The sequence below is a fragment of the Coenobita brevimanus genome, chromosome 24, assembly GCF_032717465.1.
Source record: "Coenobita brevimanus isolate Jiangsu-jjx chromosome 24, ASM3271746v2, whole genome shotgun sequence".
Lineage (NCBI taxonomy): Eukaryota > Metazoa > Arthropoda > Malacostraca > Decapoda > Coenobitidae > Coenobita > Coenobita brevimanus.
The window spans coordinates 402,501-460,000 of NC_136977.1; the positions used below are offsets into that span (position 1 = coordinate 402,501).

The 57,500-nt window shown below is 44.0% G+C and overlaps 1 protein-coding gene across 1 annotated transcript; it reads left to right on the forward strand.

Moving 5' to 3' along the window:
- The first annotated feature begins 11,454 nt into the window (after positions 1 to 11,454).
- LOC145393523 (uncharacterized) lies at positions 11,455 to 38,470 on the forward strand. The gene is made up of 7 exons (XM_080267674.1): positions 11,455 to 12,299; positions 12,426 to 12,480; positions 15,908 to 16,058; positions 16,756 to 16,904; positions 18,078 to 18,293; positions 19,063 to 19,209; positions 28,665 to 38,470. Exons 1-7 carry the CDS (start codon positions 11,455 to 11,457, stop codon positions 29,388 to 29,390), a joined length of 2,289 nt encoding a protein of 762 aa, XP_080123800.1. The 3' UTR covers positions 29,391 to 38,470.
- Positions 38,471 to 57,500: the final 19,030 nt, after the last annotated feature.

The window sequence follows — 57,500 nt, forward strand, 5'->3', positions numbered from 1 at the left end:
GACCTGGCTTTATTGGATCATTTAGCGATTTATTTAGGCGTTTAGTATGGGCGTGTGTTAGAGTTATTTAACAAGGAGTGGTACGCTTGGGTCTGCTGTGGTGGGCGGAGACAGAGAGAGAGAGAGAGGGAGAGAGAGAGAGAGAGCGTCCAGTTTTAATCCCTAGAACCCTGAGACTGAGAAAGAAAATGTTTGTCTCAAGCTCTGAGAGAGAGAGAGAGGGGGGGGGTGGAGAAGAGGGAGTAAGATCAAAGACAGGGGGTTTTGCGGTCTGTTTCCCTCTCTCTCTCTCTCTCTCTCTCTCAGTTTATATATATATTTAGAAGAACGGTCACAGCTTTTATATCACACACACACACACACACACACACACACACACACACACACACACACACACACACACACACACACACACACACACACACACACACAAATTTACCTTGCACGTGGAGACAGCACACGCACAAAAATATAAATACTGGTATATACACAGATGGACACACTGATGCACTTAGACGGGACTAAACAGAACAACACAGGCACACACTAAAACATACCTGCAAACAGTACAGACACTCGCACGTGTGCATGCTGTTACACACACACACACACACACACGACTGTCTACATTCATATTTATATAAATATATAGATATATCTCATCTATTTCTCTGTGTCTGTTTGTCTGTATTTATCGATGGGTCTGTTTATCTGTCTGTATCGTTGAATCTGTGTTTATTTATCTATGTATATTTATCGATGTGTGCGTTTATCTGTCTGTGTATGTATGTTTATCTGTTACATACATATACTTGCTGATGCATAACCATTAATGTACCAGCGATATCACTTGTTTTTACCGCAACTATCAGCACAATAACATATAACAGAGCAACAATCCAGAGAGTAAAGACATATATAAACGCATGACATATATACTAGAGAGAGAGAGAGAGAGAGAGAGAGAGTCTGGCCTTAACTGCAACATGGTAGAGTGGGATAATTGATGGTAGAGCTGGCTTTAATTTTGGGAGAGTGGAGCTGTTTTGGGAAGGAATTGAGAGAGAGAGAGAGAGAGAGAGAGAGAGAGAGAGAGAGAGAGAGAGAGAGAGAGAGAGAGAGATGGGGGGGGGAGAGTGAGAATATACCAGCCAAAACAAAGGGTAACAAATACAACGAAAACAAACAATGGAGGAATGAAGCACAGAGGACAAACAAACAGACATAAAAGGAGAAGGAGAAGCAAGAAATAACTAAGGGTGAATTATTAGGTTAGATAAATAGGTTAATAAGTTGGTTAATTAAAGAGATTATGGGCTTTGAAGGGGCGAGAGTGTGTGGAAGTAAGATGCTCTTGTGTCCTAGTTTCTCTCTCTCTCTCTCTCTCTCTCTCTCTCTCTCTCGCATCTCCTTTCCTGTTGACCTTCATGTTTCACACAATTCTTTCCCATCGCCCTTTCCTTCTTTCTCATCCTTCCCTTTCTTCTCATCCTCCACTTTTCTCCCATCCTCTCCTTTTCTCTCATCTCCTCCCCTTCCCTCTAACCTTCCCGTTCCCATTCCTCTCTCCCTGTTCCTCTCTGTTTCTCTCCCCCCTCCACATCTTCCAACTCCCCTCCTCACTCCCTGTTTCTCCCTCCCCTTTTCACTTTCCCTCTCATCCCTCTTGCTGTTGTCTATCCATTTTCTTGTCCCATCTTCCCTCCTCCCTCTCTCCCTCCCCATTCCCCTCCCCTCCTTCCTCCTTCCCTCCCTTCTTCCCCTTCTCTCAACCCCTGCTCCTTCCTCTCCCTTCCCTCCCCTCCCTTCTCTCAACCCCTCCCTGCCCCCCTGCTGTCCTCCCGTCCCTTCCTCCCCTTCACTCAACCCCTGCTCCTTCATTTCCCTCCCCTGGGTTCCCTTCTCCCCCTGCTCTTCCTTCCCTTCTCTCAACCCCTGCTTCTCCCCTCCCCTCCCTTCTCCCCCTGCTCTCCCTCTCCATCTCTCAACCCCTGCTCCTTCCTCCCTCCTCCCCGTGCTGTCCCTCCCCTTCTCTCAACCCCTGCTCCTTCCTCCCTCCCCTTCCCTCCCTGCTCTCCTCCCCTTCTCTCAACCTTTGCTCCTCCCCTCCCTTCCCCCCATGGCTGGTGCTGTACGGTGTTTACAAGCGGTTCTCGAGGCGGCGGGTGTGCCAAAAGAAACACAGAGGCTCGCATCAAAAATATCGCCCTGGGACATTTTTACGCCCCCACACACTTTTAGCCCGACACTCCTGTTTCACCCCCTCCCCACCCCCCACATACCCCCCACAACCCCCCACCCCCCCACCTAGGCCCGCCGTAGGGGAAGGGAGGGGAGAGGTGGGGGATAGGGAGGGGAAGAGGAGGTTGTGGGTAGGAATGAGGGGGGGTGGAAGAAGGGGAAAGTGATGGGCATAGAGGGAGGGAAGAGCAAAGAAAATGTACTACTGAGAGAGAGAGAGAGAGAGAGAGAGAGAGAGAGAGAGAGAGGAACACGTTTCAAAATGACGCCAATATATCTTTTAAAGCGATCTCTAAATTCCACAGAGAGAAAGAGGGGAGAGAGGAAATTGAAGGAGAATGGAAGGGTGTTTGAAGAGGAGGAGTAGGAGGAAAAGAAGAAAGAGGAGGAGGAGGAAGATCAAGAGAGGTGGAGGAGAAATAGAAGAAGAAATAGAGAGAGACAAAGAAATAAAGGAAAACTCAGTATATGTTCCTCGTAAGGTAAATGAAATGTTATGAGAAAGATCCATAGAATTTTTGCCCCTTCAATCCTGTCACATGTTCCTATATTTTAATCTTCCTTCCTCCAGACGAATTTTGTTAATGGAGGCTGTAGCTAATTTGTACAATTCGATAAAATTTTCCATAAACGGAGTAAAATAAAAAACACGTCCACGGGCTGAAGGGGTTAAGTCTTAGGGATGTTGATAGTGCTGACAGTTGTGGTGATTTGAGAGGAAATTGGCCAGTGATGATGATGATGACAGTGATGATGGAAGATGTGGTAATTTAAAGTGAGTGAGTTGATGATGATGATGGTGTGGTGGTGGTGATGATGCTTTGAGTAGTGATGACAGTGAAGATAGATTTTGAAGATGACTGTGAGCCCAGTGATGATTTAAGTGATGATGCTGGTGATGATGATTGTGATGATGGCTTAGATGTATTGGTGATAAAACATACATAATCTCTCTCTCTCTCTCTCTCTCTCTCTCTCTCTCTCTCTCTCTCTCTCTCTCTCTCTCTCTCTCTCTCTCACACACACACACACACACACACACACACACACACACACACACACACACACACACACGTAGACAGTTTACATACAGTTTTAACGAACAAATTATACATATACACCAAAGCACGCATCCATGCAAACATGCATGCACGCACACACATTCTCTCTCTCTCTCTCTCTCTCTCTTTCTCTCTCTCTCTCTCTCTCTCTCTCTCTCTCTCTCTCTTTCTCTCTCTCTCTTAAACGCTGTTCCCTACCTGAATACAAAGAAAAATTGGCATCGAGAGAGAGAGAGAGAGAGAGAGAGAGAGAGGCGGTTAGTACAAAACAGACAAGGAGACACAGGTGGTGGGGGCAGAAAATAGAAGATGCTGAGATTGATGGCGGGAACGGTAAAATGAGAGAGAGAGAGAGGAAAATAAGACTGTAAGTGAGAGACACGTTGAGAGAGTGAGGGAGACAAATAGAAAGTTACAAGAGGAGAAAGGGGAAGGGGAGAGAGAGAGAGAAGGAGCGAGGGAGGTTCACAAAAGGAAAGTCAGATGCAAAGGCAAAAGTTGAGACAGGGCGAGAGGTACGAGGAGAGACGAAGATAAAACATAGAGAGAGGGGAGGGGTTTGGACAGGTAGTAAAGAAAAAGATTGGAAAAGAGAAAAAGAGAAAGAAAAAACATACAAACAAGATGGAAGAAGTTGGTACAGAGAGAGAGAGAGAGAGAGAGAGAGAGAGAGAGAGAGGTAGTAGCACCCTATTTACAAATACCTTGTGTTGCTTCCTCTTTTTTTTTTCCCTGCACCCCATGACGTCAATGCACCCCCGCCCTCCTATTGGTCCGCCACACAGCCACTCACACGCCGATCCCGAGGTCAACTTTTAACCCCTTTAGTACCGTGACGTCATCTTTGTCATAATCTTGCTACCTTGAGACAGTTTTGTTAAGTGTTAGAATTTGCATCAGATAGGTAGAAAAGGTGAAATATTAGGGCAAAGAAACATATACAAGCTTATCTCAGCTTAGGATTATTAGCCAGCAGAGGAAGGGGAGTAGTAGGGCACAGAAAGGAATATTGGCCGCAGTGTCACGTAGTTCTCGGCCTTTTATGAGATTTCCCGTTAATATGACGCCGATGTTCGTGATGTCAGGTAAGGTGGCTTCAACTCGAAGAGAGAGAGAGAGAGAGAGAGAGAGAGAGAGATTATAGATACGGTGAAGAGGGAAAAACAAGTCGAAGAGAGAGGGCGGTGGAGGTTAAATGAGAGAGAGCATAATGTGTTTGTTGGGTGTTGTTGTGGTCGTGGTGTATAAACATATATTTAAGTGTGTGTGTGTGTGTGTGTGTGTGTGTGTGTGTGTGTGTGTGTGTGTGTGTGTGTGTCTGTGTGTACCTGTTTACCCATGTGTACCAAGTCGGAACAAACCAGATGAAGGAAGCAACAGTTTTATCTAAGTCAGCCCAAATATAAACAACAGCAGACGAAGGTTAACTCTTTCGTTTATATATACTTCTACCCAACAGTTTAAGAGAACACTTTACTGCACTCCCTTCACTTTAACTAGGCTTAAAATTGCCGTCTCTCCATCTTCAGTATTGAGCTATAACTGGAGATTAATGTTAAAATATGGTACTAGTCACAAAGAAGTTCTATGGAAGGGATATTGAGCCGTGTAATTGTCTCTTTCAACCATTGACGGGAAATAAGCTCCAAAAAGACGAGTTAGCCTAGTTGAATTGAGTAGACTATAGTAAGGGATTGGGAAGCTTTGAAAGATAAATGTAACTGGTTTTTCGATGTCTTTCAAGAATCGTTGAAACCAGGATCTCAGAACACATTACGTTTATTAGTTTCACAACGTTGACCTGCTTTTCATTTTAACCAAGCGATTTTTTTTCCAACTTTCGTGTTCAATTCTCGTCGTGAAGGGGTTGAATTAGGCTATGTCTCTCATCATCATCATCATCGTCATCATCATTCAGATCTCTTTTCCCGTCAATGGATGAGGCGAGGTAAGCTCAGGGGAAGAAAAATGATCGGAGGAGAAACTAACCAAAAGACCTTCCAGTTGAATGGTCCACAATCTTTTTCTCTCACCATTCAAGACCCCAGACCTGATTCATCCCCATGTGGAATACAACGTGTGTGTGTGTGTGTGTGTGTGTGTGTGTGTGTGTGTGTGTGTGTGAAAATTTTCTGATGGCTAGAATTCCTTTCGGCTCCGGAAATCATCTGAATGGGGTGTATCTGTCGTAGTGTTGTTGGTCTGGATTCCAAGGGCGTGTTTGTAATCCGGGAGTATCCAAACAAAGCATTCCTGAGAGAGAGAGAGAGAGATAGAGACAGAGAGAGAGAGAGAGGAGGGGAGGGAGTGTAACACGTGGCGTAGGGCAAGTTAAGGTAGGGGAGAGTAGGGTAGCGTAGGGGAGGAGAGAGTAGGGTAGGGTAGGGTAGGTAAGTGGTAATGTAGGGCAGATGGCAGTGTTAGGTAGGAGTAGGAGGATAGTAAGTTCAAGAGGTTAGGCTATGTGTGTTGGGTAGGAAAGTGGAAAGGAAGGGTCGGTAGTATTGTAAGGTAGGGGAGAGGAAGAGAGTAAACGGGAGGGTAGGGTAGGGTAGGGCAGGTGTATGGTAGGGATGAGGCAGGGCATGGCAGGGTATGGAGATAGGGGGACATGAAGGGGCCCTTTACCTTAGCGCTGAGTTATAATTATAGCGGTATTATTACTGTACACCAAATAACTCACTCTGCTTGGCTCTATACCAATACACCACCCATACCACCTACACCACCCACTCACCTACACACACACACACACACACACACACACACACACACACACACACACACACACACACACACACACACACACACACACACACACACACACACACACACACACACACACACACACACACACACACACCTTACAGTTTACAATATCCATCTACCTCCGTCACCACACTTCTACCTACCTACCTGTCTATCTGTATGTATTGTAGCCACCCACTTATTCATCTGCTGTATGCTTATGCCCATCCTACCTAGCCACCTCCACCTACTGTCATGCATCCACGCACCAGCACATACTGTAAGCAGAGAAGTACTGTTAACGCATGCTTCCACATAAACACAAACACCTACCTACCTTCCTGCCAACCTACTTACCTTACTTCCTGCCTACCTACCTACCCACCCACCTACCTACCAATTTGTTGTGTCTGTGCTTTTTTCCATGCCTTCCCATTGCTCGTCCTTCTTTCTTCCCCTCCTTCCTTCCTTCACATCCCATTCCATCCCATCCACCCTGCTGTTCTTACCCCTTTCCATCCCACCCACCCAGCCAATTACTGCCATCCGCTCATCTCTTGACACCCATACCCATCCTGTCCTACCACCCATCCATCACCCCCTTCCCCCACCCACTTCTCCCCCTCCCCATACTGTGTGACCCCCTCCCGTCCCCTGCACCTCCCCTCCTAACTGCCTTCCTTCTCTCTGTACCACTACCACCATCATCACCACACTACTACCATTGCTGTCATCGTTCCTCGCACTACCATCACCGCCATCATTACCATCACACTACCACCATTGTTATCATCGTTACTCTCTCACTGCTACCACCACCATCATTACTGTCACACTACCACCGTTCAGCTACCATCATCACTACCACCCTAACTTGAAGCATGATTATTCCTCACGCCACAGCTGCCACCATAACCACGATACGACTTACCATTTCAGTCGTCACTATCGCCACCATGACCACCACCACCAACCCCTCAAAGATGCTGTATAAATAAAATGATGTAGTAAGTTAGATCTTGTAGCTTACCAAATCAGACAGGTTATATCAGTGTTATGTAACTCTCTCTCTCTCTCTCTACTTTTCTCTCCTTTCTGTATCTCACTCCCCCTCCCCCCTCTCTCTCCCTTGCGTCCCGTGGGGAATATTGATGAGCGTGGAATATTTAGCGTGAGGAAAACGAGCACAGAAGGCCAGATACAGCCTGGGCAAAAGTTCCACTGTTGCTTCACCTCTTTTTTTTCACTTTGCTGTATTTCCTCTCTTATCTGCTCCTTCATTTCACCTTTCTGCCCTTCACTTTCCTCTGCTGGCTAATATTCCTTTCCTTTCTGCTCAGTTATGTCTCCTCGTCTGCTTTTCACTTTCCTCTGCTGGCTAATATTCCTTTCTTCCCTACTATGTTATTTCACCTCTTCTGCTGGCTAATATTCCTTTCTTCTCTGCTTTGTTATTTTCACCTCTGCTGCTGCTCAATCTCCTCTGCTGGCTAATATTCCTTTCTTCTCTGCTCTGTTATTTCTTCTCTGCTTTTCACTTTCCTCTGCTGGCTAGTAATCCTTTCTCTGCTCTTTTCACTTCTTCATTATTTTTGTATTTCTTCTGCTGGCAAATAATCCTTTCTCTGCTCTATTTTTTCATCCTGTCACTTTCCTCCTTTGCTAATATTGCTAAGCTGATTGAAGCATCGTATATTTCTCTGCCCCTAATATTTCACTTCTTCTTGCCAATTTCCTCTCGTGGTTTATAGTTCTTAGCTTAGAGAGGCTTAGTATGTTCTCCTCTCTAACATTTCACTTCTTCTGCCTCTCACTTTCCTCTACTGGCTGAGAGAGGTGTGGTATGTGTCTCTGCCCTGTTACAGTATTTCACATTTAATTGCCATTTTCCTGTACTGGCTAATATTCTTCAGCTGAGAGAGGCTTGGTATGCTTCTGTGGCCATAGATGACTCTCTTTGATATGATGCGTCAGGGAGGAAAGTGACGGACGTGCTCTAATTGTGAAGTAGGTGCAATGGAATGAGTAGATGATTCTCTTTGATATGATGTGTCATGGAGGAAAATGACAGAATAGGCGCAGTGGAGTACTGGATGATTCTCACTGATATGATGCGTCGGGGAGGAAAGTGACGAAGTAAATGAAGACGAACAGTAGATGATTCTCACTGATATGATGCGTCAGGGAGGAAAGCAACGGATATGCTCTAAATGTGAAATACTCTTAAAGACGCCGACGCAGTTGTAGTTGCTTGCCTTCTCTTTGATATGGTGTGTGAGGGAGGCAAGTGACGGACATGCCCCAAGTGTGAAGCAGACGCAGTGGAATAGTAGGCCAACTTTTGACCGTGACTGTGCCAAAAGGTGTTAGGTAAGGGCGCTGACACACTGAATATTGGCAGACACATCAGGGCAGGAGGGGCGTATGGGGAGGGGAATTTTTCGTGGGAAATTAAAGGCTGGGGCGGTTTCTATAGCCATTTTGTCTTCATATGACGGAACTGGGCCACTCCCACAGGGCGAAAACTGGGTCATGGTGACAAATTTCGATGGACTTTGATTATAAGGTAGGAATGCGTCTCTTTGGTTATTAGTTTAATCAATCCTCCATTCTGACTACACTTGGCCATCAACTTAGCTGAGAAAGGGTAGGGATCTTTTTCAGGTCAGATCCAACTCACTGTAGCAGGACAGGGAAGGTATGAGTAACGTGATTGGCTATTGAGGTTAGGGGGTTGGGTCAGCCTTGGTCCAGTGGTAGTGTAGAGAAGAAGAACAAGAAAAAGGGAGCAAAGGGGAGCAAGAGGAGGAGGGGAAGGAGAAGAAAAAGAAGAGGAGGAGGAGGAGTCCCATATACCTTGCGTCTCGGGGCATAGGTAGCAGTTTTTTCTTGGTTAATGGAAAAAGAATGAACTGAAACCCAGACTAAGGAAGAAAACAAAATAAGGTCGCGTAAAGAGAGAGAGAGAGAGAGAGAGATTAGGAACACCCAAGTTCAGTAAAAGAAATAAGAGGTAAAAATCAGCCCTCTAATTCATTGGTAAGAGCTAAACAAGGCTAAACTAAGGGCATGTTGAGGTAAATTCAGTATCAAATGAAGGGCAAACGATAAAAAAGGGCTAGAATATATGCAACCAACCCTAAAATTAAAAGTAAGGCCTAAAATCAACCCCAAATCTAAGGGCAGGGGCCAAAACTAACCCCAGATTTAAGGGTAAGGCTCAAAACATGGCTAGAGTAACAGTAATGGTATGACCAAGAGTAAAGGCGGGACTAAGATTAAGAGTGATGGCGAGTAAGGGCAAAATCGACCCCAAATTAAAGGGTAAGGACCAAAATTAACCCCAAATATAAGGGTAGGGCCTAAAATTAACCCCAAATCTAAGGGTAAGGACCAAAACTAACCCCAGATTTAAGGGTAAGTGCCTAAAACAACCCGATATCCAAGGGTAAGGGCCAAAAACAAGGCTAGACTAAGGGTGGCACTGGCTTGGCACCTTTCCTGGCACTTTGGGGAGACAATTGGCATGGAGTGAAGGCGGCGGCACTTCACAAGGATCCTCTGCCCTATATATGTTTTTTTAAGGGAGAGAAAGAGATGATGATGATGATGATGATGATTAGAGAGAGATGTTCGGAAAAAGGAAAAGGAGAACTAAATGCCGGGAGGGAGTAGAGGAAATGCAGGAGAGAGAGAGAGGGGTGGGAGGTAAAAGTAAAATAGGTAAACAGTAAGCAAACGCAAGAGTAGTGTTTGTTGAAGAAGAGAGATATTACGAGAGAGAGAGAGAGAGAGAGAGAGAGAGAGAGAGAGAGAGAGAACATATGCGTAGCTTGGAAGGGCTCACTCACCTGCGCATCACGACCTTCCTCTGCCAGTACCGGCGTTCGTTCGTTTATATCAGCAAAGTTTATATTTTGACCATATAATTAATTTGAATTATTATTTTGTATTTTTATATGTATGTATGGGTTTATTTACTTTTTACGTGTGCCTTTTTATATATGTAGGTTTTTTTCATGTACACACACGAGTTCATTTCTTTTCGTTTGTACTTTCATTTATTTAAGTCGGAATATAGTTAGAATGGTGATGAATAAGCAGGAGTTTTTTTTTTATTTATTCGTATATTTATTTATGTAGCGTTTATCCATACAGTTCACGGTATTATGCTTTCGTGTTTATATTTTAAGTTTATATGGGATGTGTTTTGATCATTGAAATGGGTAGATAATTCTTTGGTGGAGTATGTTTAGATCAGGATGATGACGTGTTGAAAGAGAGAGAGAGAGAGAGAGAATGTCTTTTTTCCCACCAAGCACTGTTAATTACTTCCACACATTCTTGATGATGATGGTTATTATTATTATTACTACTACTACTACTACTTCTACTACTACTACTACTATTATTATTATTATTATTATTATTATTATTATTATGTTTTTTATGTGTGCAGATCCATATTAAATTAACTGACAGTGGCATTGCAGCGAGGAAACCACTTATTCGTGATGAGTCAAAGGACAGTGCATAGAAGGGCCTTGCCACGTGATCTGGGGAGGACTTGAATGCCCTTAAACACCACGAGAAGGATATATAAGGATGTGAGCTAATTATAAAGGGTCCAATCCAATTTATAAAGGATCCTACCGTATTATAAAAGATCAACCATTTATAAAGGATTAGAACCAACTTTGACGAATCTGAACCACCATACAAGAGGAGTCTGAGTATCAGTTAACTATAATCGCTGATCGTTTTGTACTTCCTATGTTTTCACTTTGATATTCACTTGATACTACAGCACACCACAACACACCACACCACACCCCACACCTGCATCACACTGCATCACTCACACCATACACCGCACCAAAGAACACACCGCACCTCACACCACACCACGCCACACCTGCACGAGGAAGGACGTGAAGAAAGTAGAATTTACACGTGCGGGAAGTTGACTTTGCCTTCAGGGTGGGTGCAGTCCCTGCACAACGTCACTGGAAGGTGTACAGTACAGCTGCTGGCACATGTCTGGCGTGTACAGGTCGCCACCAACCATACACACATACATACAAGGGAGGAAAGTTAAGACAAGACAGTGTGAGGCAAGTAACAGTGATGTGATGGTGTGATTGTGCATGAGCGATGGTGTGCCTCACCAACACGCCCTCTGAGAGAGAGGCGGGGCGGTGACCTGACCTCACCTGACTCATACCGCCCGTGTAGCGCCGCCCCCACCCGCCTTGCCTGTGAGATGGTGCGGGTGTGGTGAGGGGGAGGGAGAGCCGGCCGGTGGTGGGGTGGGTGGTGGTGTGGCCCTCACGCCCCCCCTCCCCCGCCTCCGCCCCCGTCTCCATCCCTGCACGCCGCCGCCGCCGCCACGCCGCCAGCCGCCATGCTGAAGCAGCCACCGGGCAGCGCCGCCGCCATGTGTGTCTCCGATGACCGACCCCGCAAGAAGCTGTCTTTCCGTGACCCCGAGGTGGACCCCAGGAACGACGCCCACGCCCACCCACACCCCAACGCACTGCCCGCCCACTCCGCCCTGCACCATCCACACCCACAGCCCGCCCACCAACAGCACAAGCACCAGCTCAGCCAGGGGTCAGGGTCAGGGCGGGTCAGATTGGGTCGGCCCCACAGCATTGCGGGCATCGTGGGTCTCAGCGGCCTCAGCTCACAGAGTAACATGATGGGCGGCCTGCCTTCCTCCTCCACGGTGTCGGGCGTGACCACCATGCTGGGCAACCCCGGCCTGCTGCCCGCCCCGGGCGTGGTGGTGGGGCCCACGGCGCCCACATTAACCCCGCCCACCAGTCCCGCCCACACGGCCGCCAGCCAGCCACAGCCGTCACCAGCCCGCCAGCCCTCACCACCACTACCACCCTCCAGTAAGGCGGCGCCTTCACAGCCCGCCACACCCGCTGACACTCAGCCCGTACAGCCTTCCCTGCCAGCCACCACAGCCGCCCCTACGGCCCCACCCCTGGCAGGCCCTGAGGCGGACCCCTCACCAGACACCATGTCCGCCGGCAAACAGAGCAAGGGCGGGGGGCAGCAGCAGCAGCAGGGGGGCAAGACGCTGCCCCCTAGTGGCAGTGGCAGCAAAGGGATGCCGCCCCACGTGAAGCCCAGCAAGCCCGCCTCACGCAGCAGCTCGTTCAAGAAGCAGCGGTCATCGCCCGTGCAGCAGGCCGTCACCTTCCTGACTGAACATGGCATTGTTAACGGACGCTCCCGCCCACACCCACACCCCCACCCACACCGTGACGCCCACAGCCACAACAGCCACATCCACAGCCATAGGGACAGCCACAGTCGCAGGGACAGCCACAGGGACAGCCTCAGTCACAGGGACAGTCCACAGCGTCAGGTCAACCCGTCTGCCGTGGCGCCCAGCCTGGAGGACATTGAATTAGAGGTGAGCAGCCCTGAACAGACACCTGCATGTACGTCGCACCACACTTGCAGGTACAGTACGGTACAGCTTTATGGTATAGTTTATCATCACCCTGCGACTATACCCTGGCTGGTAGGAAGTCGTGGTCAGGTTTACACATCGAGCGAAGACGTATTGTCCATTGTTAAGGTGGTAGTGGGAAGCAAGTGGGTAGTACAGTCGGCTTCACTTACAAGTATTACAGAGGTTGGTGTGTTGGAAGTCAGTGTTTGCTTTAACCTGCAAGTAGGCAGCTTGTAACTGTGTTCTGAGATAAAGAGGGTCGTCGGTGTTGCTTCGTCTCATAAACGTGCGACGTGGACAGATAAACTAGTGCCATATCGACCTTCAGCCCTTGTAGTACATGAAAGTGAAGACGATTGTAACAGTGTACTACGTGTCTACCCCGCCACACATACAGATAACTTGACACGCAGACGCACACAGGCCGCAGCACCACACACGCCCTTGTGCTCTATAGTGTGTGCACGGGTAAGTCTTTTTTTTTTTTCTTTCTTTTTTTTCACCCTTGTATCTCTGCCATTTTTAATAGATTGCTTCCAGTATTCGTTTCAGTCTTAAAACTGAAAGCAAAAGAAAAATCGAAAGTAATAAAAACAGTCACCTTCCTCGTCAGTTTTTCTGTAAAGTCTCGAGGCCTTAAAAAATAAAATAAAATGAACGTGAACCCAAGCCCTTCCCCTACAGTCCTCTCCACCAGCCTCCCTTTAGGGGACAGGGAAGCAGTTGAAGGACCTGGCACTTGCGCCCCCAGTTATGGCAGTGCCACTACGTGAAGGCATCCCTCTCTAGCACAATAACCTAACCAAGGGGAAGAGACGAAGATTGTTAAGACAGATTAGAAACAAAATATGACTGGAAGCAATTCACGAAGAATTGAAATTAAAAAAAAAAAACGCAAAACAAATAAAGGTAACATTTACCCGTGCACGCCTGTCGTTTGATTTCTCTCAGGTGCGTCAGGTAGTCCATAAACGATTCATTTTAACTCTGCTTAAATTTGCATACTCCTCCCCGTCATAAATGCTGAGGTGTAAGAAGAGATTAACGCCAAAATACGGTACTTGTAACGAAGAAGTGCTCCATAACTCTAGAACATGGCGCTAGTCACGAAGAAGTGTTACACAAGTCTAGAACACGGTGCTACTCTCGAAAAAATGCTTCATGATAAGATTTGGTGCTAGTCACAAAGAAGGGCTACGGGAATCTGCAAAAGAACGAAAATCCGGGCGAAGTTAAGGTAAAGGAAATAAAGGATTTGCCAGAATGGGATATTTTTGCTCGTCTAGAGCCATGTAAGGATTAATAGAGATCATTTTTAATCCCCCGGGCTGAGCTACACAAACAAATATACGATTATACTCACTTTAGTCTGACCTGGGCCTGATTTTCGTCGTTTTTCAGCGTATTTCATTAAACTCAGTGGCAAAAGAAGACCTTATTACGGCTCTACAACGGCTCTACATCCTTCCCATAGCACTTGTTGGTGACTAGCATTACACTCTAGGGTTGATATATCCCATACCACTTCTTCGTGACCAGCACCACACTCTAGGGCTGATATATTGCCGCAACTCAGAATTCAGTGAGAGATGGAAATTTTTGGCCACCTTAACTTAAAACAATATAGTTCTCTGTTCCCAGTATATTTCATTCCCTTTCCGGAGATTTTTTTGTCCTTAAGCAGCTGATTTCCTGTAGCTCAGTGACGGAAGGAGATAGCATTACGGCTGTACATGCTTACCATAGCACTTCTTCGTGATTAGCACCATATTCTAGTGTTCATCTCTTGTTACAGCTCAGCATTCGAGATGGAGATGCCACTTTTACGACAAGTTAATATAGACAGAGTTATCATTGATTTTTCATTTTCTTTATTTATTCATTATGGTTAAGTTTTGGCTTCTTAACCCCTTTGATACGATCACTTTCTTTTTTCGTTCCACAACCACTACATGTTACTCATTTATTTTAGTCAGCCATTGTACTGTATTCATCGGTCTTATACATCTATTGCATTTTATTCGTCTATTTTATTCATTTGTTGTATTTTATTCATCTGTTTTATTTATCTGTTGTATTTTACTCATATATTTTTTCTTCTGTTGTATTTTATTCATCTATTTTAAGAAAGATTTATATATTTACAGTGGCTGAGCGAGTGACAGACTTCGTAGCACATGTTCCTTGGCAGTTTATTACTATTTTCCAACTTAACATTCTCTTGTATGCTATTTATACCGTTTCAATATCGATATAAATTGAAGTATATGGTGTAGCATAAACCGCTAAGGAAAATGTGCAACGGAATCTCCCAAACCACCCTGAACACGGCCCACAGAGACGGTAATAAAACGGCAGGTAAGGTGTATATTTGTTGATGAGTTTGAGTCTGGGCATAGGTTTTACAGCCCGTTCCCTGAAGCCCAGCGGTCATTCTGCTTACCACACACCATCACATGTCACCACTGCGGCGCCAATACCCTCCGTCTATATTAAATACATGCCTTGGTCGTCTCATTCAGGAGTGGTAAAACTGATCGGTAAGTTTTATTTTCATTGCTAGGAAGAGTAGGTTGGTAGGTTTGGGTAGGCAGGTAAGGTGTAGGTAAGTTTGTAAGGTGTGTGTGGGGGGGGTTGGAGGGAGGTAGGGTGTTGATATGGAGGGAAGGTGTGTACTTGGGTGGGTAGGTAGGGTGTTGTTAGCAGTGTGTGGAGTATGTGTTTGTGTGTGTGGAGGGAGGTAGGGTGTGTAGGGTGGAAGGTAGGGTGGGTGGGTGGTGTGTTGGCACCCTGCGGAGAAGGAAGTGTTGGCGCAGGGAGGAGGTACCCCAACATCACTCACTATAACACACACGCACTTACACATGCTCACACACACACACACACACACACACACACACACACACACACACACACACACACACACACACACACACACACACACACACACACACACACACACACACACACACACACACACACACACACACACACACACACACACACACACACACACACACACACACACACACACACACACACACACACACACACACACACACACACACACACACACACACACACACACACACACACACACACACACACACACACACACACACACACACACACACACACACACACACACACACACACACACACACACACACACACACACACACACACACACACACACACACACACACACACACACACACACACACACACACACACACACACACACACACACACACACACACACACACACACACACACACACACACACACACACACACACACACACACACACACACACACACACACACACACACACACACACACACACCTCCATACTCTGACCCTTTCCTTGTTTCGCCCTCCACAGAGCCAGGCGATGCGAGTGGTGCGTACAGTGGGCCAGGCGTTTGAGGTTTGTCACAAGATCTCTGTGAAGGACACCCCGCCCTCACCAGAGCCCCCAGAGGACCACGCCAGCGATCATGGCTCAGACGCATCCACAGAGAAGCTCAGGAAAGGTGGGCTCTTGTCATCTCTGATCTGGGACTTGAGACGATGATGATGATAATTATAATACGGATGTGATTTTCCAGTCATTTTTTCACCTTGTCTCTTCCTGTACTTTCTACCTTTCCCCCGCGTCTCTTCTTCCTCTCTCTTCCCTTTACGTCATTCTTCACTGGCTGATTAATCTCACACCCTCTTCCTCCCCTTCTCTCCTCCCCTCCCCATATGTCCCTGCCTCCCCTCCCTTCTCTCACTCCCTCCCCTCCTACCACCCACCCCCCTCTGCACCTCCTTACCTACTTACGGGTTATCTTTTCCACTTTTGTGTGTCTCACTCATGTCATTTTCTCACCCTTGGCAATGCCCCCCTCCACTTCCTCTCTCTCTCTCTCTCTCTCTCTCTCAGTAATTTAATACTATTGTTGCAACTTTTGTCTGTCTCTCTCACTCATGTCATTTTTTCACCCTTGTCAACGTCCCCCCTCCACTTCTCTCTGTCTCTGTCTCTGTCTCTCTCTCTCTCTCTCAGTAATGTAATGCTATTGTTGCTGCAACTTTTTTCCATCCAACTTCATCTTTGAAATGTCTGCGTGTGTGTGTGTGTGTGTGTGTGTGTGTGTGTGTGTGTGTGTGTGTGTGTGTGTGTGTGTGTGTGAGAGAGAGAGAGAACCCACATTATTCACGCGTCCCCACCCTCCTCCTCCCCAGATTTACTCGACACAGAGAGCACGCAAGAGGACCTGGTGACCCTAACGCCTACAGACTCCGTGAATGAGGACTCCGTAGAACGCCTTACGCAGCGGCCCAACAAACTGGAGCCGCTCGCACCCCCCGCAGGCTCAGACATCCTCACCAAGGTAGCCGTTAGCCCCTTATCACGTATTTTTTATCCCTTTCAGTCCCACTGCGTATTTTTAGACCCTTCAGTCCCATCACGTATTATTAGACCCTTTCAGTCCCATCGCGTATTTTAGCACCTTCAGTCCCATCACGTATTTTTAGTCCCTTCAGTCACACCACGTATTTTAGCACCTTCAGTCCCATTACGTTTTTTTTTTTTTTTCATATTCTGCCCGCATTTAGACGATTTTCATGCGTCGGCCTTGGTCACATAATGGCGGCTGTCTATGCTGCTCGATCTCTTGCAGTCTCCTTATTCAGTCCTTCCCAGACGATTTTCTTCATATTAAACTTTCTGGAACTGGCGGAGTTAGATACAGTTATCATTACCCCTTCAAAACGAGTGGATTATTAATAAAATTGTATGAGGACAAGTTAAAAAAGGCGTCATGGGATTGAAGGGGCGTGGAGTAAGGTTAAATTGGGTTTACTGTGAACTGTAACTTGGTCAGGGTATTCTGTAAAACACAAAAACACACACACACACACACACACACACACACACACACACACACACACACACACACACACACACACACACACACACACACACACACACACACACACACACACACCGCTCGCTGGTGCAGTGGTAACGTTCCCGCTTGCCAACTGGTGGACGGGAGTTCGCGCCTCGCTCAGGTTGCGAAAAGTTTCACTGACGTAGTGGGTGGTTACTGTCCCCCTTGAGCAAGGGGACGGGTGTGTGCGTGTGTGAAGGTCACAGCCTTGCCCTTAGATCGGACTATATGAGCTTTCAGCTCCCTTCCGGGAGGGTAAAAGCTGACAATCACGACGATCAAGTGATCCTGACCGACCCGGTGAATTACACACACGGTGTACACTTGCATTCTCAGGTTAATGCTGTGTCGCTTGCTAATAAAAAGAAATATTGTTTCAGTGTTTGTTTTTTATGACGAGTGTTGTATGTGTGCTGTACTGTGTTTTGTTGTAATATAGAGATTATTGGTCTGCATAACTTGTTAATAGTGTGAAATGATGTGATTAAGTGTTGGTTATGATGAGTGATTTTTTTTTATTGCGAGTTCACATTACCGATATTGATAAATACTGTGAAATATTGTTTGTGTTGGTTGTTAGCAGTATCAGATGTGTGTTGTGTTGTACAGGGTGTTGGCGAGACGTACACTTCGCCCCTGAGTGAACCTCTGCCGTCCGGCGACACTCTACCCATGGCCGGTACGCCGTTGTCGGTGCACCACGAGCTGCAGCTGCTGCGGGAACAGTTGGAGCAGCAGCAGCAGCAGACCCAGGCCGCAGTGTCACAGGTGCACCTGCTAAGAGACCAGCTGGCAGCTGAGACCGCCGCCAGGCTAGAGGCACAGGTGGGTTGACGCCACACCGCCGTGCCACACCGCACCACACTGTACCTCGCCACACACACACACACACACACACACACACACACACACACACACACACACACACACACACACACACACACACACACACACACACACACACACACACACACACACACACACACACACACACACACACTGTTTTTGTGCACGAACGTGGTCTTCCAAATATTCACTTATTTTGAAAAATTATTACAACCAAATAGAAAGAGATAGAATGATGAACCTTCCTGAATCATGTCCTTTAGCTGATCAAATTGTGTATTTTTGCTGGCTCTATGGAACTAATGTAATGCCTAATGTATGACTTGTGTATTATACATTTATTTGTGGGTGTAAGAGTGATGAAGATTAGTAAAGAAAAGAGAGAGAGAGAGAGAGAGAGGTGCTGATATCCATATCCACAAGTAAAAGGAAACACGAAATATCTCGAGTGCTCTCGTGTATTCACATCTTCAGGGAAGAGCAATCTCAACTGATAATGTGAATACACGAAAGCGCTCGGGATATTTCGCGTTTCCTTTTCCTTGCACATTCAGCATAGCTATGAATCACGTGTTATTAGGTAATTTAATTGCATATAATATATATATATATATATATATATATATATATATATATATAATGTGTGTGTGTATGTGTTTAATTTGTGGATATTAAGGAGAGCTCCTTCACCAATCTACAGTATAGATATCATTATTTATTGTTCGCTTGCACGCGCGTGTGTGTACAGGCGCGGACTCATCAGCTGTTGGTGCATAACAAGGAGCTACTGGAGCACATACAGGCGCTGGTGTTACAAGTGAGGGACCTGGAACTGAAGCTGGCGGGGAGTTCCCACACCCACCTGCTGCCATCACCACCAGACCTGAAGACGCCGGTTAGTGATTCATTTCATCCATATCCACACAACCCATTCATCCATATCCACACCCATGCCCACACACATATTCAAACCCATATCCACACACATATTTACACCCATATCCACACCCAGACCCATATCCACATTCTAACCCATGCCCACACCCACATCCACACCCTAACCCATGCCCACAACCACATCCACACCCTAACCCATGCCCACAACCACTTCCACACCCTAACCTATGCCCACATTCACATCTACAGCCCCACCCATGCCCACACCCACATCTACACCCCCACACCCACCCAGACCCAGACTCTGACCCACATTGCCTCCTTACCCCCACCTACACCTTCCTGCCTTACCCACACCCACACTCTCCCCCCTTACTCAAACCCACACTTTCCCCCCATACTCAAACCCACACCTTCCCCTCTTACCCACACCCACACCTTCTGCCCTTACCCACACCCACACTCTCCCCCTTCCCCATACCCACACAACCCCTTCAACTAATCCACATCCACAGACACACCCTTACTCACCCCCACCCCCACACACCCTCTTACCTACACCCACACCTCGCACAACTGCTTACCAATACCCACACACACATTGCACCCACACCCACACTCCCACACACCCCTTACCTACACCCACACCCCCACACACCCTCTCACCTCACCCACACCCCACACTCACCCTTACCCACACCAACACACACCTTGCACCCACACCCACATAGCCCCTCACCCCACACATGAAGACAGCACACACACACACACACACACACACACACACACACACACACACACACACACACACACACACACACACACACACACACACACACACACACACACACACACACACACACACACTTCCATCCCTATTTCCTACCCTCACCCTTCTCTCCTTGCCTCACACCCTGACTACATATAACCGTAGATATTTTACCCCATTCTCACCCTCGTCACCCTACCACCCATCCCATCACCCTCTCTTGATACTTTATGCCCAGGTCAGTATTTCCTAATCACCCTTTCTCTCCCTTCCACTCCATCACTCTGCCATACATCACCTAACTCACCCTATACCCATTGTTACCCTGTCTTCCCTCACCCTGCTTCACTCTGTTCACCTTACTTTGCCATACCCCATGTCATTGCACCCTACCTCACCCCGTTCCACATTACTATGACTCACCCTACTTCATTTCACCTACTCTTGCCACATCTCAGTCTGTCTCATTCTCCCTTATGGCACTTTACCTGTCCCCTCCTCACCTCACCTTGTCTCATACATTTTCATTTCACCCTTCCTAACCCTGCCTCACCTCACCTTGCCTCACCCAGCCTCATACCCCCTCACCACACCCTGCCTCACAACACCCTACTTCATTTTTCCTACTCTTGCTCACCTCACCCTGGCCCATACTCCCTTGCCTTATCCAGCTTCATCATGCTCTGCCTTACCCTGCCACACCTCATCCTGTCTCATACATCCTCAACTCACTCTTCCTCACCCTGCTGCACCTCACCATCCCATCATATTTTACTTCCCCAGAGATCATACAACTTTACTACCATCACATCGTCTTATTATTGTATATTTGTTAGCTGTATAGTGTATTTTGTATCTAATAAGTGTGTGTGTGAGTAATTGCTTTCTCTTCAAGTTTGTAGGAGTCGTGAAAACTGTGTGACAGTGCAGAATAAGAATATTTTCATATTGAGGCCAGAATGAAGTTGCATTCCGATGCTGATTGTCCAGTTGTGATGGCCAGATTACAAACTGAACAAAGTATATTCAGTTTTATTGGTTGAAAATCTGGACATTCCATTTCTTGCTGTCACATATATTATACCTGGCATTCAGAAATGGCTTGTCCTTTGAAACTAGATGATCTTCCAGGGGAAAAATAATTGTATGCTACCTTCATGGATCTAGAGAATACATATGACTGTAGATAAACAGAGTCTGTGGAAGATACTGAAAGTATATGGAGTAGATGGACAGTTGTTGAATAATGTCCACAGATTCAATGATGTCCACAAATTCACAGTAAAAATAACTGCCATATTTGTTGCTGATGTAGTAACAACTTCTATAAATTTATTCTACAGAACAGGACAGTTTGGATCAGGATGTGTGACTCCAGCCCATTTGACTGGAATTGGACATATCCTGGTGCAAATTGCCGTATCATGCATTGCAGGTCAGGAAAAAAATTGGACAGGGAATCTCATGTTTCACTGGGGCACATTTTAGGCAGACTAACTCTCCTGCTAGATGTACATTGAGAAACAGAACACCCAGAATGTGCAGCAATGAAAGGGGATTTTGCTTTATCCAGTTACAGTACTGTTAAGTGGCTAGAACACCCAAACTGCAGTGGCAGCCTTCCATTGATTCGATCCCCAGGTGGTAACTGGAGGCATTTAAGTCATAAAATACCACCATTGTGATGTCCAGGATTTTGATAGCCTAACCTCATTCTCCTGTACTCAGGAGGATAAAATAGGAGTGGCTGTTACCATTCGGTGCCTATAAGATCTTTGTTGGAAAAAGTTGATTCTGGCCTCAGTGTGAATGCATCCATAATTGGTTATAGCTGGCTAGTTTTTCAGCCAGAGGCTTTTATATGTGCAGTGCTTTGGCTGTTGTTTGCACTGTCATTTTATTGTGGCAGAAGTTGTTTATTGCAATCTCATTTTGGCTTACTAATCCATCCATATCAGGTCATCACTTAAGTCTCATCTTTTTTAGGCTCATAGGGTGGAGAAATAGTTGTTCAGGATCCAGTTAGGATTGTGTTGAGTAGTAATTTTGGTACATTTCCATATTTTCTTGATAGTTTTGTTTCTCTTTTTCCCTCTCTCTTAATCCATACAGTCAAGGGGGACATCTTACCGAAGCTGAATAAGATGCTTTGGCATTAAGAACATAGGCAGTGATCATTATCCTTAACCCATTTTGAATTTTTTTAAATTAAATTAAGTCTTCAGTAAGTTAAGAGAAGTTACCTATCAAAGTTCCATTGTTACCTATAAAGCTGCTTAGCCAGTGTCACTCATTTTACAGTAGGAATTGTATATAAAAAGTTGTGATATAGGAATTCAACCTTTGCATATATACAGTAATGCTTGTGGGGGGGGGGGAAAGGCACAGGCAGCAGGGGTTACTAAGAGTGTTTGTAACTCCTGTAGCCCAGGGATGACTTACTAAAGCTTAACACAGTTGTCTAGTATTAGCCAGAAGAAAAGGAAAACCGTGTACTCAGGCTGAATGGGCTAAAACAGTGGGAAAATGTTAGGAGGACAATTATTATTGTATATTAGTGAGGAAGAATCCTTGTGTGTGTTTAGTGCAGGGGTGCCCAGTTAGCAGCCTGTAGGCTAAATATATTGCACCAGCACAGTAACATCCATAGCAGTAGCTTAATAATGATAATGGTTGATCTTATGTATCACAAGAGTGCCAGCTCTTTTAAATAATTCACTAGTGCTCAAAGCTATGAAATGACATAATGATTCTCCATTACTATGTAACATTGCATCAGAACAGTGGCAGCTACTAAACCCTGTAATCCTCCATCCCAGAACCATCAACAAAATCATAAATTATCAGGAAAAGAAAAGGTTTGAGTTTTATAGACATTGGTGTTCAAATTTAAATCAGCATTATTTAATGATTTGCATCACATCATTGTTTTTATGGTTATTGAGAGAAGTAGTATGATTTATTTACCCTCCTTTCATAAATGAAGTTAATGTACAATGCTGCATTTTTTTCTGTATAGAAATTGGTGCCCCTTTTTGAGTCAACAGTATAATTTATTTGCATCCTGTCATTGTTTTGTTGTGAGTGAATAATCAGACTAGGATTGTACACAATTTGAGATCTATATTGCCGTTTAATAAGTTTCACTGCCTTTGGTTCTGTTATAGACATGCATTATAGGAAGATGAGGCGCACCAAGAGGGGGAGTGGATATATTACAAATTTACTGCAAATTGCAAAAACCTACAAATAATTGGGGCATCTCAAAATGGACTATGAAGTCATAATTTAGCCATGTGATTGCCCCAAATTCTTTTGCAGTGCCCCAAACATCATCAGATGTAAGAATATACTTGTGTAAGGTTGAGCCCTTCAACGGAGAAGGTTGAGCACCCCTGGTTTAGTGGGTGATTGTGGTCACATGTCCAGTCCATAGGTAGGCTGTAAACAACTTCTTCAACAGCAAGCACTCATGCCAAGTCTGCCCCTTGGGTAACTCATTACAGACTTCCTGACCTTTAATGACCTCTAAATACACAGAGTCAGTGTTTGGGGTTGCATTATTGTCAGTTGAGGAGGCTCCCTAGCACCTCTTCCTTACTAGTTTATTTCTACCTGTGTCACATTGATAATATCTTGTGTGTGACTGATGCAAAATGTATCAATATTAGTTGTTGTGGCTGCAGGCTCATAGGAATGTGAACTCAGTGTACTACAGGCTGAAGTTGCCCTTCTCCTGCAGTCCATCATTCTACTGGGGAATAAGGAGATTGCTGAGGGACGTTTGTATAACTGGGCAGTTGATCCACCAAGTTATATTGGCACCATAGCATGAAGGCATCCCTCGTCATGTAGATAACATAAAGGAGTGTAATAATATGTAGAAGGGAAAATAAACTGCTAAGGAAGAGGTGCAAAAAAGCCTCTTAAGCTGATGAAAATACAGACCTTGCCATTCTATAACCCTTCTACTATGATGATGCCATTTCTGTTTTTCTTGCTGCAGCTACACAGTTTAGTTTAATTCAGCTTATGAGAAACTTCTTAAACTTGAAGAATTAAATACAGCTTTCAGTAACCCCTTCACTACAGAGGGCTCTCCTGCATTGGGAAAAAAAAAAATTATTATATATATATATATATATATATATATATATATATATTAATATCTGGAGATAGATGGAGTAAAATAGAAATACATCATCATACTGAAAGGATTAAGAAACACTGACCAGATATGGTCCATAAGAGCTGGTCAGTTGCTTCTCTCTCTCTCTTTCTCTCTCTCTCTCTCTGACTGCCAGATCTATATTAGTCTGACTTTTTTTTATCGTACTTTTTCAATCCATATTCTGAGTATGACTTTTTATATGCTTATAAGTTTCTTTCTGTTAGTTAGCATTATTCTGCCTGATCTGTCTTTTTGATCCGTTTTTATAGTTTTCTATAAATTTCCTAATTTTAATATTCTTTAGTCTTTCCGTAGATCTGAATGTCAACCTGTAGTCTCTTTTTTGGTTTATATTTAACCTGAATGCCTTGCCTATCCTCCAGCCAGACTCCATGCACCCCTCCTTATAAGTTAGAGACATGTTCAAAATTTTACAACTTTTTTCTTACAGTTAGTAGTGTAAATTGAGGGAACTGACAAATCAACTTCATAATGTAGATGGCAGTAAAATTTTAGTCAGCAAGTTTTCTGTAATTTGCTGTGGACTATGAAAGAAGACCATCACCAAAGTTAGCTTATAATGAGGATTTACCATACAGTCAGCCCTCACTTAAAGTCAAGGATGTATCATGGTAAATTTTTACTTTAAGTCAAAAAGCTTTAAGTGAAGTATGGTTTTGGTTCATAATTGAGAGGTAGAAAACAAGACACTTCAGAACAATGTGATAATGAATCATAGGCAACCGTAAGTTGCTGTAAGTTCATCACCCAACTTAATCCTGAAACAGTTTTAAGTGAATCAGCTTTAAATGAGGGTTTACTATACCTGCTGTGATTGAATACCTCTCCTCCTGCTTTGTCTTTCTTTATTTATCCTCTTAGTACAATTACATTTTATTTTTCATAATGCCAGAGATATTTATGTAATTTGGTTGAGATTTGTATTGCTGACCAGGTTAGAAATGGGGCACATTCACTGTTTATCATGCAGGCAGCTGTATTTTTGGTACCGCTAGACGGTCTTTTGCAGCTTTACACTGTAGGAAAGGCATTTTGTGTGAAATAGTTAGCCATTTCAGTATTACGGTATCTTTTTCATTTTATTCTTGATAACTCCAAATTACTTTTTGCAGTTTAGGGAGGGCCTCTTGAAATGAGTGGGTTAGAAATGACCCTAGTTAACTCCATCACTGTGAGAGATCTTTTCTAAAATTAACCAACTGCCTAGCTCCAGGCCCCTATGCTCCTCGTGGGGCAATGTAGGATTGGATGATGGATGGATGGATGATTAAAGTCTTCTAGCTTCAGCAAAAATGCAGTTAGGTAAAAGGCATGGTACTAAAAGGGTTAATCTTATTGTTTTAAGTGAATACAGAAACAGGTTTAAGTGAGACAATATCTAATAAAAACTGCCTATATTGTCTGTCATGTTCATCACCTTGCCTCAGAAGTGATTATTTGTTCAAGGCTTTAGCAATACAAACTTCAGGATTTAGAAGTGTTTCTTCCCGTTTGTGTAAAAGCTCCATAAATTGTAATGCATTCTCTAGGTTTTCCCCATCTTTCTCAAAGCCACATAAACAGGAATACCAACTCCAGGCTTTACAGCTCTTATTTCCTTCCATCTCAGAGCTATGTAAACTGTAATACACTCTGTTGCAAATGGGTAAATGCCTGTAGAGGCATGTAGTGTTGTTTGTCCAGTATCCTCTTGGATGTGCAATTACTGTTTGACAGTATTACAAATGACCTCTGACACATTCCACATGTACTTCGTTTTTGTCAGATAGATCAATACTGAAAGTCCTTATTATGTCACCATTTTTTTTTTTTTTTTTTTTTTTTTTTTTTTTTTCCCCCCACAGTAAATTATAAAGGATGGCTCTCTCCATTGATGCTTATAAAAAGTCCTTATTATGTCACTTTTTTTTTTGTTTAAGTTCACAGTAAATTATAAAGACTGGCTCTCCCCTTTGCTGCTTATAAAGCTAATTTGCCAGTTTCATCCAATTTACAGTACCAGTTATATGGAAAATATCATTTTATGGAACACACACCTGTCATATAACAAGAGTTTTGAGTATTACAAATGGCTTCGCAGCTCTTTTCCAACAATTACAGTAGTTCAGTATATTTTCAGTTACAGACAGAGCATTGATCTTCTGTAAACTTAAAGGAAATTAGAGAGAATGTAGCATATATAGTCATATTACCTTAGGTATTGACAGTATTACAAAGGAGTACATTTTCCTAACATGTAGTTCTTTTCTGGCAGTTAGATTGATATGGTATATTCTCAGGAAAAGACATGGCATTGGTCTTGATAGCAGCATATGGGAAGAATGTAGTATTATGTGCCATATCATCTGAGTAGTTGACAGTATAGTGCAACGTAGTATTACAAAGGAACACTTTCATCACAAGTACTGTAGTCGTTTTCGAGCAGTTAGTTTGGTATTTTCAGTTATGCAGCATTGGTCATGTACAGCTGTTTAGGAAATGGGAAGAACATAGCTTTTTTGATGAGATTTTTTGGTGCATATCACCATTATTGTGATGTAGTGACCTCCATTGTTGAAAAATTTCCTCTTTGATAAGGTGACTTTTTTTTATAATAGCTATAATTTATTCTTGCAACCACGAGACATTTTACTTAGATTCATGAAGGGCGCATCTAACCTCATTATAAATGAATAAATAAATAAGTAAAAAAAACTACTGTACATTGAATAATACATGGAGGTAACAAGAACAGAGAAAAAAATAAGTCATTGGATTCAAGAGGATAATTAGTTCACCATATATATATGCAGAACTCATTCATCGTAGATTTTAAAACCCTTCTTCATTCACCAGGGATTTTCAAGACTCATATACTTGCAAAGGCATAGTGTAGATAGTGATAGAACCAAGTACAGTACATTATTATCTGTGCTTTGCTTAGTGTAGTATCTGATGATACATAGAACTGTATATTATTGTAAGTGTTATGTATTTGACAGTACGGTAGATTTTGAAATTCATTGAGTAGATGGAGGATAGAACAGCACATCCTACCATAATGGTAAAGGCAGTATTCTAAGTGGGTTTGGAGATTTTGTAAAGCCTCTTCTTAGTAAATTTTTGCTCACATCATACCTCAGTATCCTTGTGTATGTTATTGATACAGATTTTGTTAGTATTAAATCATATAACATACAGGAGAATAGCCAGGGTGTAATATGGAAAATAAATAATTAAGGAAGAAGTTCTGTGAACTGTCCTAAGCCACCTAGAATATGCATTTTTGTGAATATCATTGTATGTGTAGAGATGCCATTGTCAGTAGGTGCATGACGTGCATAGTGTGGTGTGACTTGCAAACCTTGTGCAGTAGTAAACAGATCAGCAGCTTCTTGGAAGTTCTGGAGAAGGATGCCTCACAGTGGTGGCACCAGTATGACCAGGCAGTGGAGCTGCCTGGTTATACAAATGTCTTTAAATCCCCTCCCTGTCCCCTGACAGGTAGGATTATAGTCTTCAGAAGAAGGGCAGCTTTGGCCTGCAGTCCACTGGGTTCATGTTCAAATGAGTCTGGAGTTGCAGCTACTGTGATTACTATTATGATGCATCTGTCCCATACTGAACTGTTTTAAGCACTACTAACCCCTTTACACTAAGGATGTATTTTTTTTTTCCACTATTCTTGTTATGACTGGATTTTATTGAGCTAAGGGAAGACATCTTGTAGTGAAGGGTTTAATGAAGGCTATATCTAACCCCTTCTTATTTGAAAGATGTGTCCTAAGGTGAATAAAAGCTAGAGATAGCAAGGACGTAGCAAAACAGAGTACATCATGGGACTGAAGGGGTTAATATGTGTGATGTATATGGCTGGTTGATTCCAAGCATTACTATGACATCCCTGTGCTTCAGCCTAGCCATGGAAATCCAAAAAGTTTAGTGTTTGCAGCAGACTGGTGGATGCACTGCAGTGATAGAAGTTGTCTGATCTGTTTATACTTGAGTATATGTAGTTGGTTTGTTTTTACCTGACGGAACTGTGCCTGGCTGTGTTCTGTGTGACACAAATAACTTACAGTACGTCTTCCACAGGGATTTATTTTGTATATTACACCTTTTTATCCTCTTGTATGTCACTGAGGCAAACTGTGTTGATGCTAAAAATATACAGCAACATAGAAGAAAAATGAAGGTGCAATATGCATTATAAATTTCTAACAAAATGTGCTCTCAAGTCTCCTTTATCACACAGAAGAAGGTCCTTAGTTATGAGGTAGAATAATTCTCCTTATAGTCAGCTTTGCCATCAGCTTAACTGCAAGGTATTCAGGATCTTTGTCAGGTCAGAACAAACCGTGTTTTAGCGTGACTAACAACTGCAATAGCAGCTCACCGGCCCCGAGGAAACTCCCGGGTGTCTTGCATGGCTCAGTAGTGTCTTTTGTTGCAGAAGCATGGTGTGTAGTGGCCGAAGCAGCGCCTGGCCAACTCATGCTCTCTCTCTGGCCAGCTCTTGGTGACCGAGGCCAGCCCGGGCCACAGTAGCCAGTTAGCGGCAGCGCTGGACCTCGGGGGCACGGCTTCCCTTCTCTTCCACCCCCCACAGTCCCCAGCCACACCCTCCCCCACCACAGCCCATCTCACCTTCCGCTTCCCTTCCCCCTCCTCCCCGACCAGTTCGTCAGCCTCCCTCCCCGGGGGCCTTCAGCCACCAGGGGGCATTGGACCCCGCCTGGATTCCAGCCCCACCACCCCTCATTCCCGTGACCCCTCGCCCCGTGCCACCTCCATGGGGCCTTTAATACACCCCTTGCCTGTATGGGGGAGTGAGAGCAGTGGTGCCGGGGAAGTAACCCTGGCTGTGCCTCGACAGGAACCCCCCCAGGGTGCCAGGCAGCAGCAGTCGGCCCCACGACCACGACCAGGGCAGCGCCACGATGAGTGCAGCAGCACGCCTTCCCTCAGCAGTGAGAGTGACCCCAAGCGGGACAGCAGCGGCCAGTCCTCGGGAGAGAGTGTGACACAGGCAGTGGCCCAGCTGTACGCGCACGAGGCCCAGCGGCTGGCCCTGGTGCCGGAAGACGCTGTCACTATGGGACCATACGGCCCCACACCCCTTGGTGCCCCGCGCAACCTCAATGGCCCCATCACCCGCACTGCCAGTGAACGGGTGTCACGGCAGGAAACCCTGGCCCAGCTGCAGCGAATGGCTTGGGCCAGACATACCACTAAATGAACCCTTGCTGTGTGGACCTAAACTTGTTATATGTGAGGGAAGCCTGTATGGTACGTGTTCTACAAGTACTATAAGTTCTCATTGTAAGTCACGTTGATTAAATTCCATATTGGAATTACTTCTTCAGTACAGTATATTACAGAAAAAAAACTTGCATACTAAAGGTCCATTGCTGCCGATAAAACTGATTTGCCACTTTCCTCCAGTTTACGGGATCAGTATTATGGATACAGTTGTAATATTATGGAACATGGCCCTGACATATGATGAACACATCCCTGACATATAATGAAGACTTGTGGTACTGTTTTGTGTGAGTGTTGGTGTAAATATTATCCTGTCCAGTGGTGTTGCAGGAGGCAGGTCGACATGGTACAGTATGGTCGACAGTCACCTTGGGCCATTTTCTCATCAGCTTAGAGGCTTTCTAGCACCTCTTCTTTGCAAGTTTATATCTACATAAATGGCATCTTTTGTTTTTACTAAGGCAGTGAGTTTTGAAAAGGTGCTGGAGATGAGCACCTTCACACAGTGGCACCAGTATATTGTAGGCAGCTCCCTTGTGTGGTCATACAAACATCCTTCAACTCTCACTGTCTCTTAAAAGAAGGATGGTGGACTGGAGGAGGAGGGGAACTTCTGCCTGAAGTCCAGTGGCTCTACATTTTTGTTGACCACAAAAAGGTATGAAAATGTGCGTGAGAGAATATTAATGAGAAATTGTCAGTATAAACTATTAAGGAAGGGGTGCTAGGGAGCCTCTTGAGTGCTCAAGAAGACAGCTCCTTGTCTCATGTCATGGCCAGAAGTAGCTTATGTGTTTCTAGTTCTCTCTACACGCAATTCCATTTTTTGATATCTCCCCGGTTACTCATTTAGAACCTGTGTCATATCCACATAGACATTCTAATTACTGTATGTCTGCATTATATCCACTATAGTCCCTGAGTATCTTTTTTATATAGTAATCACTTAGTAGACATTACTTTCATGTACTGTTTTAACCAAGATGCTAGTATCAATGATCTCAGTATAAAGTTGCAAACTAAAGTCAGTGACATTATCCTTTATATATACTGTATATTGGTGTAATGGAAATGTGTTTAATGAAAGGTTGCTGGGTATGGAATTTAGCATTTGAAGTTAGCCCTTTCACTCTGATGATGTAGTTCTTGTTTTATTCTTGTTTGTAGATGTTTTTATTCAGTTTAGGGAAGACTTTTCAATATAGAGGAGTTAGATAATGACTTTTGAGTTAAGAGATATCCCTTAACATTTTCAGCCACGACCTGTGCATTCCCATTTGGATATAGATTCCACAGCAAACTATACCAGGGAGGCTAAGGAATATGAATCACACACTCACAGTACACACTTCAGGGTTTGATCTTATTTCCTGCAGTGTTATTATTACAGACAAACCACAGAACAGTTCATAATTCAGATCTGTAAACTTTGCAGGTGAAGAATCTACGCACAAGTGTGTTTATGAAGCCAAAAGTTTTAAGCTGAAAAAAACTTGTCTGGGGATAATTTCATAAAGGCATCATCGGATTAAGGTGGTTAAGTTACACATAAAATTTCTCTTTATGCTAGTCACTGTCTTGACCTTTGAAATGAGGTTGATCTGCAGTGTAAACAGTAGTTATGCTTTCCTTTGCTATCATCACTCTCTATTTTGTAATATTAAATTTTTTTCTCTAACACATTGTTGTATGAAGAGTTATTATTTTTAGCATTCTGAAGAGTATATGTCAGGCCAAAGTAGGTACTCATGGGTCCCCACTCCTGATGTGACAATAATGGATTAGGTGATTGATGGATTGATTGCTAGTATGCCGCCTGACATCGCCCCATAAATTCCTGCCACATTTGAAGTTAGGGCAAAGTATTTACTGAATTGTTCAAACCTCATAATTCTGCCTATAGCAACCTTAGGTCACTTGGGCCCATATTTTTGTCAGTTTGGGAGGCTTTGTAGCACCTCTTCCATATCAGTTTATATTGCATGTTACAACTTATTAATCTGCTGTCTGGTATCTGCATCTCTCTCTCTCTCTCTCTCTCTTTTAGTCATAGACAGCAGACACAGACATACTTAGTATAACACTTTGAATTTTACATGCATCACATTCTACAGACACTCCTTCTCCATTTGTACCTCACCAGTGTGGGGAAGGGTTATTTCTGGCTGTCTTCCTCCCCCTGAGGAGCTGGTCTGGTCCTGCAGTGGACCTGACATGGCCTGATACAGATACAGAGCTAACACACAGGTAGTGAAATACTGTATATTAATGTACCAGACACCAAAATGCAGACCAACCTTGCTATACGATCAAATTACGTTCCTGAAAAGACAGCTTGAATATTGCTCACCCTTGTGGAATGGATGTGGAGAGGTTGCACTAAAACAACTAGATAAAATTCAGAACAAAGCTGTTAGAATTATTAATAACCCAGCTAATATAAATAAACTACTTTCCCTACAAGTAAGAAGGAATGTTGCCTACCTTGTATTATTTCACAGATATTTTTTTTGGCAAATGCTCAGACAAAGTTGCGTCCATTGTGCCACCTCTCCATGCCTTCCCTCATGCTACATGGGCAATTGGTAGCACTTATGACTGGAATGTCACACAGCCATATTGCAGAACTTCTGCCGATCAGAATTCATTTACTGCCTGAACTGCATCTCTCTGGAACTCGCTTCCCTGGAGATGTTTCCCCCAAACTTCAACCTGCAGCTGTTCAAGTCCAGCTGTTACAGATATTTATAGATGATGCCAGTAATGTGGTGTATGGGTTATTATTTTTTTATCATTTGTTTTTCTTCCTGTGTTCTGTTATTTAAAAAAAACATTGTTTATTGAACACAGGGATCGTAGCAGTTGTATAAGCGACATCAACAATCACTATCAAAATATGATGCGGTGTAGGGAATCATAGCAGTCATATAACTAAAAATACTGATCGTATATCAAACAGAGCTAAACTGTTAAGATCGTGTAAACAAATGATTGCATAATTGTGAGTCATGTAGTGAGGTTGACCTTTACTGTAGACAGGTATGGAAGAAGTGCTGGGGAGCATCCTGTACTGATGAGAATGTGGACCTTGGCTGGAATCATTAGTGACTATTTTGTCCCTTGTAGTAAATGTTCCCATCACTGCACCAGGTACTTAAAGACAATGCAATCTTAATTATATAATTTAATTTTTCTTATTGATTTTATACTGTAAGTAATTTTATAGGGTTCATATTTAAAGCAAGTTCTCATTAGATGTTGCCCCTCCTCCTCTTCCCCCCCCATCCCACAGTACATTATACAAAAACTGATCCTGAAAGTTCCAGTGCAGCTTAAATACTGATTTACCAATATCCGTTAACTTACAATACATTGTTTCTATAAAGCAATATATATATGTTTTTTACATATCTCTGACTTATAATGAGGACTTTCTGTAATTGTACTTAAAAAACAAAAGTCATGTGTGTCAAAATTGTTAATGGAATTGCGTATGTAGGATGTAAACCAAGAAGTGAATGGCCACATAGGTGCGGTGGCGTGGTGTGGTGGGGTCAGTGCGGGAACAGACAGCTACCTGCACCACACAGTATCTGGTGAGTTTGTCCCTCAGCGAGTTGGGTCCTCCTGAATCCAAATTCATTGTTCTGCCCCATCATTTTTCCTAGTTTTAGAATCTTGATTGCCTGTGTAAAGTCTCCCATTTCCCCTCTCATATCGGTGCAGGAGCGGGACACCTTCATTCAGTGACACCATGTTAAACAAGCATCCCTCAGCTCTTTGTCTGTCTTCTAACGGAGGAATGACAGGCTGCCTGAGACGGGCACCTTGAGTCTGAAGCCCATCACATTCACATTACAGATGAACTTAGGGCTACAGCCACTACTGCTACTCCTTATATAGAGTGGGCTGGATTCAGTGGGTCGAACTCACTAAAGGACAAAGCCACCACACTGCAAAACCTGTGATACAGTTGAGTGTCCCTTGTGTGTGTGTTTGTGTGTGATGACATTCAGGCGTACAAACTTCTTGATATCTCGAATGAACAGTTACTACGGCTGCCTACCTCGTGGATTTCTTAAGCAAGATGTAAAAATCATTGCAAGTGACTCACCATGTTGAACTGGTTTAGTGAGATAGACTCCTCGCTGACTGGCAGCCACTTGTGTAGAATTAAGTACAGTAAGAAGGTCCATATTCTTGCTAGCTAAGGAGGTTTCCTAACATATCTTCTTTACCTGTTTATGTCTGCCTATGTCACATTGATATTATCATGCATGTTGTTTTTGAAAAACTGTATTGATATTAAATTGATACAAGGCATCCAAGACAATTCTGCAATGCAATATGCAGGGTAAATTGCAAAGGAAGAAGTGTTAACAAGGCTCCTAAGCCATCTAGAACATGGACCTTACTATGAACATTAAGATATTTAATCTAGTATTAGTCCTAGCAGTGAACTATCCAGTAATTGTGAATCTCACCTGTTGGTTCAGAAGGGGAACCTGGGAAGTAGCTGTTGTTTGTAACTCATGATTCCTGTTGGACAACCTTGTACTTTTTATCTGCAGAACTTTGGGAAAACACGAGAAATGGCTGCAATAACCAGCTGCTCACCTCATGCACCTCAGCTTTCATAACACACACAAAAATATACTCACCTCATGCACCGCACTTTCAAAACACAGACAATCTTTTGACATAACATAACTGTAGATCTCTGGGAATGCCCAGCTCGTATTCTAAAAGTTCATTACATTTATAGCCTCAGTATTATGATGGCAAAAGTACAGTAAACACTATTATTTTGCTATTGCTTAGGTAAATGTTCTCTCTCTCAGAAATCTGATCTTGTGTTTTCCTGTCAAAGTTTTGAATTTAAGGGTACAGCGTTGGCAAGTCCTGAGAGTGACCTATGGATTGTTCAAGTTGCCGTCACAAATCATTGCCATATTACCAACGTTACCATGTGAGAATATTATTAGGTCACACCTCTCAATCCCATGAATCTGGGTGATGTCCTTTCCAATTTATTGTTAATGCTACTTTGTTGCATGGTGATTTTATTTAGCTTACGAAAGACCCCATATTCAATAGGTTTATTAGCTCCTTCACTCCAGTGATGTATTCCATACTTTATTTGTGCTAGCTCCAGACAGTTTTATTCACCATTTCAAGCTGGAGTTATATTAAACTAACATTAACCCCTTGATGCTTTAGGTCCCTTTTTAAGCATAATAGTATGGTTTGGAGGTTAGAAAAATAGACTAAATTAATACAGGTACATCATTCAAGTTATGGGGTTAAGGTTTTAATCTTCTGGCCCCTCAAATTAGAATAATTTATGCAAAGTTGAATAAGTCATCAGTAGAAGGGTAAAATAAAATGGAGAAGCCATCCCCAGACTGAATGGTTTAATAACTCTTATGCAGTTGACAGTATCATACCAACTTGAGCCATTTCCCTGACTCCATATTCCTGTGTACATAGATCAGTCTAGTTTAAGATACTTGTTCTGTATATTTTTATGTACCGTACACTTTCAGACCTAGGCGAGAAGACAAATCATACCAATTAAATACTATACATGTAGATTTAAGTAAGGATCTGGAATCTCAAATGACTTTTACGACTACTACTGCTGCTGCTGCTGCTGCAATTGTACGAGCATTGCATCATCCCTCTTCTGTGTTGGTTTTTCTCATTTCCTCATGCACCTGTATTTAGTTTGCTTTCCCATTATTTTAGTAACGTTGTTTGTTTGTTTTCCGTTCAGCGTGGCACTGTATTTTTTATTATATTCTTTGCTGCCTTCAGATTATTATTTTTTCCTCACTTGGGAGAGACATTTTGAACTGGAGGGGTTAGATTCAGCCAACACTAACCCATTCACTACAAGAGGTCTTTCCTTAGTTGAAGTAAATTATCAGGAGTTGGCAAGTATTAAATTGTTAAAAGATATAACCATGCTGAGGGATCAGTGTTACATAATATTTGGTTACAGTGCCAAGTTCGTGCCAAAATATGTCGTCATTGAGACTGTTTTTACTATAATCCCAACAGTCTCTTAACCACCTATATCTGTCAGTATCCTGCTGCATTTCATCATCAGTGTTGTTAGTGACAGTCGTCATATGTTGTCATTAAATGTTCATCAGTGATCTATACAGTAATTCATCACATAGATGTCAAGTCATTAGCATTCTGTGTTTGTAACTGTCAGGAAAGGGATGCCATCCAGTTATAATAAAGTTTTGTCTGCACTTTGCATCTGAAATAATTAGTAATTGTAACTAAGTAATCTAGTACAATACTATACTGTAACTTGTGCTTTGACTTTATATTGTACCTGTCCAGCATGATGAAGTGAAATTTGAATATGTACATTGAAGTACTTTTCATATTCACAGCACCTGCAAGAACCATTTGACATGAAGCATTTTACTCTGCTTCACAGATCTTTTGGTACTCTGTTGTACTTAACCCCTTCAATCTTGTGATATATATATATATATATATATATATATATATATATATATATATATACATATTTTCCTGTTACTTTATCACCGGATAATGTTAATCAACTTAGGAAGAACCTCTGATAGCAGAGGGGTCAGTGAAGGTCATATCAGACCTCTTCAGTTCAAAATCTCTCTCCTTAGCTGAATAAAGCCATTGAGCAGTCACAAGAATAGAATGAAAAAAAATCACACAAGACTGAAAGGGCCAAGAAATCAACTTTAGTACCTTTTTTTGGTGGCTTTTACGGTTCACAGTTTACGTTAACAGGAATTTCACGCATTTGAAACCTACTGAGGAGGGACGTCTTTCATATTATTCTTGCCATCTCCGAATGATTTTAATCTCAAGAGAAATTATTTGAGCTGGAGGGGTTAGATATATATAGCCTTGATCAACCCTTTCAATATGAGAGGCCTTTCCTAAGCCACATAAAATTGTCTGGAAGTAGCAAGGATACAAGAATAAAGTCATTAGATTACAAAGTGAAACCCCTCAATTCAAGTGATATCCTTTTTAGCTTATTCTTGCTACCACCAGATGATCTGACTCAGTTCAGGAAAAGTTTCAGTCTGAAATACTGTAGTGTAGCAAGCTGTTTATAACCCCACCTGTTGATCCTAAGCCACATAAAATGGTCAGGTGATAGCAAGAATAAACGAGACATTACACCGATTCAAAGAGTTAACTGGCTACCTTTTATGTACTTATTTTTCTGCTACTCTGAAGTTGGCTGTTGATCAGTCTACTATCACATGTAGTAACCCTTTCAGTCCAGTGACATACAGTACTCTATGTTTCATTTCATTCCTGCAGTTTACAGGTGATTTTATTCAGTTCAGGTAAGAGTTTTTTAAGCAATGGAGTTAGATATAGACCTTATTAACCCCTCCACAACCAGAAATAAGATAGGAAGCAAGAATAAGATAAAAAATACATCACTAGACTGAAGGTGTTAACATAAGCATAGAGAGATCAGAATGCTTGCTGTCTTAGGCTTTAGTAAGGTTGTCTTTCACACTCCTACTGGTTTAGGAGTGCCTGAAGAGATTACTAAGAGGTGTTTTTTAAATGTCAAGGTGAGTATTTAGCAAGCAGATGTAGTATTGGTTTAGTGGATGGAATGTCCCAATTGGAGTGATGGCCTGGCATAAGTTACATCCCCAGGAGGTGAATGGAAGGTTTTTCAGTTAATGTAATGTCACCAAGGGAAGTTGACTGGTCATCTACCCTTACTTGTACTGGACAACAGTGGTCTGGCTTTGGTCCCTTGCACCTTAGAGAGGTAAATTGCCTCTAATTATTGATAGGGATTGTACAATTTCTGCATATTATGCTGTATGCCTTTGAGTCATTACAACAATAGCATATCCTGAGGGGTGCCACTGGCCACTCGTGAAATATACCGGATCACCCCAGAGGCCACCCAAAATTCTGGGAGAAAACCGCTGGACACCCCCTAAAGATTCCTCCCTGGGTTGCTTTATAATTGGGTGTGGCCACCCAGTTAAAAAAAAAAAAAAAAAAAAAAAAAAAAATGCTCCTGCATTACAGTACAAGTACAGTTCACTTCATTGTTGTCATAATGCATTAACAGATCAGTCTCAGCAAAGGTTAAGGAGCAGTCTCATAATGAGTCAGTGGAACAGTCTCGTAATGGGTTAATGGATCAGTGTCATAATGGGGTTAACAGATCAGTCTCACAAGGGTTAACATCACTTTCATAAAAGGTGATGTATCAGTCTGTAAAGGGTCAACAGATCAGCCTCCTAATGGGTTAATGAATCAGTCTTAAATTGGGGTTGATGGAATACTCTGATGAGGTTTCCATGCTTAACTCATTGAGCCCCTGGAGGCCATTTTAATTTTATCCCTTCAGCCTTTTGATGATTGTATTAAACTTAAGACAGACTTTTTAAATTGAAGGCATTAGACACAGCATTGACAAACCTCTTCAGCATGACAGACCATTCCTAAGTTGAATAAAATGGTCTGGTAGCACCAAGGATAAACTGAAAAGGACGTGACTTAGATTCAAGGGGTAAAATTGTACTGGGTGGGTCAGACAAAATGGTGCTGTATTATTCTCATCATTGCATCCCAGTTCTCTTCATGTGTAAAGCAACAATTACACATTCATAATATAGTGTAGTGTAGAGTAGCTGAGGTAAATCATGTTGAAATCAAATGACAGCTTGCATTTACAGGTATCCAGTAGTCTTTATATTTCCTGGGTAGGTTAAGGAAAATGAAACAAAAGCTTTGCCAATGCCTTTGTTATTATCCAAATGTGCTTTAGTCAGTAAAACATGATGTATCAGCCTTTTGTACTCTTGTGTTCATAGTTCCAGCACATGACATAGAACTTTGTTGTAAATTTTTATGTCATTGGAGTTCATTAAAAATTGTACACTGCTTTAGTCTTCATAAAATACTCTAATGTGTCAGGCTTTGGGAGGGTGTCATTGAGATGTCCAGATAATCATCTGTACTTCAGTTTTATTTCCATCTGTCCTTCAATAAAAATTTCCTCAAAGACTGAAATGAAATGTCCAGCAATCCTTTTGTTGTTTTTATGGACTCAGGTTCATTTGAATGTGAGTCTCATGGACTGCAAGTTGAAGCTACCCTTCTACTGGAGTCCACCATCTTCCACTTGGGGGATAGGTAGGAAGTTGAGGGGACATTCATATTAACCAGGCTGCAAGCTACTTGGGTATATCAGTGCCACAACATAAAGGTGTCCCAAAGTGGTGGTAGGTGGTGGCAACCACCATCCACTCACTTGATGTAGTGCTTCCTACTTCTTCCATCTTTATCATTCTTTTTCTTTGTCTCCTCTCCTTTCTTTCTTTTGTTCCCATGCCTTGTGTCACTTTGCATTACTCTTTTTTGCACGTAGGTGGCTCTACACTGAGTGACAAGCCTAATGGTTCCCTGTAACTCAGGGAACCATTAACAGTTCTGGGTGGTAACCATATGACCAAAATGGAATGATGAGTCCACTGTGTTGCCTTTGTTATCTGGGTGGAGAGATGCAATTGCAGCATTCATGTGGTACCCAAACCCCCACGCTCTTCACTGTGCTTTGCTGTGGTGAGGCACTGTCTGCTAGAAGGGAACATTGGTTCACTGCGTGGAACAGACTTGCAGGGAGGGTTGTGTTCCTATGGCTAATGGGTCTGCTTAGCCAGACAGACTGGGGTTATGGAAGAACAACAACAACTGTATTTATCCACCTTTCTTTTGTTTGTATGTGACATTTAAATCATATCATTGATCAAGAATTTCATCTTTACAGGAGCATTTTCGTAGGTTGAAGAGTAAAAACAGGCTACAGTACAGTGAAGATGAAGCTCTGGATCAGTAATATGATTAAGATATTATATAGGAACATAAGAAAGGATGGAAAATGCAGTAGGCCAGATGGCTCATGCTAATAACTCCTTGGAGGGGGGCTAAATTACTAGAATAAGACATGAATAACAAAGAAGAAGGCTCTTCCCAGCCCACCAAACTCTTCAGCTAATACAGCAAGGAAAAAACGAGGAGAAATTCCATGCAGCATAGAAAATTTAACGTGGAAGTTTTATATGAAAGGACGAAATGAATCGGAATAATGTAGTAAAACGTGAAAAGGGGAAATTGATGGACTAGTAGCTAAGACAAATTTTATATTCAAACCTTAGCAGTCTTATGTCTTGTCTATTCTTGAAACTCGGTGAAAGGGAAAGCAATTGTTGCATCAGGTAGCTTATTTCACATATTTACTACTGCACTAAATTACCAGACCATTTTTCATGAATATGTATGTAGCTCTACACTGACTGACTTGCCAAATAGTTTGTTGTACACTAAGTAAAAAATGTAAAACATCGGATGATAACCGTGTAACCAAATGATGGCTACTGGTTAGAGATTTAAGGCTCTCCATCTAGGCAGCCTGTAATGGTTTATATCCTGGGGTAGCTGGAGTTTATTGCTCTCATAAAGTCACCCATGGGTTGGTGAGGCTGGTCACCCACCCTTGCTATAAATATCAAGATTGAGTAGCCAAGCCCTAGGCCCCTATGCTTCTGATGGGGATGAAAATTATATCATTCGTGATGAAAGGCCAGATATTCAGGACTACATCAGCCTAGCCTCAACCACCCACATAGCTAGGGGTTTGCGACATGATTGCATTGTAAGTGGCATGGAGGCTTTGTAACACTTTGGGTGATTTTTTCTGCACATTAAACCTCATTTTCCTGTTACCGATGCAAACTCTGTCGTTACTAAGACTATACATAGCATGCAAAAGAATGTAAAGGTTTAATGTGCCAAATAAATCACTAGGGAAGTGGCGCAAAGCCTCCAATACCATCCTGAATATGTCCATGGTTTTGTACATGGTATCTCAATTTTCTCGAATGATGTCAGTACTAAAACGATGTAAATAGCGCAGGAAAGTGTTAAAGTCTAACATTCAGAATAAATCGTTTGCTACAAAGTCTCGGCAACCATTTGCTCAATTTAAATGTCCCGCTAGTCATGTGTTTCCAAATTACCCATGTTTTTTTTCGGCCACTTTTTGTAGCATTTTTCATCTTATGTTTTTATCATTTGTATCATATATAGTACCCATCTTATTTTATTTAAGTTGCATTTATCTTCATATCATCAAATCAACATTCAGAGCGTCATCTTGTCCTACTTAGGCTTGCCAATTTAGCTTTTTATTTTGCTAGCTATAGAGATTTTTCACTGACATTAAGCGACACATTTTTACGTCAAGCTGCAGTATATTTAGCTATAATCTAGAGATTTTCAAAGAACTGGCGATTATATAAAGGTTTTATGCTTTTTTCATCATTTTTTGCAATATTTCTGTATTTAAGACAGGAGCTATTTTTAAGCGCAAGTTTAGCGTTATGGATGGCTTGATTTTGGGCAACCCTCCTTTGGTCTTATCTCCGGCGCCGTCTCGTGTGCTTGTTTGAGTGTTTACGTTTGTGAATAATTACCCGAAAGTTCGTAATGTTATCAACTAGTTTCACATGAATTTGTAACCAGAGAATCAAAAGTGGCCGGTGGTGAGGAAGTGCGACCTCCGAAATAGTGGAAAATTTAAGAAAGTGACTCAAAATTGTGACATGCGGAGAGATGCCTTCAAGTGAAGAGGCCAGCACCTTCAAGTGACTGTGAATTTGAAGCACAAGACCTGAAAATAATTTGATGGAGACCTTGAAAAAACTCAAGTTAACTTCAGACCCCAACAATGGTGCTGGTTGGTGAATAAGTAAAGAAATTGTCAAAAAACATGACATGGAGAATTGTTGTCAAGTGAAGACCTTCACATGGTAAGTCATACCGGTACACTTCTTCACATTAACGTGGTCCAGACATGCCATCTCTGTATCTTGAATGCTGAATTGTAACAGTAGATTGACACTAGAATATGAAGCTGTCATGAAAAAGAGCTGTGGGAAGGATACAGAGCAATAGTATTGTCTTTTAAAGAATATTTACATTGGGCAAAAGTGGCTTATGTTTTATCCATGTTTGTGAACTGCATTCATTTATACAGTACTTGTTTTTTGCTGTTATAGAATATTCTGTTCACAGTTAAAACCAATTGATATGTTGCTTATTAAAGAACTCATTGCCAGTGGTGGTGACCATCATCCACTCACTTGATGTAGTGCGGCCTGCTTCTTCTTTAGCCTTTATCTTTCTTTTTCTGTGCCTGCCCTCCTCTTCCTATTTCTTCCATCTTTCCTGTCACTTCTTATTGCTTTTCTTTCCTTTATGGGTGGCTTTACATTGAGTGACAAGCCAAATGGTTTCCTGTAAGCCAAGAAACCATTTACAGTGCTGGGTGGTAACCATATAACCAAACCATACGTACTCCCTATATGTGAACAAGTGGATTGGTGGAGGGTTAGTGCCCCTCCCCGTAAAACAAATGACTCGGAATCAAATGGCCACCATTTATGAGATTATGGCATCTGGCAATAGATAGATTGCAAAAACAACCTCCATTTGATAAATTGATATTTAGCTGATTTGAGCATGTTTGATAACTTGATATTTAGCTTATTTGAGTACTTTATATTTAATAAATTGATATTTAGCTTAGTTGAGTATTCATCAGTAACAAACTTCCGGCTAGCAGAATCCCGCAGACTATTGGTCATTCATCTCACATGAATGGCAGTCATGTTAGCTCTTTTCTGCCCAGTGTGTTGCTGGCCTTATTGCCACTGAACTATGTGCAATACGCAGGGTTGTGGAGTCGTCTGTTTTTGGTCTGAGTTGGAGTTGGTAAAATTTGCATGACTCCGACTCTGAGCTTTCTGTTTCTGAAATGGTGTCAGTCATATCTTTCCAATACTTTATTCGGTTTATTTTACAGCCATGAATAACGATTTATTTTTTACTATTTAAGCTCTGTAAATAGAGAATTTAAAATAAGGATTTAAGAATTGCGTCTATCAAAGTTCTTGAATATTACTCATTTACCTGCATCATGTCCATGTACCATACTGTATTATTAGTACAGGATATACTGAGTCAGATTTGTAAAATTTCTGGAGTTGAAGTCGGGAAATGTTAACACTGACTTCACAACCCTGGAAATAAGTTGTAGAAGGGAAATATGTGAGGTCTGTTATCAATGGTCTCAGAGTAAATGTAGTACCGGGTGGTAGTAGTATATAGTGTAGTACGGTATATTAAGTTTCAGCCAGTAATCTGTACCTGTGGTTCAGAAACTAGGGGTCACAACACCCTAGGGGTCACCAGATGCTTTTGAGGGGTGGTGTGATGATTTTCAGAATGTGAGGAAACTATCAGAATATTTGATAGCTTAAAATTTTCAGAAGTACCAGTACGGTATGTCTAATTCTGCCACATGCAAAAAAATGTGTTAAAATAAATATGCAGTTTAGGAGTTTATAAGAGAGCATTTGTACAGTATAAGTTAGTATATGCTAGACAAAGTTGACCAGGTCCATTGGTATATTGTACAGTATATTACTACATGTACGAGTGGATGGAGTGGTTTGGGAATGTACGAGTGGTTGGTCAGTGGGTTGTGCCAGCTGAAGTAGATGGAAATGGTAGTGCTTGGTGGACATCTGTGCTGGTAAGGGGTTGGCAATAGCCAACACCTTCTTTTGGAATAAGATGATCCACAGGTATACATGGAGAGTCATGAGGAGGATGGACGGTGAACTTGTTGAACGAAAGGCAGTGATAGATTATGTGTGTGTGGATGAGCGAATGAGAAGACAAGTGTTGGATGCAAGAGTGTGGAAAGGGTCGGGGAATGGAATCTCGGACCATCACTTAGTGATGGTCAAGGTAAGGCTACAAAGAAAATGGGTGAAGAGATGAAAGGGAATACAGGATGAAACAGCCCCTGTGAGAAGAATGGAGAAGTTGCAAGATAATGAGAAAATGGCAGAGTATAAGAGCTTAGTGGAAGAAAGATTGAGAAGGTATGAGTTAGAGCAGATGGAAAAGGTGGAAGATATATATATGTACGGTAAGATATTCACGGAAGATGTTGGTGCAGCATGTGAGGTGGTTTGTGGAGTGAGGAGGAGATGGAGGGGTGTGCAAGGGACAGCATGGTGGAATGATGAGGTGAAACAAGCTGTGGAACAAAAGAAGAAAGCATATAGTGAATGGCTAGCGAGTAGAGGTAGGGGAGGAGATGAGAGAGAGAAGAGAGAGGTATATGTGAGCAGGAGAAGGGAGGTGAAGAGATTGGTGAAGGAGAGTAAGAAGAAAGTGGATGAAGAGTTTGGGAGGAACCTGAGTGTAAAATGAAGGGAGAGTAAGAAATTGTTTTGGAAGGAGGTAAAGAAAGTAAGACAGTGTGAAAAGGGAAATAGTAGGGGAGAGAAAGATAGGAATAATAAATTGTTGGTGGAGAAGAGAGAGAAATTAAGGAGATGGAAGGAGCACTTTGAGGATTTGTTGAATGTAGAGAGTGAGAGCAGTGCGAGTATAAGTGGTTGAGGAATGGCTGGGAGAAGAAGAGATGAGAGGAGAGAGGAAGAGATCAGTAGGGAGGAAGTAATGAAGATCAAAATGGGAAAGGCTCCAGGAATTGATGGAGTTTGTGGTGAAATGCTGAAGTATGGGGGTGAGATTGTTGTGGAGTGGATGTGGAAGTTGTGTAGATTGGCTTGGGAAGAGGGAAGGGTTCCAGAGGACTTGAAATCAGGTATAATTGTTTCATGATTAATGTGGAAAATACAATATCAGAGTTAAGTTAAAACTTTATTGGTTAATTCATGACGATCATAGTGTAAAGCACATACCGTTAAGTGTGGGTGTTTATGACTGTGAGGTGGAATCAGGATTCCAGGGGTTAGAATGGAGAGTGAATGGGAGTGTGCACCATGCAGCTGGGCCGTCATTGGTTAGTTTCTCATTTTTTTTGAATTTTTTGTGTCTCTGGTTAACCTCATCCCGTCCGAGGGTGGGAAGAGAGGTCTGGATGATGGTGATGATTCATATGGTGTCTTCCAGTCTTGATTGTTAAGTGTTTGATCACATGTCCCAGAATTATTGTATAGTCCTATGTGTGGAAGGTGTGCATTTGAGGTGGAGCCAGGATTTCTGGAGCATGAATGGTGAGTGAATGATTGTGTGCTCCATTTCATTAGGCATTATACTGTAGAGTAGTTCTCCCTCCATTTGTGTGTGTGTGTGTGTGTGTGTGTGTGTGTGTGCGCATGCTCTGTATAACCTACATATCCAGTCCTTAGGTGGGAAAAGAGGTCTGCATAACGATGATACGATGATGACGACTGCCAGGATTGTGCGTTGATGATGTTTGCGAGGATTGTATGTTGATGCTGATGATGTCTGCCAGGATTGTGTTGATGATGATGTCTGCCAGGATTGTGTGGTGTTGTTGATGATGGTGGTGGTGGTGTCTTCCAGGAAGGTATATGTTGTAGATGATGATGGTAGTAATGGTGTCTTCCAGGTTTGTGTATTGTTAAAGATGATGACAATGTCTTGCAGAATTGTGTGTTGGTGTGGACTACGAGCCAAGAGGAACGATATTACACACCATGAAGGAACAGCATCATGTTAAGTTCAGCCACCTACCTCCTTCTCCCAGCTGAGAAGAGATATTTAAGCAGTAAGGCATTTCAGCTAGTAATTGATAGAAATAGGCTTATAGCCAGGTTACAAAGAACTGGAATGATTTTTTTTTTTTTTTTTTTTTTTTTTTTTTTATGTTCACCTTTTGAGAAAAAAAAATGTATTGCACCTGCTTGCTGGACTTACTATTTTGAAAAGAATATGAAATATGCCAGTAGTAAAACATAGTGATGTACAATACAAACTGTCAGACTCCGAAACCCATATTATTTATTTATTACATATATATATATACACACATATATTTAGGGGGTGCCATACTTTTTTTTTTTTCCCTTATAGGTATAGTTGTGGTAGAACCCTGGTGGGATGAAACTGAGTGCTAATTGCCATGGTTAAAATCCAAGAGGCGGCCAGGGGATTTTCTATTACACATGGGCAGTCCTCAGTTAGAGGTATATACGGTACTGGCTATAAATTAACCTCATAATATTTAAAAAGCTTACACAGTGTTTTACAGTTACTTGCTTTAGAAATGTCAATCACTTTGCTTGTCCTTCATAACAGAAGTCTGCCATAGAGTCATTTGATTTTAAGTGTTTTGCTTCAGGTTTTTTATTAAGCTCCTGATAAATTAAGACCAGTTTTTTATTTAAGCCTATATAATCAATTAGCAAAGCTGCCTGGTTTTATTAGTGCCACTGCATGAATGCATCCCTCATCAGTACTTTAAGTAGCATTTTGCTCGCACACATCCAAGACTGAACCCCTTCAATCTAGTCTTCTTGCTATCAATAGATGATTCTGTTTAGTTTTGGGGACAGTTTATTTAACCATCATTAACCCTTTCACTACTAGAGTCAGTTGTAAGCTGGATAAAATCATCAGGTGTCAAAATGAGGACTGCCTGTATATTGCTGTTAGTGATGTAGGGTGGTCTCCTACGGCTTAGGTGGTCTGGACTGCAGTATGCCTTGCCTTGGGCCCTTCCACACCCCATGTGGGTAATAAAGGATGGAATGTCTATTTGTGTGTACTTAGCTAGAATAGGAAAGCTAGCATGTCTGTGTTTATCTCTGTGCAGTGATGTTGGAGGTTTTGATATTTTCATAGTGATAAGAAATTGATATCAAATGCTAGAATGACCTGGTGCCTCTCAGAAAGAATAGACCAGCTTATTTTTATTATTAACTGTGACCATTTAATAGAGACCTCTAACCCAGTTCAAATCAGTTGATGGCCAGATGTAGCCATATTGGAGGGTTGCTATGACTAGTAACCAAGGAGATTCATTCTAGACATAACTAAGGCTTATCGGATATCCTGCAACCACAACTTAGTATTCATATTATGTAGTGGGGTACATGCCTGTCTAGCAAAAACGAAGTAATGATACTGTGCTTCCTCTAAATAGGTAAAGTGGGAAATAATGATCATGGTAATGATTGGGATAAATGTGCTGGATGTAGTACCTGTAACCTTTTTCCATCAGTTATGAGACCTTGGGAATTAAAGAGTGGTTGGATAAAAAAAGTATGAGGGATTAATCCATTCCAACTCACCAGAAGTGTCCCAGTTCATGTCCTGAATGTTTGGGGGGTTAAATAAGAAAAAAAAAAAAAATCAGTTTAGTATATGTAACCATCCTAAATTGGAAAGCTGTACTCCTAATGGTTTTGTATTTATAAATTTTTAAAATTTGGCCCAAAGGGCTAAATGTTAGCTTTTTTGATATTTTTAATCTGTGTATTCTGAGCATCACCATCTGCTTTATTTCCAACTGGAATGAACTGAAATTTGCTCAGGACATAAAATACATATATATATATATATATATATATATTTAGTGGTAGGTGGGGGTGCTCACCATCCACTCACTTGATGTAGTGCTGCTGTCAGGTGACTGCCCTTTCCTTCCATCCTCTTCTGTCTTCCTTTCCTTCATTCTTTCCTTGTCCTTCTGCCTACGGGTGACTTGACACTCCCTCTTCTGTCTTTCATTCCTTCATTCTTTCCTCTTCCTTCTGCCTGTGGGTGACTCTACACTGAGTGACAAGCCAATTGGTTTCCTGTACACCAGGAAACTATTTACTACGCTTGGTGGTAACCATATAACCAAATTTTGGCACCTGGTGGTTTTAATGGGTAATTATTGCGCTCCAGTTGGATTGAGCCGGTGAAGGTTTATATCCAAGGGATGGTTGGGGTTGATTGCTCATGTAATGCCACCCAGGGATGAGTGAGGCTGGTCACTCTCGTCTTAAATGTCGGGACCAACTGCCTAGCCCCGGGCTCCTACGCTTCTCATGGGGCAGCGTAGGATTGGATAATGGATGGATATATATATATATATATATATATATATATATATATGACTGATTTGTAATAGGTATTCAAGTAAATTAATTTTTGCTGATGAACTTGCATAGTGTGAAACTAAATCAAGGAAACCCTTTTTCTTTTCCGAGTGAGAATTTCTTGATTTAAAAAATACAGTATTAGTCAATTTCCTGTATTTTTCAACAAAATTTTTATTCTGTGCAGTATTATCATAGATCATCGAGATCTGGAAGTTATGCAGTCCTGCATGAGTGCTACAGAAGTAGCCAAATATGGCCTCGGAACTGAAAAATCCACTTTTTGGCAGTAGGATAAAACTAACCTGTCTCGCGTGTCTAAACCCAGCTCAAGTTCCGTATTTACGGGTGAACAATCCAACACTTGGCAAATTCTGCTTCGCTGTGATAGGAAGAGCCAATATCGAAGGATCATACTCAGTGATGTAAACCATTCCACTGTGGCAAAAAGACAAATTACAGTACTGTATAGCTGTTATCAGATGCCAACAATTCATAAATGAGGAAGATCTCTGGATGGTGGTGCATTGTTGGTGTAATTCTGCTTCGCTGTGATAGGAAGAGCCAATATCGAAGGATCATACTCAGTGATGTAAACCATTCCACTGTGGCAAAAAGACAAATTACAGTATAGCTGTTATCAGATGCCAACAATTCATAAATGAGGAAGATCTCTGGATGGTGGTGCATTGTTGGTGTCTCACTATATCATAATACCACAATCACATTACTACACCACACCACTACCACCACCACAGAATTCAGCATATTTCACTGACCACTTCTGCATGACAACACACCAGAATTCATCACTTTTCACCCACCACTTGACCACACCACCACTATACAGCCACTCCATAACACAACACAACCACCACAATATGACCACACCACACCACACAATCTGGTATTTTTCACCCACCACCACCACCATGCACCTTTATCACATCATACCACAAACAATACCATCACAGCATGCTATAGTAACACTCCCACAGCACACCTCCACCACCACCACCACCACAGAATCTAGCATTTTTCACCGTAGCATTTCAGTTAGTTGTCTTTGAAGTACCACTGCCTTACCATGGCAACAAAGCACATGCATCCAAGTAAATCACTGGAGCTATACTGTACCCCAGTAACCTTAACTTGGCCTGAAATTACCATGTCCATATTAAATATTGAATTGTAACAATAGGTTAATACTGAAATTTGATGGTAGTCATGAAATGCACTGAAAAGGATGTAGAGCCATAGTTGAACACAGCTACACAAAGTTAGGTGCAAGAGGATGAAAATCGAGGCCAAGTGAAGGTAGAAAGAGCGTAGTTATGTACAGTTTTTTTTTTTTTTTTTTTTGAACACTACAAAAGTACGCTAGTCATAAAGGAATGCTAAGGTAAGGATGTAGACATGAAATATTATCTTTTTCTGCCAGTGAGCTACATGAAATTATTAAAAAATAAATTTAAAAATGAAACTCTGGGCCAAATTATGGTGAAGGAACTATTGTTAGATTCAGTAAGGGTAATATGAAAAGCATTTAAGGCTGCAGTACTTGCCTAACTTGGCTATGAGAGGTGCTGACTAAAAAATAATTGAAGAAAAATATTATGCTAGGATATACAGTAGTCAGTTTTATTATACCTGACAGATTTGAGCTCCCCTTTAACCTGTTTTTGAATGGCAGAATTTGGTAATAGCTACAACATCCATGCTGCTGGCTTGGCTTTACTAAAGCAGTATCGGGAAAAATTGTGCAATATTCAGCACCGAAATGGGGTGTAACTGGCAGTTCTTTGCAATATCTGACATTGAGGCGTATCAACCAGCTTGTAAGCAGTAGCCAACTGGCACTGAATTACTGTACCATATCATCACTGTAATGTATTTTATGCTTAGTTTTCATCAGGAAAGTTTTTAGGATAGAGGGTCGAGATGGATAGTAACACAATATCTGGCTCGACGCTGAATGTTGAGCTGATGGGGGGTACTATGCAATATCCAGTGTTTTGCTTTATTCGGCATAGGGCATGGCTGAAGTACGTAGGATAGTTGAGAGTTCACTGTATGGTATTACTACTACTACTACTGTTATTATTATTATTATTATGGCGCCTGGTGGTTTAGTGGGTAATTATGGCGCTCCAATCAGATTGAGCCTGTGAAGGTTTATATCCAAGGGATGGTTGGGGTTTATTGCTCATGTAATGCCACTAAGGGATGAGTGAGGCTGGTCACTCTCGTCTTAAATGCAGGACCAACATGCCTAGCCCCATGCTCCTATGCTTCTCGTGGGGCAAAGCAGGAGTGGATGATGGATGGATGGATAATTATTATTATAATTGTTATTGATATTATTTGTTTTGTGGGGGGTGTAAGTAAGGTGGTTTAGGCACCAGATTTAGCTTCTAATCCATAGAAAACATCAGCTGTACCATGGCCAGCTTCAATCAGGGATGCCTTCATAAAGAGGAAGCATGGTATCATTTGAATTGATTTTGTTGACTTAATTGCATATCCATATACTAGGTTGTTTTCATCTGATGGAACTACAGCACTCCAGTAGCTTAAATATATTTAACCACGGTTGCATGGAATTGAATGAACCGTATTTAGGTAGGAATAAGTCTCCTTAATGACTAGTAAGAACTGCTTTCTACTCTGACTACACGCAGCCATTAACTTAGTTGAAAGGGGTTTGGATGTTTATCAGATGAAACAGTCTGTCATAATTTGTTTTTGTATGTTAATTTGTTTTTGTATGTATCCTTCCATGGTTGCATCTCTAGTATTTTATCCCACCTGTTGCCAGTCAAATTTGAATAGGCTGAGGCAAGTCCTACGAATTTGAGAGAACCAGTGGCAGTGACACAGTAAGAATACCAATACCTTATTATCACTGTACAGTTATAACCAGAGTGTAATCATTACTCCACTTCAGTATATTGATGTCATATTTATTTATTTATTTATTCATTTTTTCTTGGTACCATTTGATAATTTTAAATATTTATGTGATGTAATTTTAACTGCTACTGCCAGATGATTATACAGTATTCAGTGGTTAGAGAATTGTCTTCATTATGTCTCTCTCTCTCTCTCTCTTAGTAAGATGATATTCCAACCCATCCTCTACACCTATAAGACCTATAAGGGGTATAATGGAATTGACTGATTATATTTTATTTTTTAAAACATGTTCTGGTCCAGCATTTCAAATCTTTTCCTAACATTGCCAAGTTTAGCTTACCCTACCCTCCTTGTATACTTTTTCTGGTACGTACCCTTACCAACCCTATTGTGTCCTCCTTGCCTTCTTTTTTTCCTGTACCTATCCTATCCTACCCTGCTGTACCCTACCCTACCGTACCCAACTCTTTTTGCCTTTATCCTGTACCTCCCCTCCCCTCCCCTATCCTGTCCTATTTATTCCTATCCTACCCTACCCTACCCTATTTTTTTCCTGTACGTACACTACTGTACCCAATACTACTCTGCCCTACCCTAACCTCTTTGCCTACTTTTTTCTTGTAGCTGCCTTACCCTACCCTCCTTGCCCACTTTTTTCCTGTGCCTATCCTGACCTACCCTACCCTATCTTATCCTGTCCTATCCTGTCCTACCTATATACAGTACATGGCTACTGTCAACCTAGCCACTTACTTACGTTCCTAATAGCATACCTACCTCCCACCCTACCTCCCACCCTACTAATTATCTATGCCTACCTACCTCCATGTGTACCAACCTGCCTGCCTTCCTGCTTAAATACTTCCTTGCTCACCTTTCTCCTTGGCTACCTGCTCACATATATACCTCCCTGCCTACCTCCATATCTGCCTGCATACATACTTGCCTCCCAAACTACTCACCTATTTCCTGTCTGCCTACTTCTCAGCCTGCCTAGCTACCTTCCTGCCTCCCACCTAACAACTGCCTTACCTCCCTGCCTGCTTGTCTAGCTGTCTCACTGCCAAGCTACCTACCTTCTTTCCTGCCTACCTACGTACCTCCTTGCCTAATGGCCTAGCTTCCCACCTGTCTAGCTGCCTCACTTCCTTGCTAACATCCTGCCTAGTTATTACTGACTTGCTACCACCCTGCATCCCTAGCTACCTACCTGCTGAGATACCTACCTACCTACCTTTTTACTTAATTCCCTGCCTATGTAACTACTTACCTACCTACCTACTTAGCAGCATACCTGCATTCCTGCCAACCATCTCACCTCCTGGCTTACATATCTACTTATTTCTCTGCTTGCATCCTTATCTACCACTCTGCCTGTCTACCCACTCATCCATATCCCTACCTCCGTACCTGCTTACATATCTACCTACCTACATGCTTGGTTACTGTCAGTGTGCCTAGCTACTCACCTGCCAACCCACTTAACTATCTGCCTAATAACATCTCCATGCCTACCTTCTGTCTTACTAATTTTCTCTTAGCCTAACCACATCCCTGCCTTCCACCATCCCAACCTACCTACGTACCCACTTCACTGGTGCCTCCTTACAAACATACATTGCTGTGTACTTGCCTTCTTGCCTGTTTCTTCCAGCTTGCCTACTTCCCTTTCAACCAACATCCCTACCTCCTTGCCTGTCTACATACCTTCCTTTCCTACCTAACCTCCTACCAACGTACTTTTCTGATTCCTGCCTACCTGCCTCCCTGTCCAAGTGCATACCCATCCCCCAGTTTAGCTGCCTCTCAGCCACGCTACTTGCCTCCTTGCCTAGCTACCTCTCTGTCTTCCAGCCTCTGTACAGTTCTGGCTCCCTACCTTCCTGCCCTTCTTGCTTCCCAGCCTCCATACTGTCCTTCCTCCCTACCTCCCTGCCCTTCCTGACTCCTAGTCTCCCTGCCTCCCTGCCTCTCTACGTTCCTGCCTACCAGCCTCCATACAGTCCTGCATTCCTACCTTCCTGCCCTCCCTTCTTCCAGTTTCTGTACAGGCCTGCCTTGCTGCTTCACAGTCTCCATACGGTCTTGCCTCACGGCCTCCTTACAGTCCTGCCTCCCTTATTCCGAGCCTCTGTATATTCCTGCCTCTCTTCTTCCCAGCCTCTGTATATTCCTGCCTCCGTTCTTCCCAGCCTTCGTACAGTCTTGCCTCCCTGCTGTACAACCTCCGTACAGTTCTGCTTCCCAGCCTCTGTACTTCCCTACCTAGTTACTGCCCTGCTTCCCTGCTTAGCTGCTTAGCTACCTTCCTACCTAGCAACTTTCCTACCCCTCCCCTAGCTACTTTCCTGCCCAGTTACTTCCCTGCCTGTCTGCTTAACTACCTTCCTGCCTAGCTACCTCCCTGCTGCCCTGCCTAGTTACCTCCCTTCATCCCTGCCAAGCTACCTACCAGCCTAGCTATCTCCCTTCCTGGCTACATTCCTACCTAGCAACCCCCAAGAGTACCTACCTGCCTTGCTGCCTCCCTGCATTCCCATCTACCCCCCTTGCTTAGCTGCCTTTCTTCCTAGGTACCCCCCCCTGGCTAACTAACCCCCTACTTCTCAACCCATTTGTAACTACCCCCTGCCTAACAACTCTCCATGCTTAGCTGCCCCCCCACTGCCTAGCTACCACCCTTCTTACCCCTTAGACTACGTCCCTGTCTAACTACCACCCTTCTTCCCCCTCAGACTACCTCCCTGTCTAACTACCACCCTTCTTCCCCCTTAGAATACCTCCCTGTCTAACTACCACCCTTCTTCCCCCTTAGACTGCCTCCCTGTCTAACTACCACCCTTCCTTCCCCTCAGACTACCTCCCTGTCTAACTACCACCCTTCTTCCACCTCAAACTACTTCCCTACCTAGCTACCACCCTTCTTCCCCCTGAAACTACCTCTCTGTCTAACTACCACCCTTCTTCCCCCTGAAACTACCTCCCTGTCTAGCTACCACCCTTCTTCCCCCTGAAACTACCTCCCTGTCTAACTACCACCCTTCTTCCCCCTCAAACTACCTCCCTGTTTAGCTACCACACAGCCTTCCCCTCTAGCTACTTCCCTACCCTTCTACTACTCTGCCTAGCTAGCACCTTCCTCCCCATCTGGCTACCTCTCTGCCTTTCTGCTGCCCTGCCTAGCTAGCACCTGCCTCCCCATCTAGCTACTACCCTGCCTAGCTAGCACCATCCTCCCATCTAGCTACCTTCCTGCCTTGCTACTACCCTGTCATGCTACCACCTTGCCTCCACCTTTAGCTGCCTCCCTGCCTAGTTGCCGTTCTGTCGTCCCCTCTTCCTCCCTGCTTCCACCTATAACTACCTCCCTGCCTAGCTATCATCCTGTTTTCCCCTCCAGTTACCTCCCTGCCTAGCTACCATCCTGTCTTCCCCTCCAGTTACCTCCCTGCCTAGCTACCATCCTGTCTTCCCCTCCAGCTACCTCCCTGCCTAACTACCATCCTGTCTTCCCCTCAAGCTACCTCCCTGCCTAACTACCATCCTGTCTTCCCCTCAAGCTACCTCCCTGCCTAACTACCATCCTGTCTTCCCCTCAAGCTACCTCCCTGCCTAACTACCATCCTGTCTTCCCCTCAAGCTACCTCCCTGCCTAACTACCATCCTGTCTTCCCCTCAAGCTACCTCCCTGCCTAGCTACCATCCTGTCTTCCCCTCTACCTCCCCACCTCCTCCTCTAGCTGTCACCCTTCCTACCCCTTTAGCTATCTCCCTGCCTAGCTACCACCCTTCCTTCCCCTCTAGCTACCACCCCGTCTTTCCCTCTAGCTACCACTTTGCCTAGCCACCATCCAGTCTTCCCTTCCAGCTACCCCCCCTGCCTCCCCCTCTCACTACCTCCCTGCCTGCCCCTCTAGCTACCTCCTTGCCTCCCCGTCTGGCTACCACCCTGCCTCCTGCTCTGGCTGCCTCCCTGCCTCCTGCTCTGGCTGCCTCCCTGCCTCCTGCTCTAGCTACCTCCCTGCCTCCCCCTCTCCTCTCCCTCTAGCTTCCTCCCTGCCTAGCTACCACCCTGCCTCCCCCTCTCCTCTCCCTCTAGCTTCCTCCCTGCCTAGCTACCACCCTGCCTCCCTACCACCCTGCCTTTCCCTCTATCTACCATACCTCCCTACCTAGTACGACCCTACCTCCTCCTTTAGCCACCTCCCTGCTCAGCTGCCTCCCTGTCTAGTTACCACACCACCTCCCTGCCTAGTTACCTCCTTGTTTAGTTATACCTAGCAACCTATCTGCCTAATTACCACCCTTCCTCGGTACCTCTTTGCTAAACTGTCACCCTGCTTCCCTGCCTAGCTACCCATTGCATCTGCTTAGCCACCTCCCTGCCAATCATCTCCAACTCCCACCAACTTACCTCCCTCCCTTCTGACAGTTCCTTAAGTAGATACGATTCTCCTTGGTTACCAGTCAGATTTATATCCTGCAATATAACAACACCTGGCCATCAACTGAACCGACTGGACGTATCACCTGATATTGTCAAACCCATTTACTGTACGGTATCTGCCCTTACATGAATAAAATTGTAAAATTGTCTGGCAGTAACATAATAATAATAATAATAATAATAATAATAATAATACCGGTAATAATAATAGTGGTGGTGGTGGTAGTAGTAGTAGTAGTAGTAAATGTGCATCTTTTTACTGAAGTGGTTATGTAAGTTGATAATTATAGTGATTCTTGAAATGTGATTCGGTTCCCTATGTTGCTTTCTTTCTCTCTCCATTATATTTACTCCTTGACCTCCCCATCCACCTCCTCCACTGCCTTGCTTGCCCATCCACCTCCTCCACTTCCTCTAATCCACCTTCTCCACTACGTCCCCATTTGCCTATCCATCCATTTCCTCCAATACCTGCCCATCTGCCTCCTCCAGTACCTGCCCATGCACCTCCTCCAGTACCTACCCATGCACCTCCTCCAGTACCTGCCCATGTACCTCCTCCTCTACCTTATCTGACCATCCACCACTTCCACTGCCTTGCCTGCCCATCCACCACCACTACTGCCCTGCCTGCCCATCCTTCACCACCACCACTGCCCTGCCTGCCCACCCACCACCACCACCACTACTACTGTTACTGTACCCTGCCTGCCCACCGACCACCACGACCATCACCATTACCACTGCTGTCCTGCCTGCCCGTCCTCCACCACCACTGCCCTGCCTGCTCATCCATCCCAGTTCCTGCCCTGCCAATCCATCCCCTTCTCTGCCCTTTCATGCCCTGCCCAACCAGCCCCCTTCCTACCCTGCTCATCCAACCCCTTTCCTGCCCTGCTCATCCAGCCCCTTTCCTGCTCTGCCCATCCAGCCCCTTTCCTGCCCTGCCCATCCAGCCCCTTTCCTGCCCTGTCCTGAGCCCCTTTCTTGCCCTGCTCATCCAGCCCCTTTCCTGCCTTGCCCATCCAGCCCCAGTCCTGCCCTGCCCATCCAGCCCCTTTCCTGTCCTGCTCATCCAGCCCCTTTCCTGTCCTGCTCATCCAGCCCCTTTCTTGCCCTGCTCATCCAGCCCCAGCCCTGCCCTGCCCATCCAGCCCCAGTCCTGCCCTGCCCATCCAGCCCCAGTCCTGCCCTGCCCATCCAGCCCCTTTCCTGCCCTGCTCATCCAGCCCCAGATCTGCTCTGTCCTGTCCATTTAGCCCTGCCCATCGAGCCCCAGCCCTGCCCTGCCCATCCAGCCCCTGCTCTGCCCTGCCCTGTCCTGTCCATCCATCCCCAGCCCTGCCCTGCCCTGCCTTAGCCATCCCCAGCCCTGCCCTGCCCTGCCCATCCAGCCCCAGCCCTGCCCTGCCCTGCCCATCCAGCCCCAGCCCTGCCCTGCCCTGCCCATCCAGCCCCAGCCCTGCCCTGCCCTGCCCATCCATCCCCAGCCCTGCCCTGCCCTGCCCATCCAGCCCCAGCTCTGCCCTGCCCTGCTTATCAAGCCCCAGCCCTGCCCTCCTCTGCCTCAGCCCTGCCTTGCCCTGCCCTACCCTGCCCATCCAGCCTCAGCCCTGCTTTGCCCAGCCCATCCAGCCCTGCCCTGCCCATCCAGCCCTGCCCTGCCCTGCTCATCCAGCCCAGCCCTGCCCTGCCCATTCAGCCCTGCCCTGCCCTGCCCTGCCCATCCAGCCCCAGCCCTGCCCTGCCCTGCCCTGCCCATCCAGCCCCAGCCCTGCCCTGCCATGCCCATCCAGCCCCAGCCCTGCCCTGCCCCGCCCATCCAGCCCCAGCCCTGCCCTGTACTGCCCTGCTCATCCAGCCCCAGCCCCTCCCTGCCCTGCCCATCCAGCCCCAGCCCTGCCCTGCCCTGCCCTGCCCATCCAGCCCCTTTCCTGCCTTGCCCATCCAGCTCCAGCCGTGCCCTGCTCATCCAGCCCCAGCCGTGCCCTTCCCTGTCCTTCCCATACATCCCCAACCCTGCCCATCCAGCCCCAGCCCTGCCCTGCCCATCCAGCCCCTTTCCTGCCCTGCCCATCCAGTCCCTTTCCTGCCCTGCTTATCCAGCCCCAGCTCTGCTCTGTCCTGCCCATTTAGCCCTGCCTTGCCTTACCCATCCAGCTCTGCCCTGCCCTGCCCATCCATCCCCAGCCCTGCCTTGCCCTACCCATCCAGCCCCAGCCCTGCTTTGCCATGCCCATCCAGCGCCAGCCCTGCCCTGCCCTGCCCATCCATCCCCAGCCCTGCCTTGGCCTTTCCATCCATCCCCTGCCCTGCCCATCCATCCTCAACCCTGCCCTGCCCTGCCCATCCAGCCCCAGCCCTGCCCTGCCCATCCATCCCCAGCCCTGCCTTGCCCTGCCCATCCAGCCCCAGCCCTGCTTTGCCATGCCCATCCAGCCCCAGCCCTGCCCTGCCCTGCCCATCCATCCCCAGCCCTGCCTTGGCCTTTCCATCCATCCCCTGCCCTGCCCATCCATCCTCAACCCTGCCCTGCCCTGCCCATCCAGCCCCAGCCCTGCCCTGCCCTGCCCATCCAGCACCAGCCCTGCTTTGACCTGCCCATCCAGTCCCAGCCCTGCCTTGGCCTTTCCATCCATCCCCTGCCCTGCCCATCCATCCTCAACCCTGCCTTGCCCTGCCCATCCAGCCCCAGTCCTGCTTTGCCCTGCCCTGTCCATCCAGCCCCAGC

Excerpts from the sequence above, each read along its gene's own strand:
- LOC145393523 (XM_080267674.1), top strand. The coding sequence starts at position 11,455 with ATGCTGAAGCAGCCACCGGGCAGCGCCGCCGCCATGTGTGTCTCCGAT. Across the intron at positions 12,300-12,425 it reads ATTGTTAACGGACGCTCCCG|GCGTCAGGTCAACCCGTCTG; the intron begins CCCACACCCACA and ends GGACAGTCCACA. Across the intron at positions 18,294-19,062 it reads CCGCCAGGCTAGAGGCACAG|GCGCGGACTCATCAGCTGTT; the intron begins GTGGGTTGACGC and ends GTGTGTGTACAG.